The sequence below is a fragment of the Lepidochelys kempii genome, chromosome 5 (assembly GCF_965140265.1).
Source record: "Lepidochelys kempii isolate rLepKem1 chromosome 5, rLepKem1.hap2, whole genome shotgun sequence".
Lineage (NCBI taxonomy): Eukaryota > Metazoa > Chordata > Testudines > Cheloniidae > Lepidochelys > Lepidochelys kempii.
This window is the reverse complement of record NC_133260.1, coordinates 116,273,797-116,334,744: the sequence shown is the minus strand read 5'-3', so window position 1 is coordinate 116,334,744 and position 60,948 is coordinate 116,273,797. Positions and strand designations below refer to the sequence as shown.

The window sequence follows — 60,948 nt, the reverse complement described above, 5'->3', positions numbered from 1 at the left end:
AAATTTGGGATCCTGACCCAAAAGGGAGTTTTGGGGATAGGGGGATAATGGTATTGCCACCCTTACTTCTGTACTGCCTTTGGAGTTGGGCAGTCAGAGAGCAAGGGCTGTTAGCCAGGCACCCAGCTCTGAAGGCAGTATCCTGCCAGCAGCAGTGCTGAAGTAAGGGTGGCAATACCATACTATGCTACACTTACTTCTGTGCTGCTGCCTTCAGAGCTGGGTGGCCAGAGTGGCAGCTGTTGACTGAGGGCTCAGCTCTGCAGGCAGCAGCGCAGAAGTAAGGGTGGCAAATACCATACCATGCCATCCTTACTTCTGTGCTGCTGCTGGCGGCGGTTCTGTCTTCAGAGTAGGCTCCCAGCCAGCAGCTGCCGCTCTCCAGCTCTGAAGGCAGTCAGTGCAGAGATGAGGATAGCAGTATCGCAACCCCCCCCCCCAACTTCTTTTTGGGTCAGGACAATTACAACACTGTGAAATTTCAGATTTAAATAGTTAAAACCATTAAATTTCAGTTATAGGATTTTAAAAATAAATTGACCAAAATGGACCACGAATTTGGTAGGGCCCTAGTTATTAGCTATGATGGTCAGGAATGCAAGAAACCCCATGCTCTGGGTGTCCCTAAGCCTCTAATTGCCAGATGTTGGGATGGGATGACAGGATGGTTCTCTCGATAGATGCCCTGTTCTGTTCATTCCCTTAGAAACATTTGGCATTGGCCAAAAGACAGGATATTGTGCTAGATGGAACCTTCATCTGACCCAGTATGGCCATTTTGTAGAATTTAGAATCTGTGCAGTTTTGATATGTGATCTATTGAATTTATATGTTTATGCGTGGTGGGGTGGGGGGGAGTATTTCTAGTTTTTCTGGTTGCAAAAATAAGCTTGAAAATGTGTACCAATTGAAATAATAGCACAGTGTGTGAACTGCCTTCATTTTGATTGAGTGTTAACTCTGAAGCCTAATAGGACTTATTAGAAATTAATATAGGAGACCACCATACTATTTTAACCATAAATTCCTTTATTAAATCCAAGGCCAAATGGTATTTATACAATTGCTCTAAATATGCCTAACAGCCTAAAAATAAGCAGTTACTACATCCAACAACAAAGTATTCATAAGCATGAGATCAAGACACTTACAAATAGGCCAGACCTAGGGAAAACCATCTAATTCTGGTGTGCTCACGATAAGGTAAGGTCTAACAAAAACCCCTCCACTTCTGAATATCTTAAACCCTTTAATAAACAAATGATATCACTGATAATTACTGACTTCAGCTAAAAACCAATTTGAGACAGGTCACCTTTATTTCCACTTTTAAGGTAGATAAGATTTACAGCCTCCTTTCTTCCTAGGTCTTTTGTCCCCTCCTTCTTGCTGACCAACAGTTTTTCCATTCTACCTTGGTTCACATAGGCTTTATTTTTAAGATAACACTGGTATTTGGGGTGGGAAGGTTTATACTGGCCTCTTTTATGACACATTTCTTTTATCTTATTTAAAACCATATGCAGTCACCGCTATTAGTCAGAGGGCTTCTTTTTTAGAAACTTCCTCTTATCTTATTAGTTATTTTTTGAAGAAGACATCCTGTCTACTTCATTCATTCTGGCTTTACTCATTATTTTCAGGGTCGTCGTCCTTGCTAGTCAGGGCCTTTCTTTACAACACACATTTCCTTTACCAAACTTAAGCTAAATTTAATTAGTTAATTTCATATTTATCCTACATTAATCACAACCATTTACATGTCAATATTAACTCTTTTCTTATAAAAACATCCAGGTAATGTGCTTACTCCACCTGCAATTTTTTCTGAAGAGTGCTCTACAGAAAGAAAGAGAAGTTTTAAATATGCAAATAGTACATTCAGTTATCAGATATCAGATTGTTGTTCATCTGTGGAGTTTCCCTCCCTCTGCTAACATTACCTATGCAGGCTGCCTCAACATGATGCTTTGCCAGGAAAGTCATCCGATGAAGTGAGCTGTAGCTCACGAAAGCTTATGCTCAAATAAATTTGTTAGTCTCTAAGGTGCTACAAGTCCTCCTTTTCTTTTTGTGGATACAGACTAACAGAACCTTATCTGGCACTCTAGATGATTATTCTGAAATTGTTCCAGTTTCCATATAATTGATTAAGGAACATTCTCCCACCCATCCATCTCTGCCCTTTGCAGTGCTTCCCCTGACCTTATGGCAACTCAAGTCTCTGGAGCACAATAAAGAAGCACCAAACAGTACAGTTGCAGAATTTGACTTCCTCTGCTATTTGTCAGGCTACAGCACCAACTGCATCTTCACTAAAAGAAGGTGGAAAGGTGCTCGGTGAGGCAGCTGGACCTAACTTCCTTATTAAAAAGAACAGGAGGACTTGTGGCACCTTAGAGACTAACCAATTCATTTGAGCATAAGCTTTCGTAAGCTACAGCTCCGATGAAGTGAGCTGTAGCTCGCAAAAGCTTATGCTCAAATAAATTGGTTAGTCTCTAAGGTGCCACAAGTCCTCCTGTTCTTTTTGCATATACAGACTAACACGGCTGCTACTCTGAAACCTTCCTTATTAAAGTAAGAAGGAAAATGCTGCTGGGGAACAAGCAGGCCTAGCAGTGGGACAGCCTGGAAGATATGGGAGCATGCAGCCTACTGCTCTGACAAATCCCCGAATCCTTCCCCCCGCCCCCCCCCGGCCATCCCTCCTGCTGCCAACACCTCTCCGAGCTTCCCTCCACTCTCCTTCAGGGGATGCTCGCTTCTACACGGACCTTTGGCCTGGGAGGGCTTCTCTTTGGCGCTCGACAGCCCCACTGCACTGCACTGCACAGCGGGCTGGTGTCTCGTGCGTTGCTGTCATGGGCTTTTCGGCCCCACAGCAACCCGCACGTTCTCCCAGCCGCCGGCAGCCTCCGCTCGCACACGGCCCTAGTATAGACAGCGCCTGAACCCGTGCCACGGATGCCAGGGGGCGGGCGGCTCGCAGGAAGCCCCGGGGACCCTGCGGCAGGGGACATGCCGGGCAGCCTCGGCCAGGGTCCCCCGCTGCCGGCACGTCACGAGGGGGCGGGGGAGACCACGGCACAGGAAACCGCGGCGCCTCCCCGCACCGGAAGTACTTGTAGCGGAAATCTGTCCGTCACCACCAAGCGCCGGAAGTCCGCGTGCTCTGACGTCAGCACGGAGCCGCCAGCACCCCGTTGTCGCGGGGATGGAATCCACCCGCGGCGGCGGCGCGCGCGCGTTGTGAACAGTGCCCTGTCGCTGACTCCGCAGGGGGTGGAATGTGACCGTTGGTGGGGGACGGGGCGCGGCTCCAACCGCCGTGAGGCCGGGCCGATGCCGGGCCGCAAATCCTCCAAGGAAAAGAAGCGGCGCCGCTCTCGTTCCAGCGGCCTCGAGGGGGGCTTGGGCGCGGGGAGCACCGAGGGGAAGCGGCGAAGTACCGAGTCCAGCTACGGCCTCTTGGAGGTAACGTCCCCCAGAGCGGCCGGGGCCCGGCTGGGCGAGTGGAAGCGGCCGTGCTCTGGAGGGGGGAGGCTGGGGCTGTGGTGCTGAGCGCTAGGCCCGGCGTTGAGCCGGGAGGCCCGGGCCGCCTGGCGGGGAGGGGCGCGGTACCGCCTAGGCGGGTGCTCGGCCTGGTTCCTGGAGCCCGAGACCAGAAGGACCCGGTGGGATCGACTCGTCCGACCCCTGCGTGACACGGGCGGTGGGACTGTCCGGCCCAGCTCCTGCTTGGGCTACAGCAGAGCCCCCATGCGATTAGACATTGCCAGGGAAGGGGACCCCCCCGGCCTCTAACCCGCACAGGGTGAAAGCGTCCCCCGGAGGGGCCTCTGCTCAATCCTGACTCACTGGCATCAAGGGGAAACGGCCTGTCTCTCCGTCTGAGGAAAGCAACTTTTCCAGAGCTGGGCTTCGAAACCCCCCATGGCTCTGCTCCCGCTTCCTCTGCACTCCCCAGATCTGCCCCACGGCGAGGGTAGCATTGCTCCCACTCTCTTTGGGGTGGCCGGACCTTGCCAGCTCCTCTTGGAGTGCTGGATTTGAAGCAGTTACACCAGTCCCTTCCCTTTAGCGTGCCTGCAGGCAGTTTCCTATGAGAACCACTGTGAAGTGCTGGCTTCAAAAAGAAACGGACACATCCTCATTGGAAGTAAACTCCTGAATCAGGCTCAGAAGCCTTTTACACACAACACGAAAATAGAAAGGAACAGACACGAATGTAGAGTAGAAAAAAGACAAACAAGATAGAAACCTGGTGAAGGAATAAAGTGCTGAAACTGTGTGGTGCTAGTCTGAAGTATTGGTGAGCTGCATAACTTTTCTCATGGGAAATTAGGTGCGGGACAAGTTTTAGAGGTGACCAAAATTTGTATATTAGTGTCTACAGAATTGCATTATAGGAAAGCAGTTTCATGTTTACTAGCTAATTTTTAATGTTTGATGGTAAGGGGGGCTACATGAAAAGAAATTTCTGGGGGAATCTCTAAGCCTTTACTGTATCCCATCACCCTGCCCAATACATGTTCTTGTCCTAACATTTACTCCACCCTTTCTTAAAAAAAAACTCGGCCCTCAAAATCCTGTGCCCAAACTGTTGTGTTTCAACAAGACATTTGTCATTAGCAGTAGTCTTACAAAGGTTAATTGTGATTAACTACGTCAGACATACCTGAGGAACATGTTTTTTGTGCTGCCAAACATCTCTCCCCTTGTTTTCCATTAATTTCAGGGAATACAGCAGCCCAGTTATAGCCAAGTGGGCAAAGTTTTGTTTCGTTTTTTCCAAATATATTGTTCAGATTATGTGGCGAAGTAGCTCTTTGCTTTATGATCTTTCAGACTGCTAGGATGAGTCAAAATAGCAGTCTCTTGAGAGGGATATTAATGTTTGGCCTACACATTTGAAGAGCATTCATGTAACTTTTACAATCTTACAATGTAAAGCACTTAAAGGTTCATAACATTCCAGAAATACAAGATGTTCATTTGTAATATTCTTTTAAACATTTTATAGTAAGAACCGTATTGTTGAGGCAGACACCATTGTAAAATCTTTCCTCTTTTCTTGACTTATTAAAGAGACAATTTCCATTTTATTTTTCCACGTATTTTAATCTTTTAATTTTAGGAAATAAAATGTACTGTGCCATCTGCAGAAAAAGAGGAGTTAGCTGAAGAGCACAGCGACATAGAAGAAGGTGGACTGGACCTCAGTGTGTCACTAAAACCAGTTAGTTTCTACATTGCAGACAAAAAAGAAATGCTTCATCAGTGCTTCTGTGTCATAGGGGAGAAGAAACTGCAGAAAATGCTGCCTGATGTTTTGAAGGTATTGAAATATACTTAACTCTTCAGTACATGCAGGGCTGAACAGCTCTGTTTGCCTCAGGTCAGTCCAGTGGATTTCCAATATGTATATTACAGCAACCTACATACCTTTTGTGCAACAGTTATATAAAATTTTAAATTTAATAATTTTCCATTATGGTACAGTCGTCTGTTTTTATTTTTTTTTCACTCTTGTTCAGAGTCTTCACAAAGATGAGACATGAAACCATGGTGAAACTTGTCATTTAAAGATCCTATGGCAATACTTTTAGGAGGGATGGGCATATTAACCCTGATAAATTAAATTAGTCAAATGCACTAATTTTATTCTATTCCGCTAAATTCCTACTAGAATTCCAATTCGATGTGGTATTTACTTCATGTCTTAAACTGTTGCATAGTATTTCTATGCATTGTTAAGACATTGCTGTACTTTTAGTTATTGATACCATGCTCATCACTGTGGTATATAGAAATGACAGCATTTCATAGTTGGGTTGAAGAGCTGCTTTGTGTATAGACTTCTTAATATTGAGCTGACTGATTAATGAGACTTGATTTTTATATTTCTAAAACTGTTTAAATGTTTTCCTCTTTCTCTTTAATATGATATTAAACTCTTATATGGTATGGAAGGAAAACAAACACTAATAGAGCATAATTTTGTCATACCACAGCTGCTACAGTAAGACCTGACTCTTAATTTATTATTGGAACATTCTGTAGAATGAGTTCCTGGTGTATGTCATCTGCTTGAGCTCTGGGTTCCAGTCCTCTAGGTCACAAGTGAAAATGAATTTGGAATGTTATTCCTGTTTAAACTAAAGAAAACAAAAGCATACAATTTGATAAGACTAGCAGCCTCTGCTGAAGAAAACCCTAAAATTGAAATGTCTGTTGTCATGTAGGGTTAGATTAGTCAAGTGATTGATAGTACGTTTCCTCTTAAAAAACAACAATATTATTCTGGGAGTGTGCATCTTCTATTGTGACGTAAAAAGGTTAAAGGAACAGCTTTCCAGTCTGAGGCATTGACCAAGATTAAAGTAATGAGTTTAAAACAAAAGGCTAGACAGACACAAAAAACATACCTCATGTCATCCTTGAGGGCTGTTTGTTGCCACAGGGATTGAAGTACAGTAACAAAACAGTGTGTAAGCCTGTGCTGCGCCTGCAGTTCTAATGATCTGTGATTGAAAATAATAAAGATTATTCTAAAGGGACTTTTATCCTTACGAGGAAATATGGTAGCTAGAATTCAGAAACACAAGAGCTAGAAATTCCATGCACTTCAGTAATATGGACTAAATGGTTCATTTAACTACCCATGAAGAGTTTTAAGTACATTTTACCTGTATCCTCTTCTTTTTAAATCACTTTTCAGATCCTTGCCATCCTATCTTACTTACGTAAAAACTTGATGCCCCTGGGTGGGTCACTGGCAACAGGAATTGAACCCAGGACCTCTGAGCATAAGACTTTACTGCATGAGCTAGACGGTGCAGGTCTATTGGCTCTAATTTAAACTTCTTTGTGGTTCAGCTACTAGTTAGGGACAGAGTATGTGGAGTAAGCATGGTTTATGCTCATGGCTCAAGTTACCAGCGTCTCCTCCATAATGACACACTAGCTTGCACTTTGTTCAAATGTCACAGCCACCATAGAATCTACAAGAGGATTAGGTAACAGACACTTCATCTTTATATTTTGTCAGTTTTTATTTTTTTTATTGTTGTTAAATACCTAACTTTGAAAACAGACACACACATGCACCCAAGCTGTCTTATTGCTCCTTTGTAGTTATATGATGGCTGTGACATCTCAGGAAGGTGCATCACAGCAAAAAAGGAGCTGCTGTCTGAGTTGGATGTTGCATGAACTATATGAGAAGAACTGAAACTTTGAGTGAATTACATAATATCCCTGCTAGTTTGGTTAATGAGAACATGCGGCAGGTAGAGCTGAAATGGCTGGAATGTTCATGTTATATTTGCAGTTCGTCTTCCAAAGGTGGTTGTCTGGATCAGAGACAATAGAGAAGATCATCAGGTCCCAGCAAGAATTCAAAAGCCCTTTGAGGTGGGATGAAGAGAGAAAGAGAATTGTTTTTTTCAGATTTGGTTCATCCGCATCTCTCAATGATTTGAGATTCTTTCACTCTAAAGAAAACAGTTTAATTTTTGGTAGGAATGGAGGGTTGATTGTAGTTTGCATATATGCTTCTCCTCAGATATGTGGATTTTTTTGTTTTAATGTATTACTTCAATTTTCTTAGAATTGTTCCATGGAGGAAATCAAAAGGCTTTGCCTGGATCAATTAGAACTTCTATCTGAGAAAAAACTCCTGAAGATTCTTGATGGTAAGAACTAGTTCTTTATTTTCTCTTATGGTAAATTCTACAGATTTTGATCTTTAATTGTACAACAGTGCCCAGTTAAAGGAATCTACCTTAAAGATAGGTCTTTTCTGTATATCAGACTACTGCATCCTCAGAAATTTCTTAAAATAAATAACTTGAAAGGAATAAACTTCTAGTATTGTAAAAAGTTAATTATCTGGCTAAATATATTTTTCTACATACTTAAACCAAAATATATGTAATAAGTCAATAGCTCTTAAGTTAATACCTGTCGATAGAAAAATGTGGTTATCCAATGTCATCTGCTGTGATATAGCTAGGGTTGCTCAAAAACTTTGTCTAAGCTATTTTTGATGGAAAATCGGGTTTTTGACAAAACAAACTTTTTCATGCAAAGTGTCTTTCTATGGAAAACTGATTTTTGTCAAAAAAAAAAAAAAAAACCCTCCCAAAAGTATAATATTTCAGCACTTTCAAATTAACATGTTTTTCTTTTGCGTTGATTTGACATTAAACTGCCACCTCTAGAGCCCCTGCAATTTTCCTGTATGGACACAGTTTAAAGTTGAACTGATCAATACAAAATATTTAATTTTGCTTTTTCTCAATAAAAATTTTTCACCGTGAAGTTTTGAGTTATCAGACTTTCAACAAAACGTATAATTTTTCCATGGAAATTTGAAAAAAAAAACAGATTTTTTATTTTCATCTAAATTTTCTGCAGGAAAACATCCTTTTTCTGACCAGCTCTCGATTATTGTTCTACTAAAGCGAAATTCATGGTTGTTGTATAGAGTCATAGGGTTAGAATGAGAATCTTCTCTCAACCCATAGCAACGGGCAGTATGGTGCTGCTCCAGGAGCAGACCAGGAAGGGAATTGACTGTTTCTAGCCATACTTCTTTACTTGGATCCCCATGTGCTACAGAGGAAAATAATTTGCTTTTGTTATGTATGAGTAGCAGATTCCATCCCCTGCTGTACCAGCTCAGCTGTGCTGGCTGAGGCATTGGGGTAGAGTCATGGTTTTACCTAATCCCCCATCTGGTACATGAAGGTGTGTAGCAGTCCCATGTAGGCTGTTCTGTCCCCTGCTGTGACTCGCGTATGTAGCATGTGCTGGGAAGTAATGCGGAGTCATATTTTCTTGTACAAGCACTTGGGGCAAGCCACAGTTTAGTGTGCTGTTGTTGAGTTTTATATGAATGTGTTGCATGATAGGCCCCAGGGTTGACGTGTAGCTGTTCTGTGGCTGCATTCAAACCCATGAGCTGGAATAGTATCTGCAGCCTCTTTTGCACTCCATGCTTGGTGACTCCCCGGTATTAGATCCGTGTATTCACAGATAATACCTAGCTCAGACCCAGTGGTACCTTCTCTGGTCTGTCTGCCAAATTCCCTTCAACACTGGCTTGTTTATTGCTAATTTTTCTGTGCCAGTGTTGAGCTCCCCTTTGGTTGCAGGAGATGCAGAGGTCCACTGAGTGGGTGTTTCACCTTCTTGTGTAGCTCACTGTGGGGCTTATGTGATACAGAGAGCCTTGGATTGATTCTCTGAGGCTTTTCATTGCCCTTTACCCTTAGTACAATAACAAAGCTGGATTTTCATATTTTTTAATGGATAATCAAAGAATAGTTCAAACTAGTCTCAGCTTGTGGGCAGCAGCAGTTTCAGATATTGCTTTTTCTTTTGGGTAAATGTAATTTTAGAACATCTCCTTCAATTGGAAAAAACTACACTGTTGACTTCAGGTAAAATTAAGTTTTGCAAATAACTCTAAGCAGGTAGGAAGCAACCCTTGGCTATAATCTCATATGCTGAAATTTTATACATTCAGGTGAGACTGGTGCGGACTCTGATACTGATGAAGATGCAGATCGTGGTGGAGATAAGACTAGAGCTGAATCAGTCAGTCAGTGAGTAAAAAATAAACAAACTTGAAAGAGGTTTTGCTTTCCTCTACCTCGGTTCACAGTAGCACCAAAGGCCGCAGTACCCCCTCAGACTCTTACTCAAATGGCTAATCCAGCTGAAGCCAATATGAGTGGTATCATCAGGGTCCAACTCTGCAAACCTGTACTAACACTTTATCTGCATTGAAGACAACGTTGTATTGTAAATTTCTCTGAGACAGACCCTCATGTTGTTAGCCCCATCACTTTCCATTAAATAATTTCCTTTCCATAAATCAGTCCTACCAAAACCAAGCCATTGCTTTAATAAAAAGAAAGTTTAGCCATAGTGTGACACTAAAACAGTATATACCTTACTGGATGATGATCATCATGTGCCAAAATACTGCACAATTGCCAATTAACTGAGAAATTAACTACACGGAGATCTTCTAAGGGAATTGCATGAGCACTTAGGCCCTGATTCTGCAATCTCATCCACACAGATGGACCCCTGAACCCATGTACAGCCCTACTGTGGCACTGTCCAGACAAAGTCCACCTGCACTAATCTAATTGTAGAATCAGGGCTAAAGAGAATCAGTTAGAATAGAAATACCTTTCATCCTTTTTGCAGAAGTTTGTATGAGGCTCCTTATCAGACTACTTAGTGTTTGTTGTAAGAGCGTAGTGGGTTGTTTTGTGTGCTACTTTGCATATTTAAGATGCCACTATAAAGAATTCTGATTTAGGGGAATATTTTTATCTATGCCTGTGTCGCAGTTAACATTAATACCCATTAGTACTTGTGTGTAAAAGTAAAACCAGGAAAATATATCATTTTCATCTTATAAGAATCTTGAAGCCCTTTACAAACTGTGAGCCTGATCCTGTGAGGTGCTGATCACCCTTTGTGATGTGCTGAGTGCCTCCTACTTTTATGGGAGTCAGTGAGTTAAGCACTTTGTAGTATCAGGTCCTAGATATGTCAAGCAGTCTCTTCATCCCTTCGTCCACCACTGGAAATATAGCTAACAGCAAGTGAAATGTTCATTAGGGTGAGGAGAGGATCCTGTTGGCCAAGGATCCTGAGGGATTATCCTAAGGGGAGATGTGGGGGGACCCTTGTTTTTAAGGTTTGAGCTAATAGACTGAGTTCTGCACACTTCACTATCTCAGAAAGATAAGGGCTGAATCAGTTCTGTCAGGATTCAGGATTGTAGTTCTATAGCTCAAAGGTGTTTCAAAACTAGTGTTCAAAGCAGGTAGTCATGACTTCCAGTCAAAATAAATTGAACAAAAATTTACATGCAAATAAAATAGTTAGTGACTTTAGGGGAAAAAACTAAGAGGAAAATTGTGTTGTCACTTAGAGAATAAAACAATAAAAATAAAAATGTAAAGGGGGGAAAAATGTTTTTTTATCATTATTAACTAGTGTTTATCTGAAGGGATTGCAAAATCCATTTGCTCATAGAGCATAGGAAGCTTTCTCAGGGGAATACTATTAACCTCCACAGAATCTAAACTTCAAATTTAAAAGGAAGGGATTCTTCAGCCCTTATGGTTGTGAAGATCACCTTCCAGACATGAGCCAAATGTAAATCAGACCACCACAGTGCAATCTTCCAAAGGCTGAAGACACTGGCCAATTTTTATTCTGACAAAAGGATGAGAGAGCACCAGAATATTCAAGCAGTCTTGTCAGTTTTCACTGTGGCTATGCAGGACCTTATGGGGAGCAGCGAAACTGACAAGAACCTTGCTATTTTCAACTCTGTGGCTGACAGACAAAGCTATGAGTAGCAGCAGCAGCATCACTGTAGTAAGTTCCTGAGGAAGAGGGTCAAAAACAGAAGCTGGGCATGCAGTGTCAAGTAGCAGATACCTCTGGCTTCTAGGGATGTAAGTATCATTTTAAAAGTTAAATGTTTAAATGATTAAAAATACGTTGTTTAAACAGTTAACCAATTAAGTGGCGGTTGCTGATCCCGCCGGTCAGCAGGGCCGGGGCTGGGCAGTGGGGCCACTGGGTTGGTAGGCCTGGGGTTAATGGTTCAGGCGGGTTAACTGGTCAGACTAATGCTTACCAGTTAACCGGTTAACCTTTTACATCTGGCTTCTGTGAAGGTAGAAGACCAAGGGAGGTGTAGAATACTGGAGACACCCACACCTCTTGCAGCAGCTAGTATACCTGAAAACGGGTGGAGGGGAAAGAAGGGAATCGACAAAGGTTCCTTTTCTCCCTTCTAGTAGTCAAAGAGAATTCTGGGGAGTTGGAAAACTATCAGAACTGTATACAAGCCACATGTTCCTTCAAAGGATGAAGTCCCTGAACAAGGTGCAGGCAGGCAGATGTGGTCACAATAGCTTTCACCTAAGTAGGCTTAACCTTTGGGCCAGTATGTGTTAAGTAATTTTTTCAAGCCATTTATAAATGAATACAAATTGAAGTTGAAAGCCAGTAAGAGCTTTTAGAAGACAGTGTTTCAGTCACAACTGTACCATATCGGGGAGTAGACTGCTTGAATATGGCACTCTTCAGGAAATAACAGAAAAGCTGATTTTAAAGTAAATTTAAAATTTTTCCAGGGATTATAAACAATGTAAAGCTGTGTAAGATCAAAACCAGTTCAAATAGGGGAATATATCTGTTTTTGGAAGACAGTCTTTTAAAAAAAAAAGACTCTCCAAATGATTTGCTGGGCAGCTCAGTAGAGCTTTTGGGTTGAAGTGACTTTTGTTTTATGTAAAACTGTTAAATTTTCTATATTCCTGAATTATATTAATGAGAAGATATTAAAGTTTTTTTTAAAAAAAATCCCACTTGTCTTCTCTGTTTTCATAGGCCTCATGGAGCTTCAAGCCCAGCATCTGACAAATTAGATGTAAATCAGAAATGGGCTAAAAACATGGTTTCTTGGCCCTTGGAGGAATATTTTGCTCATTCCACTTTTTGCCTTAAAAAATAGGAAAGCTCTTGCTTCTGTCTCCAAAAGTCTTATTCCAACTCTGTCTCCATTTCAGTCTGGTTGCCCACAAGTATATAGTGGGATACACTCAGTTGCAAAGTTTAGTTCTGGACTTCTCCCAAGTCCATTTGGAATTTGAATCAGTGGTTATAGTTTATAAGTGGCTATAGTTTGATAAAAGCTTTGTTTTATTAATGGATGCATATAAATCCTGTCCCCACAATGAAATGGAATACTGAATGTTTCCTCAAGCTCAAAATGTAAAAGATTTATGAAAATCTGTAGTAGACTCCATTAGTATGTAGAAAGCTCTTATCAAATGTAAGATATGATTGTTATCCTGTCATCCAGCCCTTTCATGTTGGAAGCCATGTAAAATCAGTCAGTATGAGTTGTGCATACTGAAGGATTACAGGATCAGGGCCAGTGTTTGCTAGGACTCTGCAAATTGCTACCCTAATACAGTACATGGGTTCCCAAAAAAAAAAAAAAAAAAATTGGTGGCCTCAGAATGTGGACACCAACTCTTGGTGGTGGCTGCTCTGATAATTTTTCCTAAAATTATTAACTTTAGGAAAATGAATATACAGGCACATTTACATGTCCAAATCATTGTAATTTGTTTATGTAGTTTTTTGCAGACTCAATAATAAAAATAATGTACAGTTCTTTCTATTCTTTACTGGACCTAAAAACAAATAACGTGCTTTGCATATTTTTGTCTTTTTTGTTTTGTTCTTTTGCTTTTTTGGTAAAAGGTGGATGTCTTTACAACAGTTCTACCCAGACTTTGCTCTTATTCTTGCGCTCAGAGCATGTCCCCCTCACCCTGTCAGGGAGTTGCCAAGCTCTGCAGCAGCCAGGAGCCACTGAGCTGCTGCGGTAGCTACAGCAACTGTAAACGGCGAGTCCAGTCCAGGCGAGGGAAGCACTGACTGGTCTCTCTGTCCCTACCTCCTATGGCCCTTCAGCAAGAGCCTGTCCTGGGGAAGGTGAGTTGGGAACTCACTGGCTACCTGCAGAGTCCCAGACTCCCCGAGCCCTGGTCGGGCGGGAGTGGGGAAACTGCCCCGGTGACCAAATGCTGCAACTGCCTCCACTGACGAGCTGTCTCTGGTGCTGCGCACACCGGCATCACATGTCTTCAGAGGTGCTGCTCAGAGCCTTGAGAAGGCTGCAGAGAAAAGGGTGCCGCAGCACCAGCAAACAGTGCATCTTGCTGCCCTTGGTAACAGCTATTAAGGAGCAACAACTGGGCACTGCAAGGTGGGTCTTGCTGCTTTGTCCCCTCAATCTCTGCCCATGCTTTGGAGGCTGTTGTGGCTGCAAAAAAATCTGCTGGTGGCCACGTTTGAGAAACACTGCCCTAATAGATCTGTTCCATAACTTCAGAGCTGTGTGCAGTTTCTTAACATGCAATTGATCAGATCTTTAATATACTATTTACAGCACTGTTTGTTTCTATGCTGCTGTTCTACAATACAACACCATTAAGCCAAAGGATTTGGGACATTCCAAGGTTTTTGCTAAATGAGGTATAGTTAATTGAGGAAGACAGTCAACTAGTATTTGTCTACAAAGCTGGCTAGCTGTTTCTTCCCTGTGCTCTGAGGTTGAGAAGTGAGTTCTTCAGCTGCTGGTCAGTCCCCCACTTTGCTCTCCTATTTTCCTTCAGCAGGTACCGATTCCCCAGTTTAGTCCTGTAGTAGGTTCTGCGGGATTGTAAGAATACTTTTTTCCTGGGTATCTGCGGGCTGCAGAGGACCCAGGTGGTGGTCCCACAACATCGTGAAGAAGCCTGGAGGTCTTCCAAACAATGTTCTTCCTGAATGGCCTTCTCTGAGTGTGCCCCGAGTAGGCGTCTCAAGCTATTCCTTGATGTATCACTGCGTGTGTTGGTAGATGGGGGGCCAATATACTGGATACCACTAACTAATAATCATATATATTCCATATGTGTAATGCAGTCAAGTTATCTTTGCTGTGAGAACTCTAATATGTGTGGGTTTTTTCATTGCTGTGTGGAAATATTCAGTGTAACATGTTTGCTTTTAATCAGTACTGCTTACAGCCTTTTGGTCACCTTACTCTCATGGATGCAGTTTTCCTTTGGTTTTGTTTAGGAAGCTTAAAAGTTTGAAGATTTCTTTTTGTTTTAACATATTTTGCTTCCAGATACAGGACTGCACCCAGACATGTCCTCAGCTGGTCTTTATCCCCCTAGGATAGGATGCTGAGCTATACCATTTGGGACACTGGTACTGCTAGTCGCATCAGATATGAGCAGCACTATTAGCACCTGTTGTCTGTTCACTGGTATTCTATTCATGTTCTTAAACTGCACCCATCATCATGACATCAGAGCTCCTTCCTGTAGTGCATTAAGCAGTGTGTCTAAGATTTGTCACATGCGGTTCCTCCTTTCATGTGGATTTATATTTCTTTTGGATTTTTATCTTTTTTTTAATAGGTGTGATGTGTTATTGATGTTTTAGGGATCACCCAGACCAGTAAGAGGTTGTCACTTGCTCTGTAAACTTCAGGTGCCTTAACACTGTGTTGCTATGGCTCAGATCTCTGACACGAGGAGCCTATCTTACAGCATAAGGTCTCACACTGGCTTCCCTTAGCCTACTTACTCTTTGCAGGGTGACATCAACAGGCCTTCCTATCCTGAGTCTCCCAAATCCATCCTCCCTGAGTTCTTAACTACTGGACACTTGGAGTGTTTCCCCCCACAGTTTGTCACCCTGAAAGGTGTGATACCAGCTTACTTTGGCCTTCCTCACAGTTTGCACAACGGAGACTTACTTGGGGTAAAAATAAACAAAAAGGCTTATTTAATAGAAAAATCAGATTCAAAGATGAAATGCATCATGTACAAGTTATGCAGAAAACAAAGGCTCAACCTCAGTCTTTACACTTCTGTATTAGATAAAATCCCTTTTCCGATACAAGTTACTTTGCTTTCGAACAATTTCCTAGTATACCTCATAACTGTAGGGGGGAATCTAGCATTTCACAGACAGTGTCCCCCCTCCCTCCTGCCGATGAGGTACCCTGCTATATTTTGTACAAGTTGGAGTTTCCCGACAACTGATAGCTTCGTCCTTGTCCAGGTAGATTCAATTGTGGTAGGCCAGTGGGCAGGTCACTGAAGTCAGGTGATAGTTTGCCAGAATGGGATGTAGTTTTCTAGCCAGCCGTCAGTGGTAGAATATTATGTTTGCAGATGTTGGAGTGTGACAGCATAGAGCTGGGGAGGAGTCAAAGAGCATTTGTAAACTCAGGACTGACTTGACCAATTATGAGTATGTCTCTTCAACCAGAGGAGACTGTACTGTGACATAATTTGGAATTATTTTCTTCTGTCAGTCGGTATAACCTCCATCTTGCTTTGGTTTATGTTCAACCAGCTGTTGCCAATACCTACCTAACTTGATGACAATGGTGGTGATGTGATGCTAAATTGTATATAGTGAGATGCCTGCCCACACTTTGGTTACTTACGAAATTTATTCAAGAGGCCAAATAACCAATATCAATCTGGTTTATTGCTGTAAGCCAATAATATACTACAAGAAAAGGGTTCTATATGATACCAGTGTCTGGGGAAGCAGTCTCGTGCAGCAATGTTACATCTGTATTACAAGAAGATGCGATCCCAAAGTTACACCTTTATTTACATGTCACTAAAATCAAATCCATCACTTTGTCCCAGTTCCTTAACTTGTTCTGTTTCTTCCTTATCTTGGTTTTGGATACTAGCATTCCAGGTACTGGCCTGTGAAGTTACTTCTCTAGTGTGTACTAAGACATAGGGTGAATGCATCTGGATTTTGACAAGTTTCCTATCTGCTTAGGCCAAATGCTTGCTTCAGCAAATGCAAGGAGTTGTGGGATACTTAGACTATTGAACAGAGTTCTGGTATCGGTCAGTTTAGGCTATATCATTGTTACAGTATTTATGTTTAATGTTATTGGTTCTTAATGCATACTTATCTGTAGGTGTATGATATGGATAATACATTAATATGCTGGCTAGCATGGATATATATACATATTAGTCAACAGTTTTCTTACACTGTGAAGGATGAATAGAGCTGTATGTCATCTGCATGTTGTTGGCATTTGAGCCCATGATGTCTTGCCAGTGGTTATATGTAAATATTGAATACAACTGGACAAAAAAGATCCTTGTCAGACTTGGCAAGTGAGTGTGTCTGGTGGTACAGGTGCAGTTTTCCATCACTATCCTTTGGGTGTGTCCTTGAAGGAAGGACTCGAACCATTTTAGTACATTTCCCCAGGATTTCTGTCACTTCTGTCGTGGGATAACTACATTTCATGATCAGCTGTGTCAAATGCTACACAAAGCTTCAGAAGAAAGGATGCATGTCTGCCCTCCATCAGTTGACGGGAGGATATCTACCATCTGCATCACTAATGCCGTTCCTGTTCTCTGTCTTGGTCTGAGTCCAGTTGTATGCAGTCTAGTATATTGGCTTCACATCTGTATTGTGCCTGGCGTTAGATGCTAGAAACATTTATTGCATTGGACACACATCATTACTAGCATTTAATATTTTGAAGTGCTTGGGGGAGAGGGAAAAGCATATGCAGGTGGCAAGAGGACAAATAGGAGTGGGGAGGAATGTGCAGGCGAGCAGGAAGCTGTACACAACAGAGGAAGGGAAAGGGAAATAAAAAATAAAAGGATTTAGACCAAGAAAATACTCACCAGATACAGCAGCTCTTGTCAATCAGATGAGTACTGCCTCCAGATAAAACCATATCCAATGTTGAGGAGGCTTGAGCTTCTGATCTAAGGAAGGAAAACAAAGGAAGACCAGGGAATTTTTTTTTTTTTAAATGGACTCCTATTTCTAGTTACTGGTATGACATTGTGCAAAGAAGTTACAGTAATCTCAGATCTTTAGATGGACCCTTTTATTAGTTCATTTCCTTTCTGTTCTCCCAGCATGGGTGGTGGAAGTGCCTTATCTGGTTGTCCGGCACAATTCTTTAGTGAATTGTGGATAGTAGGCACTATCTCTGATATGCTATACTTTTATAATTTTCTTTGAGACTCAGTACACTGGTGTCAGACACCTATCCCTGGCCCTGATGTGCCCCATGTAAGATATTTAACCAGCTTTCATGACAGTCAGATTCTGTAGACTCTAAAGTGGTCACTTAAAAAATAATTATAGAGTACTTATGGTTGCAAAGAAAGAAAACTTGCCAAATGGAAGTCAAGTGCAACTGATGCAATGTTGTCTTCCACAGTTCACAGACTGCCTGAAATAACATGGGTTGTTGAGTTTAATGATGGCATTTTAGAGCCAATTATTCAAATAAGGTTGTTGTGCAATTGTTCACCTAGCTTGCATAGTTTCTACATTTGTGTGCACAAATCAGAATGAGTATCGTGCTTGCTCCCCCCGTTGTTGTGGTTGTTGTGATGCGGTGTACAACAGTAAGTTTACTAACTACAAATTTAGTTGCTACCTGAGGGGCTTGTTCAACCCTGGATGTTGATGCAAATCTCCCATTGTTATCTGAGGAGGATCTGTTGTAGGTTAGTATAGTATAGGACCCCTTATCTTTGTGATCATAAAAAAAAAAAATTTGTCCTTCACAGAATTTGACCCCTCAAACTGTATGAAATACATTCTTTTTTTCTTAAAGGTTCTCTCTAGTATAGTACATTAAATTAACTTATTTCCAAGACAAGTTGTAAACTAGAAAGTATGATAATTTGATAAGCAGTTCAAGAATTTTCAGTAACACAGGACTTGAAGCAGATTTGTTTGTGAACATAGGCAGCATAAAAGCTGTAATCAATGTAATATCCGTTGTTTCTTTTTACTTTGTAATATATAGAACACACGAAAGCAAGGCTTCTGATGCATTAGTCTGACATTCATAGCTCATTTTGCATGTATCCAAATTTACTGAGGTACATCCTGTCATTCCGTTTAATGTTATGCCCTTTCTAATGCAAAATGTAATAAAAAGTATCTTGGACTTTCCATTACAAGACAATGTCAACCACAGGGATTTTGGTAAATTTATGAAAATTTCCTCCTTCATCTGGTTCAGAAACAGTTGCATGTTGCTATTTTTAAAAATGAGCATTGTCTCTTTTACACAAGTAGCTCTCTTGCTTAACCAAATTTGTAAATTTGGGTTGCAATGTTTAATACTGTATATAATTTTTGAAAACTAAAGAACTATCGGTTTTGATTATGACTCTAATACTAGTTAGCCCCCATGAATTCTTGATTTTCTAAATAGGACCCGATCATGCAAATAATCCTGAGCATAGTGCATAATGCTGGTAGGGACTATACCTAGTATTTCCAGCAATAATGTTTAATGTGTTGATTTTTATTAGTAATTCACAGACCACTGTGATAATACAGAAGACTTGTTCACTGCAATTAAGTTTTGCATGCAAGAAAATACAGTTCCTCAAACTTAGGCCCTGGATTTTTTTTTTTAAGGGCTTCACCTTGTTTTTAGATTTTATATTCACAAACCACATGCACAACTGCACAAAAAATCCATAGATGTCTAATAGCCTGTTTCTATCTGTTAATCACAGAGACAAGTGATTGAAGGGCATTGAATTACAGCACAGTTAATTGCAAGTACAAAAATGCCTGCAAAATGAGTCTGCTTCTCAAAATCAGGCTCTGACTGTTCTTCTCAGTGTGTACCAAGGAGAATCTATTACAGTGGTTCTCATTCTCTTTGGGCACTGAGAGCCCATGAATCAGGTTGCATTGCACACAGCCTAGCCCAGCCAGAGCTGCAGGAGTCACTTCTGTGGGGGTGAGTGCACACTTGCACACACCCTGGGTTTCTCTGAACCCTTCCCCTGAACACCTTGGGCTTCCCATGCAACCCTTTGACATATTTTGTGTCTTGAAACCTTGGTCTAGTAAGTCAGATCAGTCTGGAGTCCAATTCTGTAACATAGCTAATGCTTATTATTTATTTCATCTGTCGTCATCCTTTTGGTGGGGGAGGGGGAACAAACCTCCTTCCCTGATACTTCTTCCAAGAAGAATATCTAAGATGATATGTATGTATTAATTCTTGTCCTGTAAAACTTGATTCTCTTACGTGAAATAGAGAAGGAAATCTGGAATAACTGTTCAAGCCTTGCCAAGGAAAGATCAGTGTGGGAAGCCTTTTACTACCTTAGAAGGAAGCCTGTAAAGTGAAACTCGGGGCTTGTCTACGCTGGCAATTTACAGCACTGCAACTTTCTCGCTCAGGGGCGTGAAAAAACACTTCCCTGAGCACAGCAAGTTTCAGTGCTGTAAAGCACCAGTGTATTTAGCCACGCCCCTTGTGGAGGGGGATTTTTGTAGAGCGCTGGGAGACTTTTCTCCCAGCGCTCTGCCACGACAACACAAGCCACATTAAAGTGCTGCCGTGGCAGTGCTTTAGCATTGTCAGTGTAGACTAGCCCTAACAGCCTTAGGAGATGAGCAGCCTAAAAGAATTAGGCCAAGGTTTTCAACCTTTTTTCATTGCAGACCCCTAAAAAACTTCAAATAAAGGTGTGGACCAATTTGGAAATTTTAGACATAGTCTGCAGACCCCCAGGGATCCATGGACCACCTAATTAGGTAAGCTTCATTTTGCAGCTGCTGTCAACGGCAAGCAGCAAAAGAGGGAAGGTGTTATTGTTTTGGTAGAGAGGGTCCTTCCAACCTTCTATTTAAAAAAAAAAAAATGTATAAGGTGGAATAGAACACCACCCAAACAAGGGAGAATGGCAAGGAGACCCAAGAGAAAAATGGAAGTGGAGGGGCTAATGCACCAAAATTGGAAGGGTGAGAGGAGGGAATCAGCTGAAAAAGGAGGGCAGGAGAGAGCTGTGGCTGACTTTGAAAATTAGCACTGACTCCCTCCTAGAGCATATCTCCCTGATTCTGACTGCTTTCTTTCCTAACAGCCAGGAGGCACAGGGAACTCCAAACTTTAGTTGCCACTTGTTAGCCAAGGTCAATATGGAAAATGAGGATATGAGACCTGCAGCCACAAAGGCATTGCCTTAGGGTTAAATCCAGCATTATCTCCTGCTCCCCGCACGTGGGGGCTGTACTGAGGTGCTCCCCACTTTTATATCGGCTTTTGGCTGCTGGGTGTCTGCTGTTTTACACCAGTGTAAATTAATAGTAACTGAATTTGGCCCACTGTCCTTATGCAATTGAATTCTTTTTATTAAGAAAATAACCAAATCTAGACTGCTCGGCCACTGCTTGGCCACAAGATGGTGTATGACACCTGCTTATTAAAATCCAGCTGGTGAAGTTTCATCAGCAATCCAGTCAAACCCAACCTTTTATGATAAAATAAAATGCACTGTAAAAGATTTGCCTTTGGGACCCCCAATTTTTTTGACAGCAGATGGTCTTTACAGCAGGGATGCTTTTTTTTTTTTTTTTGCTAAAGCAGTTGATATGGTCTAAATATCAGGGACACATTCTACAGCAGGTCTTGCTACATGATTTCCAATTTACAGAAAAGTCTTTATTTTTTGTTAGGTAAAAAGAAATGTAGATATTTCTACTACTTGTACTTAAAACAAACTGCATAGTTAAAAATAAGGGGTAGCTGTGAGGTTGCTGACAAAGGGGTGATTCTAATTCTTGAATGAAATTTGGCTTTAAGACTCAGGGCAGCAGAAGCTTTATTACTGCAGAGGTGACACTGCTTGGCATCTTTCCCCCTGGAAATTATTTGATTGTGTCAGAGCTGACCCTGCTGCTTGCCAAGGAGTAGCATTGCCATCAGCAATGAAAACAGCCAGTCAGCCTCTCTCCTTGGCAAAAGGGAAGAGTGCAAGATTTTGGGTTGTGTTTTACCACCACCAGCCCTCCCACCCACCCCCGGAGGCTGGGGCAAGAAGGAATGAAAGTCTGAGAACCTGCTTAATATGTTTAAAAGATCACATTAAAGCAAAATTAATTTTCTCTTAGAATTTCTGGTTTTAGATATAGCATCTAAGAGCTAATACAGCCTGAAATGTCTGACCTTCTGGAGACAAGCAAAAAACATAGAATCATAGAATATCAAGGTTGGAAGGGACCTCAGGAGGTCATCTAGTCCAACCCCCTGCTCAAAGCAGGACCAATCCCCAATTTTTACCCCAGATCCCTAAATGGCCCGCTCAAGGATTGAATTTACAACCCTGGGTTTAGCAGGCCAATGCTCAAAACACTGAGCTATCCCTATGTGGGGGAAGCATTTGGGTGGTTCCTAGGATAAGAGAAGCTCACATAAACAAACTCCCTGTTCAGCATAGCTCTTTCCCCATTTGGGCTCTTTTCTTTCTCATCTCTACCCACTCTTCCATCCTTCTGCTGGAAATGGAGAGCCCAACAGAACTGAAACCTTGGGATTTGGAATAACATTTCACCCAGCTTCAGCGGGTAGGGAAGCATACTAGAGAGAGGAGGGAAGCACACGATCCTCGCCCAGTCTCTTGCAAGATACAGGTTAAGTCAAAGTGGGTGTGTGCTATCGAGCCAAACATTGTTTTTTGCGTAACTATTGCATCTGTGTGTGCAAATGCCTAGGCACCTTCCTAAGCATTTGTTTGCATAATTGTGATAATTATATGCATGTCTTTGTGTACAAACTTGTGGGACAAATGGAGGGCCATTCAGAATTGATTACAATGTCTACAACTAGCGGGGAAAGTAGCCGTCAAAATAGGTGTACCCTCGTTTGCATCAGTGTAGCAAATTTGGGCTGGTTAGAAATGGTGTACAAAAGGAAGAGATTCCCTTCCAGTTGATTTATTAGCCTGACATTCTAAACAGAAACACATCTGTGGTTATTTAATAGAAAAACAGATCTGCAGCCACCTTGTTAAGAAAGAACTTGTTTAAGGCCATAGTTGAAAAGGAACTAAGTCTGGAGTATTGAAACTTTGAAATTAGAATATGGTAAGATCTGTGGTAGTGCTATCATTTTTTTTATGGTTCGATTTAATACCTACAAGCAGGCTGGTTGCTTTGATTACATGTTAATGTAATACATACTACACAAACTTTAGACAAGAAAACAGCTGAGGGATGAAATTGGGTAGATGAATATAAAATAATTTTACTGCCAAAATGCTCATTAAACTCAACAATTGGATTCTCTTGATTTCAGGATCTTGCTGTAAGCAGTGTCTGCCCTTTTCAGGTGCATCTTACAATCTCTCATTTATACTTCCCTGCTTTGTATAAAAAATGTCATTTGAAAACTGTAGGTAAATAGCAGGCCACAAACATATGGTTCCATGGCTCTTAGGCTATTTTTTGTTTGCTTCTGTGCAACATGAAGCAATTCCAGGGTTGACACCTTAGCGGGGGAGGGTGTATGAATCTTAAAATTAAAAAAAGGTGAATCTTTTAAGGTAGGGGAAATAGATATTGAACCCAGGTCAATAGTCTGGCTGAATTTGCTTTTTAAAAGCAATTCTTCAGCGGTAATGTTAGTTTCTCATGAGGGTGAAAATAGCTACTTAATTGCAAAAGTAAACAGCAAATATCCCTTGAATGCAACTGAAACTAGATTTTCTAAATTCCTGCCTGTGTGACAATTTATGTTGCATTTTGCAAATAAGCACCCCATATTGGGAAGATACTGCCAATTATGATTTTTCATTTGTAGGACCAGTGCAGTGAGGATAATTAACTTTGATCTTGTATGTCACTGAGGAAAGCAGAAAAATACCCTGGGGTTCTAAAGTGCTTAAAATGGTTATAAAAGTATATGTAAACTCTTGTTGGCCCCTTTCATACAGAACCTGTCTTACTCAGGCTATTAACAAATACTGTGTGCTAGTGTAAAGGAAATGTTTCTTTGAAATAGCCCTCTTCACTTTATATAATAAAGTGTGCAAATTAAAATGTGTTCTCGTTTGTTTCCAGACAAGACAACAATGTAGATTCTACTTCTTCTCTGAGGGAAGACAGCAAACTGGAAGGTCTGGAGTCAAAACAGGGTATGTATTGAGAAAGCTGAAGTCTTGTGTTCTTGGCAGTGACCAGTTTCAACAGCCAGTGACTGTCAGCCTGGATACTTGAACTGGTGGTAATAATAATAGTGACGCATCCTCAGTGGAATCAAGACATCTGTGCCACCCAGACATCTGTGCCACCTAGATAGTACAGAAATGAAAAAATGATGAATCACTTTTTTAAAGAACAAAACAAAATCCAAAACATGGGCCTAATTTTCAAAAGTGCTGAACAATCGAAGTTCCCATTGATGCTCCAGTAAGACCAGAGTGTTCTTTTGAATGACATGGGGGCATTTGTTGCCTTCATGCTGAAATATTGACGTTCAAAAGTCTTCCCCACTCTTTGTTTTTGCACTGTACTCATAGTGATCTGAAGTGGCAGAAGAGAGTTTGGTGAGTTTTATATATATTTAGACCCTACTAGTGCTGGATCAGTAGACCAGGATCATCTTAAGAGCCTCCTGTTTCTTCCCTGGGCTCCATAGGAAAAAATAAAAGGTTTTGGGGAAATGTATTTTTATCATGAAGTTGATGCTATCTTTTCACTTTGCCAGTCACATACATTCAGTATAACCATTTGCAGCAGCAAGAGATTAGGTAAATCTGTTGTATAAGCAACTAGCCATTCATTGCTCTTCCTAATTCCTCCAGAACTTCAAATCCTAATAACATAATAGTAACTATCCTGAAGTAGACTGTAGGTCCATCGTTAACTAGTGGGGTGAACTGACCAAGCAGTTTTCAGCAGGAGCAAATCTTCAGATCCATAAATTAAAACAAGTCGCTATAAGCAAAAAACAAAACCTTTTAAAACCAACCCAAATCCTGCCTCAGCCTGGGGTCCATGCAGTTCTCAGTTCCTGAGTGTGGAGTCCTGCCTTCTTACAGGCATTCTTCTTGCTCCCTAGCACATATTGTTTAAGCCTCTTCCCTGAGCCCAGGTCCAACGGCAGGAGAAAGGATGGCAATAGAGTTTTACTTTCAAAATAAGCAGCTGCCTGATTTCTTCAAGGCTGTGTGGCTTGTTCAGAGGATCTGCAATCCTGGTTCCCATCCCTCTCCTGCCCCTCTGAGTTCTGCAGGACTGGAGCTCTTGGTAGCTAGGGGAGCATTACTGCAGCTCTGCAGAAGCACAGTTAATAACTCAGCTGTGGGAGAAGGGAGTGTAGTAGAGGGGAAGCAAGACTGCAGGCCCTCCCACTCTCCGACTTCTCACTTCTGGCCATCCAGCTTAAGAGGAACTTTGATCATTTCTCTCTCTTTGGATGCAGATCATTCTAAATGATCACCTTCCTTTGGATATCTAAAAGACAGCTGCTTCTGTACTTCAAGTGCAAGCTGAGCAATTGAAAGTAGAAATACAAACAAGCCAGCATTTGGTGTGATCACACCAATATGGCAGCTTTTGGTAATCAGGTGGGGACAGATGAGCCTTCATTTTCTGTAGCCTCCAGGAAAGAAAGGTACAAAATCAGCTTTTCATTCTGGTGATTCTAGTGTCCTCTGTTTTTTTAGAACAGGCAGAAATGCATTGGGTTAAGCATTCATGTACTGCTGTGATGGGCACTGGATAAAATACCAAGACAGTGATGTACTTTTGATTCCCTACTGTACATTGGAAGCTGCGTTTAAGCTGCATCAGCTCCTGTTTTAGCTCATCCATTTCATGAACACTGCGTAACAACTGCCAGTATTATTTTATACATGACACTAGAATTATAGCTGCTTCTATCTCAGCCTGTTTATTTTCATTTGTACTTACTATACATTGTAATGTCAGAAATAACTGTCAAATCAGTAAATGCTTCAGATTCTCATAAACTGTATTCCTCTTATGAGGGGCCAATATTATCTGCTTCCAGCAGCTTTTATTTCACAATTCTGAGTCCTATCTCAACAGCTTTTCAAACGGTTTATTATTATTATTTTTTTTTTTGAAGTAGCAAGTGAGGGGAATTAAATGGAGGGAGGAGGTAAGAATGTCATAACAAAAGCTGCAGAATTGTTAAGAGCAGGATGCCATGACTTTGTGAGAAACGCTTTAAATATTGCTTGTTGCGTTATATGGAGTGACCTCGGAATTGACAGATTTCCTGCAGACCTCTTCCACTCTTTCTGTCCTATCTCAGGGAATTGATGACTGCTGCAGGTGATTGCTTCATTGTCCTTTTTTATGACTTTATCAACCACGGTATCATGATGGCTTTGGGCAATGACAGCGGTGCTTCTCAAGATGTTAGCTTTAAAGAGCTTTTGAGAATATGGGCATAAATTGTAAAATATAACTTAGTAATCATTCTTCTTCCATGCTGGAGCCTGTGATGCTACAGGAAAAAAAGGTAGAAGACAAAGCAGACTAAGCAGAAGTGAGTAAAATATGGTTAAAAAAGGAATTAAGTGTGCTGAAATGAATTTCACAACTGTAGCTGAAGGAATAAGTACAAGTTATCAAAATGAAAAAGATAATGAGAAAAATGCCATCTGAGACTTTTATTACTGTGTAAAATTACAACTGCAAAAGAGGGAAATGAAGCTCATCGGCTAATTAAACAACATTTGTAGGCCAGTGGTTGTGTGATTACTGTGCATTGTGCTGCAATGGAGACTCCTAATTCTGGATAGAACCCAGGACAGCCTGTACCTTTGAAGGCTGGGCAGCTCCCTATTCTATACAGATAGTGGGACAGGAATGAATGACCCAGTTTGTCAGTAGCTTTCAGGTTTTTCCACCCGCTCCATCTGATCAGTTCCAAAGCGAAGATTGGCAGTAAGGATGAGCATGCTCAGAGTTTAACTTCTGAACTTTGAACTAGGCTCCTCAAATACAGTATGTTTTCTTGCCCCAAGGAAATGCAGTCCTGTTGAATAAGGTGCTAAGTAAATATGGACTGGTGCTTTGTAGCAAGACAGAAGAATTTCCATTCCTTAATCTTAATAATTCCCATTCCTTGTCTTTCTGGGAAGTTAGTTAGCAAGATTTTGTTCAGAGTCCACTCATCCCTTTCTGTAGGCAGGGAGAGGAGAAGTGAAACTTGCATCTGAGGTGGAAATGCAGATTTTGAGGTTGCCATGATCATAGGCATTTTAGAGACAGGGCAACTACCCCAAACACATCACTTCTGTGGTGTTGAAGACTTTAGTAGGGGACTGATGGGCCTTATATATTAGTGCTTATTGCAAACTCTCCATGTGATGTTGAGGATTAGAAGAGGACACATTTTTCATAGAATTAAATTGTTTTAACCAATATAACCAGTTTTTACTCCAAAAAAAAGTCATCATTCACCTAATAAGTGCCACAGACCAAAAATCCTATATATCAACGTGATCAACAATGCTAATCTCCAGAAGCAAGAATTTATAGGGATTTGACCAATTTTCCCATACCTGACTAAATTTATGATGATCTTGATCCTGAAAATGTGTAGCTGTGTACACTTTACATATCATATACTGTTTACCTGTTTGTTAGTATGCTTTTGCATCCATGTTCAGTAGCTGATGTTACAAATCTGGGATTGCACATGTTGAGTAGCTAAGACCTCGATTCACGAAAGCATCCCTATTTTGGATAGCACTTAAGTCCCGAATAGGGACTCGTGTGCTTTCTTAAATCTGGGCCAAAACTCCAGAATTGAGGATGTGTATATTTCTTTTGAACTCTTTACACCAGCACTCAGGTTTAAGTTTTTATTTAGGGTAAATAAAAAGCAGCTGGCTATCTTAAATATGCCTCTAGTGTTTATAAAAACAATTTAAGGAAACTTATTGTTGACTAGGTAGTTGGATGAAACACCATTCCTCCTCTTTTTTTTTTTTTTTAAGCAAGGAAAGTGCATTTATTATATTTCTTTCTTGGTGTTCAATATTGATTTTTCATCCCCTCAGGATAACAGTTATGTCACAAAAGCCAAGAAAAATCTGTTTTTCTAAAGATTTTCCTTCCCTGCTCATAAGCAAATATGCACGCATCCCAAAAAACATTTCTTTTAAGCGTTTCATAGAAGGGGTAGAGTTTTCTAATGCATTCTTTTACTCTTAAAAGGAAAAATTGATCTCTGGCAAAATTTGTTGCTTCAACTTATTTTGGATCCAGAAATTTTAATTTGTTGTCCATATCCTACCTGTTAATCTTCACACAGAATTTTCATTGAATGAAAAGTTCAAGGGGAATATGGCCCTTTATAGGTATGGAGAGTTTTTCAGTTCTCCCTCCTGTTTTCCAGAAATGCCTCTCACCCACATAGCTGTATTCTTGTGATGTGGTGTACAACCAACGGCACCGAAATATGAACAAGCATTTCTAAAGACAGACTTCAAAAATTTCTTTTCAAAGATGTGTACTGTGCTGTTATTTGAAGAGGAAGGGAGAATGGTTCATGTTGGGACTAAAACACATGCTTTCAAGGGAATTGTCATTAGTATTTAGAAGAATGATTAGCAAAATCCTTTCTGTAAGTTTTGCAACAATAAAATGTGAGCATCTTGAGGAAAATCCCAGAGATACAAAGACAATTAGTTAAAGGCATCAAACCCTGACTCCCTGCTGTATTAGACTACATTATCAATATATTCTTTATAACCTGAGCTTTAGTAAAACTCAAATTGCCTGGTGTCCAAGAACAGCAATTCACAAAGGAAGTACTGCATTGGTTTCCAGTATATCAGTGGCTTTGTTGTTGATGAGCAATACTGGCAGATCAATAATACTTCCCAGCCTTGGAGATTTGAGGTTTAGGAGCTAAAAGAACAGATGGAGAAAACTAGTGATTCTTAAGTCATCCACAGAAAGGAAACCTTTTTAAACCAGTTGGCAAAAGGCTAATTTAAAAAAGGGAAGTTTAAAAAAGGAAAATTACTATGGTATATAGATGTTTATATCCTAATGCTGATATGCTCTAAAACTATCATTTTGTTTTGTTACTATACAGTACAGGAGCTTACTGTATATGAATGTACCTTTTACCTTGTATCTTCAGCACACAGTGAAAAGTTTTTATTTTTAAAATGCATTTCTTTAAATCTATAATTTCATTTTTTAAGACTATTTATGAATTAGCAGCCTTAACTATTGTATAATGACCCTACCAGGAGCCAATATTAAACCCTTGGAATCAGTAATTTTGCCATTTTGTTGCAATAAATAACAATATTTATTTTAAGCAATAAGCAATATTATCAGAGCATATCTAAAGATGAAAAATGACACCCAAGCACCAAGTAGTTGCAGAGCCAAGGTGTCAAGAGGGATAGTATCTCTCACTCACAACTTCACCGTAAAGAGAATCGGTGATGGAGGTTTTGCCAGTTTTACTGACTATACTGCTTTTTCTAATTAAACTCTTCCTAATAAACCTCTGCTTTTAACGAAAAATAAAAATCACCAGCATTTCTTTTATAATTTTACTGAGCTGACCCAAATTAATCTGAAATACTTCACTAAAAGGCTTAGATAATTGTAATGTATGACTTTTTTTTTTTTTTGCATCTTCATTGGCTTTGGTATTTTTTCTTTATTGTAATTTATAAAGTAATCAAAGTATTTTTAAACTGCATTTTGAGAATTAAATTTACTTCTAAAATAATCAGTCCCAGAAATTCCCCACATCAACTTTCATTTTGTAATGCAGAAGCTTCATTGTGATATAAAACCTTATGACATTTTTAATTAGGAAAATAGATCATGTAACTCCATATGATGGAATACATTTTTCAGGCACTGCTGCTTTGGTATATTGCATGTTTTTCTAAATTGGAATAAAAAATGCATTAAAACTTGTCTAAATTAGATCAGTCTTAAAAGTTGGGGGAGGGAAAAGAGGAGGAAATACTTGCCTATAATTTATAGATGGTTTTTGTCATAATCTGAATCTGTGAAGAGAAACATTTTTATGCAGAGGCAGTTTCTAAAATGAAAGGTAAATTTTTGTTAGGCTCCCTGCACTGCATGGTTATTTGTTACATTTGTGTTACAGGCAAGGGAGAAGATAGTGATGTCCTCAGCATAAATGCAGATGCATATGATAGTGACATAGAAGGCCCATGCAATGAAGAGGAGAGTCCAGATGTGCCAGAAAGTGCTGTCAGAAGTGGAGCTGGTCAGATAGATGACCTTCAGAAGGACATTGAGAAAAGCGTGAATGAGATACTGGGGTTGGCAGAATCCAGCCCAAAGGAGTCTAAAGCAGCAAACTTGACTGTTGCTCCATCAGAAGATGTTCAGCCATCAGCACAGCAGCTGGAGCTCCTGGAGCTTGAGATGCGGGCCAGGGCTATTAAGGCCCTGATGAAGGCTGGCGATGTAAAAAAATAGCCCTAAGCTTACTTCATTTTAATATTTTTTTATATTTGTTTTGAAGGGTGTGATGTCTGTTCTCTTCAGTGCTATAGTATGTTTGGATTGGGCATGACATTCCTCATTCAAACCCTTTTGAGTATCCTGACCTGTGGCTTAAATTGTTGATAGTTGGTTTTCATTGCCTTTGGCATGCTGCTTCTGTGACTTATACAAATGGATTGGTTTGACACTGCACTAGATCAGTGTCTCTTTTTGCTGGGTTATCACTTGACGTGAATCAGGAAGAAGTCATAGATCTATGCCAGGATGCTGGGTGCCTTTAATAAAGGTTAAACGAACACCGTAGGTTCTTCATAATTCCTGTAGTTAGCAATTAAACTGCTAATTTTTTTTTCCTCCTGAACTTTTTAGCAATTTAAGTAACTTGATTTGCATGTGCTTCTTAAAAAGGTACTAGTTTGAGGAGGTCTTCTGTGGCATGACAGTACTCATATCTGCTTGCAGCACTCTGTGATACGATTTGAGATGTTTATTTCTCATTGGGCCGCAGCTTTTAGGAATATAAATGAATTAGTTAAAATTGAATGACAATTTACTTTGGGAGATTAAAAGCATGCTTCATTTTTAGAGAGCTAAAATTGCTAAGGAAAATTTTTTTCAGTAAGCAATCTAAGTTAATTGTTGTTAGAGAAAGTAATTCCAGTGACAAACTATGCTAGTAGGTGTTTTTATACTGCTGGTCATTTTATTTGGCTAGTCTCCTCCCACAATTATTTTATCATGTACATCTCAGCTGAAAACAGGAAAATGAATGCTTTGTTTTTCTCATTGTGAGATTTTGTTAATTCAGCACATCATCTTGTGAGATTGGATAATGCAGCGAATCAGAAACTGTGTAAAGATTTCTGATTTTGAGCTCAAGTTTTTGATATTTAACTGATTTAATCTTTTCAGATCCCCTGTAAATAGCTTTCCAGAAAGGTGGTATAATTTATTTTATGCATTTTTGTAAGGATTCAAAAATCATAAACTCATTCTTCATTTTAAGGATGTTTATAAATAATTGCTTTTATACAACTTGCTTTCCTATTATTTGGTAACTGCGACAAATTAATTTTGATTGTTTGGAAGTGGTGCTATTTTTATAATTGAAAGTATATTTAAAAGAAACTTTTGATTTTGTTACATCCCAGGTCTGAGTCTAATTCTTGTTAAATATTGTTAAATAAAATAAATGGTTCATTACATGTTGCTATATTGAGTTTTCTGTTTGCTTCTTATGCAAATAAGCAAATTAGATGTTTATTAAATAGTAAGAAAACAAACTAGTAACTCTTACATGCTGTATTTGAAATGTTTTCCATTATTTACATCTGCAGGCCTTGTTTTAGTGATGCACAATACCCAAAATGCTCTTACAAGATTTGAAAGAGCTTCCCTAACTTGGTAAATATGTGGGCATTGTCTATGGTAGCAGGTTCTTTTTGTGTTGTCTGAAAGATGAATCAGGATCGGGGTTTTTTTTGTTTTGTTAAAATAGTACTGACCTACTGCAGCATAAATTTGCTTGTAAAATAAAGACACTGTTAAATGCAGCTGCGAGGATTCTTACGGTGAGTACTCTTCAAAGGGCAGAAGAGGCCTGAGTGAATTGCATCTGGTTTAGTCACCGTATTGATGACCCTAACTTTTATCTACTATATGTAGCAGTTGGAGGATGATCATCAGAATGTATGTGTGAGGGAGAATGGACCTAACCAGTTAGGTACTACACAGAATCCTGTTTACCAAGTCAGCCTCTAGTGCTGTAATTTTAACTTATTTTCCGGGGAATTTGGGATTTCTTTGGGGATGAGGAAAAAGAATATGGCAGAAAGACAGCAGGTGAGGCCTAGATCTGCCTGGGAGATTCCTAAACTGTAATGTTACAGGAGAGTGCAGTTGTTTTGCTATAAAATGTTTTTCTATTACTGTAAATGTTTAATTCCAACAGTTAAGGTATTGAATACCTAATTTAAGCCAGCTTTGCATGGCAGTTGAGCATCTCACCTGTAGGGACATTCCCCTCTTAAGTTATACTAGTGCAGCCGCATATATCTTGCAAGATTACACCAGTATAACTGACAGGAGAAATTGTTCCTTAGTGTTCGCTCCTGTTGCTCTTCTGTTTCTAGTTTGCATTTGCCAACTCTTCCTGTTGTTCTCCATAGTATTGACAATGCTTGTAAAAACCCAGAAAATATAAACCATAAAACATCTTATTCTTAAAACTGGAGAAAAATGAATGGTAACGTATCAGTGGTTAATCTCCTGTGTTCTGTGTTGATCACATGACCATTCATTCTGTTGATGAGATTGATAGCTACACCCCATCATCTTGTGTGCTGACAAATGTTTATGGATTCACAACCACCCTTACCTGCTGGCACTCTTCAACCACATCCTCGCTGCAGGAAAGGGGCTCCTTCCATGCCGCGACTCCCCTGGCTCCCAGTATACGTCTGCCAGGCCATCAAGCTGTGAGAGCTTATTTCACAGAACAGCCTTTGCTGAATAGGGCATACCTTAGAGGAGCTCTGCAAAGCCAAAATATAAATTGACTTAAGCTCTGAAACACATGCTGAATGTAGTCAGTTATGATCTGGCTGGTGAGGGCATTCAGTCCATGAGGTTCAACTTTATTCAGTTTCCGCCCACACAATCCATAGTATCAGTGATGCATTCTGGGTTATTAGCAAATCAGGAAGTACTGCCAGGAGTAGTTCCAGGGATGACTCCTTTTTAATGATAAATTAAAATACTGCTTTACTTAGTTTACTTAGTGAAGGCATTAAAGCACTAATTTCTGAGTTCAACTGCATTTTCATATTGGCTTTTCAGGTCACCTTTAAGGCTTCAGTTTATGGTGTATTGATATTTGTAATTTCAAAGGTGCTTATATCAAGGTCTATAGCAAGAAATCCCATATTCTGAGCTTTTGTTAATGTGGTACAACAAAGAAAAAGGTTTACTATGCATGTGATAAAGAAGGTAAATAATTGAACTTGAAATGAAAAAGAAGAGGAAGGGTTCCAGGAAAATTAAATAAAGATGTTTACAAAGAAATAATTGTCTGATTGTTTTTGTGTATTTGATTACTCAAGGGCTAATTCATTTTTTGGATACTGAGTTGTTGCTGCTATGGTTTAGGGATATATCAGCCGCATTACGCAGGCTTTTGCATTGATTCATCCTCTCTTTATTCACTGTGCAGTTAAACTACTCAGTGTATTTTAAATACTTACTAGGCCATATTTTATTTCACTTTTAAATGTCTCTGTGTTTTTCTCTTTAAAAATAATTTTAGTATTTCACATTGGAGGGAGTGGCAATTGGTTTGGAAAATACAGTCCTGAATTATTTATGGAATACTCTTAAAATAACTGTATGTTGGTTTTTGATTAGCAAGTTGGAAGCCTTAGCTGATTCAGGATAAAAAAAAATCATAGCCTAGTAGAATGGAAGCTTGGACATTGGTCAGTATTAAGGGAAAGACCCTGCCTCAACTTTCTGAGGACCAAAGAAATAGTTTACTTAAATGAATCCTTGCCGCCCTAAGAATTCCTCTGCTCTCTCTGGTGGCAAGACTGTCTTTGTATTATATAAATAAAAAGGTGCAACTCCCCAGAGAGTCAAAAGTACCAATTATTCCTGGTGAGAGGCTTTAATGTGTTTTTTATGGTGACTTGATAGAGGGAACAATAATTAGACTTCAAAATGTCATTTTTAAGAGAGAAATTATAGGCATTTCCACTGAACAATTCAGATTTATTTGTAGCTTTCTTATGATTATAGTATTTGCTCTTGCAGGGAAATGTTTTGCCTAAAATGCTGGGAAACCACAGTCTTGGATCATTTGTTTTAATACATCTGTGCTAAGATATTTTCTCTTTCACTGTTTAAAATAATAATTATTAATCACAATGTGTTAAAGGCTTGATGACTAACATCAGTTTACTTCATAGGATTTAGAAAAGAAGCACACACGTAAAAAGCAGGTCACCCACATAGCTGACTTGGTTAAAATGCTTCCATTCTAATGTGGTGGTTGTTAAAGGCCACATTAAGCACAGTGCTCCAAATCATACCAAACTGGCGAACCAGGAAGCTATTCCTATAGGGGGAGGCCCCTTTGACTGTGGGTGCCCTGCCTGCAGTTCAAGAGAGTACAACTGCCATGAACAGCAGCATCAAGGGAAGCCTGCAGTTCTTTGCTGCTGTGGGCAGATCAACACTCACCTAATTGGGTCTGAAATCATTCAGGGCTATAAAGATCATGTATGCCCATTATTGCTAACCACAGCTCAAACTACAAAGGCTCGCATCTGAACTAATTTTTATATCATTCTTATCCTGTGGTGTGAGTATCTTAAGGTTTTTTAAAAAAAAGCAGTTTCTTTTTTTTAAAAGTGGCTTTTGCACACAGAACCTAATAGCAAATATAGTATTTTATAAGTACTACTACTTAGCTTTACAAGCATTGCTTTTGCTTTGTAAGATCACTGACATAGGTAAGCATTGTGCCCATTTTATGGGTGTAAAATAATTGCAGGTGAGAGTTTTGCAACAGATTATTTGGTAGGGAGGAGAGATGAACTGGTTAAGTCATCGATGCCGAAACGTGAAGAAAAGGAACATGAGTTTAGAAGCACAGATACCAAATTAAAATCTGATTATGAAGTCCTGCAGTTTAGTCACGGTAATATAAACCTTCATGTTTATTGCTAAGACAATCTGCAATATGTGGAGAAAAAAAGTTTATTATGGTTATCTTATTTACAGTCAAATTTAAATGTTAAAATACTGCAATTTTTTTGTCAAGTCTCATGTTTTATGGTCCTTTCTTGCCATTAATATTAAAATATGTAAACAGGATACATAAAAGGTGAAGAAAAATCTGAAGCCTGTATAAAGGTTTTTGTTGCATACCAGTTAATCAAACAGACTCTAGTCAGAGGGGGAAAGAACCAAAGAGCATAACTGTAAATATTGCATGGTTATTAAACTGTAGAGGACAAGTAATCATCTCTGTTAAAAAATGCATGTTCATATGGTAGACCATCCCTTTTTTAAATGCATGGTAAGAGTCTCTCCCTTTCCATAGGATCTGCCTTGACTATTGTCATAATTTAAAGTTGAATTTTTGCTTATTGCATCTGGTGGCCCTGCAAAGTTGCTCTTGGTAACTATTTTAGATTGTAAAAGTTTCTATTCCTATAAAATTGCAGTTCCCTCCTCAATTTTGTGGCTCCATGCAACCTAATTTTATTCATGACGTGTGGGTGAATTTGAGATATCAGAAGAAAGGACGAGTAAACAAGGCTAAATTCTGCTCTGTCAGAGTGATATAAATCACCCACCTTCATATAGTCACTCTGAATTTAAACTGAGAGCAAAATTTGCTCCTCTGTGGGTTTAACGCTTTAAGTACTGGAGTCTGGAGTTCCTTATTTATTTGTATTACAGTTAGATTACCGGCAGGCCCCAGTTGAGATCAAGACCCATTGTGCTATGCACTGTATAGGTATGGTAAAACCTGGCCTACAGTTTTTGTACCCAATTTAACTATTTAGGTTACAGGTATGTTTTTAAACCAAAATAGTTAAATCAGCACAGCTCCCAGTGTGGAGGTAGTTACATTACTATAAAGATGCCTTGCACCAACATAACTTATTCCCTTAAATTTACAGAAATAAGGTACACTGGTACTAGCACTTGTAGAGCAGTATAATTACATCCACACTAGGGGGCTGTATTGCTTTAACTATACGAGTTTCAAACAACTATAGTTAAAGCAATACAAAAACTGTGTACAGAAGCCCTAAAAGAAGATTCTCTCTGCCCTAAAAAACCTTCTAATCTAGATAGACAAAAGGTGAGACAGGAAATATCATTATATCCACCTAAGTGACTTGCCCAAGATCACACATGAAATGTGTGGCAGAACTTGGGAATAGAACCCAGGTCTCTTGAGACCCCATGGCTTTTAGCCCCAGGATCAGGGGTTCTCAAACTGGGGGGTTGGGACCCCTCAGAGGGTCATGAGGTTATTACATGGGGTCGCGAGCTGTCAGCCTCCATCCCAAACCCTGCATTTCCTCCAGCATTTATAATGGTGTTAAATATATAAAAATACGTTTTTAATTTATAAGGGGGGTCGCACGCGGAGGCTTGCTCTGTGAAAGGGGTCACCAGTACAAAAGTTTGAGAACCACTGCCCAAGATGATCCTTGTAGTGTCAGTTTAGTTAGATTGTGTTGTTACTAAAATGAGAGCCCCTAAATCTCCCTCTTCCTTAAGGAGTTACAGTAGCCAGCTTCACTAAAGTACAGGCTAGGTCATTTGATTAAAATATCTGTTAATATTTTTTCCAGGCCTTAAGGCAATATCTATGCAGAAATGCATTGAACCTGGACTGGACATAGCAATGGAAAAATAAATTGAAGCACCCATCCTGCCACACCTGAGGCATGGACTAAAGTCTTTTCTAGCTTCAATTTTTGTAAAATTTTTAAATGTTCCAAGGACCCAGCCAACTCTATTCAAGGATCAACTTTCAGCTTACCACCTTATATAACAGCATAGCCATTGTTCCTTGTAAAGGAACTGATTTGTTAAAGGAATTAATCTTCAAACCAAACTGAAATACGGTAGAACTGTTTAATATTGCGAATGACAAGTTAGAATGTTCAGCATTAGATACTTGGGGACTTAAATATGTGTACTTTGCTTTCTTTCAAAGTACAGCAGACCTTCACTAGTTCCTTCTTTGGCTTATCTGCAAATTTGATAATTCTTTCAAAAAAGCAGCAGCATCCCACTGCTACTTAGGAGAGATTGAATAAGTATTATAGGGAGGTCTCATTTCTAAAACTTCATTGTTTTAAGAATATATGACGGTACATTTACTGACATGCGGTCATATTATCCATAATTAAATTGTCAGAATAAATTAACAAAGCATGCAATGGCCATGGTTTTTCTTCTCTTACTTTCTAATTTGTAAACCTGGGGCTGGTCATGCCATATGATCCATGTGGAAAGACACGGAATTCAGTATGGCTGCACAGAGGTAACAGGAATCCACTTGCAAAGATCAGACTGCAGGGCTGGTGCCCTAAACTGGTGAATCCCATCCTCGGTGCTGATTAGCTAGAGTGTACACCACCAGAATATTAAAATCACTGTGTGTTTGAGAAAACCAACTTGCCAGTTCATTCTAGATTTCATTAAATAATAGAGTCATCAATATTAAATGAATTAGCAGAATACTTTTTCGGTACGCCAGTTTGAAAATGCACTTCCGCCTTGCTCTAGCCATAGATTAGCATTATTTTAAGTCCTGATGGCCATCCAACCCAGAAACAATAAAGGAAGAGAACGGTGAGCCACTTGGCCACCAGCTCCACCTCCCTTCCCATTTACCGCAGAGGACGATAATGTCACTGCTGTTCATTAAATACCGATAGGCCAAAAAGAATGAACTTGGTGAAGTGAGATCTAGGGTGGACGAAAAACTGCAGGTCTCATAAAGCTGTTTGGGGTATAATATATACATACCATTGAAAGCTGTAATCAGTCCCAAGAATCAGTGGGCAGTGTTTGACACACTGGAGGTGTAAACCTGATCAGAAATGTAATTTAGAATAGCAAGCCCTTTTATGTTAGGGATGGCACCAGGGGTGGGAGGGGGGGAGAGAAGGAGAATCTGTATTCTCCACATACCAACTTTTCTATAGACCTTCAGGGTTTACATTTAGCATGAAGAAGGATTTTCAGGTTAATTGTGCAAGTAAGGCAAACAGTGAATCCCTTCATCGGGAAAGTAAATTCCACGGTCTGCTGTTGTCATGTTTAAACAAATGTGGCGTATGCAAGAATAAATGAAGTAATGAAATACAAACTCATTTGGGTATGTGAGATATATATATAGAGAGAGAGAGAGAGAGAGGAGAGACCAGCTTACTTCTCTCCCTCATTTTATATGTAACACGCATATAAAAGTGAGGGTTTTTCATTCCCCATGCCATTATACACAAAAGAGAGGAGATGTTTTACTAGAACAGTTTGGTCTTTGCAGCTTTCTGTATTTGTATTGATAAAGTGTTGCAATCAACACTTTGTCTCGCTTCCTCATTTTAATTTTTTTTTTCTGTCAGTGAATCTCAGTGGGGTACTCTAAACTGTATTTTTATAAATGTCCTCTTTCCCTGCAAACTTTTATCTTCAGCTAGTGAAAAAGATTAATAATCCCCTTACCTTTGCTGCAAAAGGTTTAATAAACAATGCTTAATTAAAACAAGAGAAGCACAATAAACCCAGAGGGTTCTGCTTTAGCGGTGCAGATTCATGTCATTTTTCTTGTTTGTTGTGTGTTTTTAAAAATGGGGTTGGGGGAAGGACTTGGAGAGAACTTCAGGTTTTTATATTTAATTGAACTAACAGCATGTGCTGACAAGTAATAAATAACAGTGGCACGGAGTGACTAAATAAATTGGTTTCCTCAAGCAATGATTCATTCTCTGTCTTTCATTGCCATCAGGTTAAGAGACAGCTTCTTTTTGTCACCCTACAGGAGAAATATTTGATAGTGTAACCACTCTCTTTCCATTCCAGCCTGGGCAGCCCCTTAAATGCATTGAATTAATATAAATAAATAAATAAGAGAGCAGTTAAACAAAACTTGTGTTGCTCATTGACTTATGAGAAGTCCCTACAGAGAGTTGCCAAGAAAGCATCTTGTAGTGATTCAGCTTAGTTTGTAGGAATGAAATGCAGGCTGCTGACTTTTCAGAAGCCAAAGTAGTATTGAATAATGGAAAATGTCCTTTATCTTTGTAGGTTCCTGCTAAGCACACATTTAAGAACAATATAGATAGGTCCTGATCTTGCAAATGCTTTATGGTAGTAGACCCATATCCACTTCTGGCTCTGCAGAAAAATCTTGCAATGTCAGAGTGGAGCAACATTTTGAGTGCAATGAACATTGTCAAATGTAGATATTTTTTGATATTGTGATCCTAGATGGGGCATTATTGCTATTGAGCTTGACAAATGTTGGAAGGTTTTAATTAAAATATATATATATCCATAATTATCTCTTCCATATAATCAAATAGCAGGATGACTGAGTGGCTTGGGACGAAGAGAGCTCAGGTGAACTTTTCTATGCCAGTGCGACTTCCAGCTGAACATAAAACTGATCACATCACTGAATGTATATTAGACAGATCTGCTCATCATCACACTGCTATTCTGCTGGTTTCAAACTTAATTCTGGATCCAGTTCGAGAGGTTGGATCTAATTTTTAAGCATTTTAAATGGGTCAGAGCCTGGCTAGTTGAGAGACCACCCCATCATCAAGGATGGGACAGTTGCTTGCCTTGTGTTGTGGAACTCATTATCAGAAGGGACCATAAGGAACCTGAGCCTGACCATTTGCAGAGCTTGATACAAGACATCTCTTTGCACAAGCCTTCCTTCCATACTGAGATGACCTGATATCACCTCTCACTGACATAACTTTAAATTATGTAAGTAACTGCAACTGAACTCAAGGAATCTGAACTTAAAGTCCCTGCTGAACATAGTACAACTTGTTATTTATTTAGTGCCCAATTAACTACCATGATGGACATTTAAAAGGGGCTAAAAGGCTGTCTCCAACTTTTTCATACCAGGGACTACACCGTATTAAAGATTGATTTGGTGGATCACTTCCTCTCCCATTTGTCATTGTCAGAACTCTTCCTCAACCATTCACCTAACATCTCTGTGGCAGTCTTACATGGGAATGTAATATTAGCCAGCCAGTTCTCTTTGGGCTACCATTGGTCCACAGATCACTGTTGCGGAACCACTGGATACACACCAAAACCTTGCTGCTTATAAAGGTGAAGGGAAGGTGACTTGTCACTGGTGCCAAGCCTCAGCAGGTTCTGTCTATCCAGATACTTACATAGCTCCTGTCACTGTAGTATCCGAGTGATGGAATGTTTTGGGAATGTATCTGAGGTTCCTTGATGTTTTGGGAACACCCAGTCAAACAGCAGCTTTGTTACAAGGTAAGTCATGTTAACAGAGTTATAAGATTGCATATCCTTTTCAATACAGCCTATCTTCTCTGTAAACTTAAATAAAAGATGGTTTGTCCACCTGACAATTACCCTGGCTTTTGAAACAGGACTACTTAATGCAGCAAAAATATGTCTATTCACAGGATTGCAGGCTCAGATCCACAAAGGCATTTACGTTCGTATCTTCCCTGGAAGTTAGACGTCTAAACATCTTTGTGGATCTGGGCCTTATTGATTTATATAACTGCATCCCTGAGGGGTGAGGGAACAGAGGGACTCCCCCTAATTAAACAGGAAGTAAGGGAGGGCTAGTGCATGTCTCCATTGCATGACACCCTGCCTAACCCAGTTAACCTTACAAAGCAATGGACTTCAATTGCAGCAAGGGCAGCTTACATTCTATATTAGGAAAAACTTCCTAACTGTCAGGGTAGTTAAGCACTGGAATAAATTGCCTAGGAAGGTTGTGGAATCTCCATCACTGGCAATTCTTAAGAGCAGGTTAGACAAACACCTGTCAGAGGTGGTCTAGATAATACTTAGTCCTGCCATGAGTGCAGGGGACTGGACTAGATGACCTCTCGAGGTCCTTTTCTGTCATATGATTTTATGATCACTCGACTGCACTGGGCACATGTAAATTTACTCTGCAGTAGAAAGCCAGTGTACCCCTCTTCAATCTGATTGGGCAAAGGATAGTCCTAGAAAAAGCCAATTATTCTGCTAAAGATGATAAAACTCAATTCAGATGAGTTTGGGAGTACTTGAATGATGCTTATGCAATGCAGCTACTATAAATTAGACAAGTTAGGGGTTGACTCTAGCTTATATCTCTGTCTACCAAAACCATATACAATATTCAAATTCTGTATAGTGCTGTTTATTCTTTGTACTAGATGAAATCCCATATTTTCGTATGGATCTAATTTGTAAAATGTAAAAGAGTTGAAAATGGCTGAGAACTTTAAAAATTGGACTAACCAACCACAAATCCCAGTGGTGATTGAACCTGGGGATATTCTAAACAAAAGGAGTTCCCAAACATGCTTATAGCTATTTCTTTCCATTGCTTTACACTGCCTCAACAGACGTTCTAGGCTTCAGAGTGACAGTCCTGGAATCTTATATAGATGACACACTGCAAACAATTCCTTTGGGGGGCAGTCCTCACAACTGTTTGTACTGTGTACCTGTAATTATTCTTACTATGCCCTCTTTGCTTTTGTTGTACTATTTTAACAGTAAATATTAAACACATCAGGGCTATTACCTGCTGTCTCACCCATAACTTATTGTTCCAGCTGGATGTCACTGAGTCTTAAAGTGAAGTTCTACTCTGGAAAGTGCCTGTTTAAAAAAACGCACCTCGACCTCATTACTCAATAGAGCGGTTGTCTGTGTGTGTTCACAATTAGGTATGCTAACTTGTCTACACACACAGAGAGTATTTATTTAAGGATACTAGGACTACGTCTACAGGAGTCAGAGTAACAGCCGTGTTAGTCTGTATTCGCAAAAAGAAAAGGAGTACTTGTGGCACCTTAGAGACTAACCAATTTATTTGAGCATAAGCTTTCGTGAGCTACAGCTCACTTCATCGGATGCATACTGTGGAAAATACAGAAGATGTTTGTTTTTATACACACAAATCATAAAAAAATGGGTGTTTATCACTACAAAAGGTTTTCTCTCGCCCCACCCCACTCTCCTGCTGGTAATAGCTTATGTAAAGTGATCACTCTCCTTACAATGTGTATGATAATCAAGGTGGGCCATTTCCAGCAAAAATCCAGGTTTTCTCCCCCCCCCAAACAAACCCACTCTCCTGTTGGTAATAGCTTATCTAAAGTGATCACTCTCCTTACAATATGTATGATAATCAAAGTGGGCCATTTCCAGCACAAATCCAGGGTTTAACAAGAACGTCTGAGGAAGGGGGTGGTTAGGAAAACAAGGGGAAATAGGTTTCAGAGTAACAGCCGTGTTAGTCTGTATTCACAAAAAGAAAAGGAGTACTTGTGGCACCTTAGAGACGAACCAATTTATTTGAGCATGAGCTTTCGTGAGCTACAGCTCACTTCATCGGATGAAGTGAGCTGTAGCTCACGAAAGCTCATGCTCAAATAAATTGGTTCGTCTCTAAGGTGCCACAAGTACTCCTTTTCTGTCTACAGGAGTGTTGTACTGGTGTAAGAATACCGGTACACTATACTGGCAAAATGCTCCTAGTGTAGCTGCAGCTATACCAGCAAAGCGGTCCTTTGTACTGGGATAACAACAACACCCCCATAAGCAAAACTGGTTATAACAGTGCAAGCTCAGTTTTGTTGATAGAATTGTGTCTTTGCTAGGGTCTTCAGCTGGCACAGCTATATCAGTCGGGGATCATGGCCATGACTAACATAGCTATGCTGACAGAATTCCCTCATGTAGGCATAGCCAAGTGTAGTATAGGCCCTTCCTCTTTTAAGACTCTCTCTTGCTGGTCCTGTGAAGGTGGATCTCTCATTTTCTGTATGTCTGGGACTCTTTGCTGCAGCTGCTCTGTTTCTGGCTTGCAGCCTAATTTCTCTGCAGAAACTCATCTGAATGGTGCTAATTGTTCCCTTGAGCTGCCCTCGCGGTCTTTGTCATTGCACTTAGCTGCTCCCTCTGGGCTCTGGCAGCACAGTCACTCCTAGGGGCCATTCTGATGCTTGTGGGGAAGAAAACCAACCTTGCCACATCTACACAGGAGCTTCCCCTACTCTCCGCCTTTCTTCTTCCTCCCTCTGCTGGTGGGATACAGCCAGTTCTAATGCCCTGGGTCTGCTATTCCCCTCTGTTAACACTTGGTCCATACCAGGCTACCTCCATTGGCTTCAGTGCAGCTAATGGCATACAACTAGTGTAACATAATGGAGAATCAGGTTCCATGGGTATGTTTACACTGCAGTTTGATACCCACGGCTGGCCTGTGCCAGCTGACTTGGGCTCACAGGGCTTGGGCTGTTTAATTGTGGTGTAGATGTTTGGGCTGGGGCTGTAGCCCGAGCTCTGGGACCATCCCCACTTGCAGGATTCTAGAGCCTGTGACCCAGGCTGAGTCTGAATGTATACACTGCAGTGAAACAGTTAGCCTGAGCCTTGCGAGTCCGTCAGCTAGCAACAACCAGCCGTGCGTTTTTAATCGCTGTGAAGCCCTCCCCCTCATCATACTGCAGAGTAGGCAGGAGCAAGCATGACAGAAAGGCTCATGTGGTTACAAATGTGAGAAATGCTGTACTGGTCACAATTACCGTTGGTCAACCTGTATTCAAAAACAATTGTTAATTACGTGGGTTTTTTTAAACAAAAATCTTCATAGAAAATAAGGTCTTTGAGCCAATGTGCTCCTTGGTTTGGTGACGGTTGTAGCTGATCAGTCCCCTGAAGATGGCAATTGTACATCTAGTTGTGTTTTGCTTTTGACTGTATAATATTCTTGAACGCAACCCTGCCAAGTTAGGTTCCGCTTCAAATGTAAGTTTTAGAAAAACACACTTTTAGAAAATCTAAAAACCACCAGAAATGTTTCAGGAGGAGGGGGGTTAAATTCCAGTGAAAACATTTGCATTTAAACTAATAGCTGTTCCCTTGCTGTGGTTGAAACCTACATAGGGCAACACCTAGAACCTAAAAGTGAAGTGGACGATGAACAAAAAACCCTGCCTTTCATTGTCCAAGCTGAGAGAAAAGCTGGCAGTAAAGAGCATTGTAACAAGGTGGCTTGCCTGGGGCTAGAGAGCCTGGGGCTAAGCCAACTTGATTAGAGAATGAGCCTCACCTGGAGCGGGGGGAAGAGAATCAGGCTAATCCCCATAAAGAGCCGAAGGTGGCTGTGGTAGAGTCAGGAAGAGCCTAGCTTAAATGGTGATAAAGTCCAACTAGGGAAAGAGCTGGAGTGAGAGCCAGGTAGAAAGCTGAGAGTTGGAAGGCCAGCTCTCCAGATAGGAAGGCCTGGGAAAGACCCTCACTGAAACAGAGGTGAGAGGGAGAAACTGCCCAGGGAAAACTGGAGCAAACCCAGCTGTTCAATACAGGGCTCTGGGCCAGAACTTAGAGTGGAAGGAGGAGGGACCAGGGCTGTACAAGCCTACCCTGAGAGTTATCGAGCCCAGCATGAGGGCAACAGGCTGAGCAGAAGACAGGCTGAGGAAGAGTCCCAGAGAGGGGGAAGGATTTTTATTTGTGTTATAGATATTTTTGGGACCCTTACTTTGCATAATAGTGATGCTGGGAGGAGTGGATCTAAAGTGGTGACCTGGCCAGAGGGATGAGAAAGCGTCATAGCAACCATTGTCAATGAGAGAGCTGCTATATCACGCCTCACCGTGAGGGTGAGCCTAATGGTGAGTGGACTCTGTTATGAGCATGAATAATATTCAAAAAGTTCCCTCTTTTGTAATGTAAGTGGTGTTCGTAAATCTGTGTTTACAATGTGAATTATAAGCTGTTTGTCCTCATGTTCTGCATATTCCATATGAAGTTATTTATTGTATGCCACTTGGTATATATCCTTCTGTGTCTGTATGGCCCTTTTTACTCAAGGCTAAGTATTTTCATCTTGAAAAAGGAAAGGTGAGGTAAGTATACTCTCCGATGTTCTGCTTGCAGAATACAAACCTTTTAGGCTCACAGTTGGGTCTCATCCTGCAGTCCTTGCGGGGCAGAGCTCCCAGTGGCGTCAGTGGGAGCTCTGCCTCAGAGCGACTTCAGGATTTGGCTCTGTATGAGAGCTCCGTGAGGGGGGTTTTCCAAGAATGGTGGAGCGCAGTCAATTTGCAGCTTTCTACAAAATCCTCAAGGGCAGTAGCAATTAAAGCACAGGGGCCTGAAACCAAAAAGCGAGAGCTTGTGTGTTATGTAGCATGCACTCTACTCCTATGGGTCATGTCTCTAGGGAGGTGAACACTGGTCTCTCAAATGTATTTGTGAGTCAGTTTATGGGAGGCAGATTTTCTTCCCAGCTGATTACATCTCACAGTGCGGGGACAGAAGTTTGTTCACTTCAGACCACAGCGTTCTGTGCTGTTCTTGGAGTCTAACAGTTCTTTGTGTGTTGTGTGCGATATACAGCAAGTTAATGGCCTGCAAGTAATAGGTGGGGCTGTCACTGGCCATTAGTGAATACTCAAAAGTGACCAGTATCTCATACGTGATTTTTGTGGACATGGCAAGGAGGCTTCTATATAGCCTAAATATAATGGGCCAGATCCACTGAACAGAGTTATGTCTGTTTACACCAGCTGAGGCTCTGGCCATGTGTTGCCCTAAAAAACAATCTATTTATTTAGCTTCCCTGGCTAATGAATAAATCACCCTAGTATACAGGTGCTGATTTGCAAAGGCCATCTGCCCCTTTCGAGAAATTTAGCAGCCTTCTCAATTTATTCATGAGTGCTAACAGAGCAGGGCAGTTGAGTCATTAGACTGCATCAAAACCTGGCTGTGGGAGCTGGGGGGGGAGGGGCGGTTAAGTGAAGTGTTGAGGTTTTCATAACATCTGGCCCCCCACCTCAGAAATGCAGCAAAGATGCTGGCTTGCTAGAAAGGTTGTACTTGTCCCTGGAGGCAGCTCTGCTATCTGTGGGTGATACTGGCTCTTTAAGAGGAAGCAGGGCCAGTGCACCTGCCCCTCCTTAGCTGCCTCCCAACTGGGTTGAAAGAGAGAGAAACCTGATGAGTGCGGCTTGCCTTAGCTCAGACTGAGTCCGTCAGAAGAAGGGCAGGGGAGAGCTGCCAGACACCAAGGGGACAGTGGAAGGAAGCCGAAGGTATTTCTTGGGGGAAGCCTGGGGGGAAAGCAGTAATACGGGTTTGCTGGCTGCCCTCTCCAAGTCAGAGGGCCAGGGCTAGAGACACTTGACAGCCAGAGAGATGTCAGCAGGAGACCTACTCTGCTGCTAAGCCAGGGCCAATGACCAGTATGGGGTGAAAATAGGTAAGCTCCTCCCTTGCTTCCCTGCTGAAAGCTCCATGCTGAAGGGTTGGACCCAGAGGAACAGTGAGAGGCTAGGGGGAGTGAGGGATGCTCCCTGGTGAAGGTGATCTCCCATCCAGAAGATGCCGGAATGTGGTATGTGCTACATCAATAGACTAGATGCCTTGGATTTTAAGACTACTTGCAGTGGGGTGACTGATTAAATGGACTACATATGGACTAATTGCTCAAATAATAAACGAGCCCCAAGGAGGAGTACGTCTGAGGCAAGAGAACCTGATGTGGAATTATCAGGGACTCTGAAAGGGGAAAGTGAGGTAGGGGTCTGTCATGCTGTGGCCTGCAACAGAAGGGGTACTCCAGGCAGGGCCACCATCATCATACTCCCCACCTAGTACCTGAAGGTGAATAAAGATCTCAACCTGATTCTACTTATGTCCCCAAAGAGGAATGAAAATATCCCACTGTGCTGAGAAGATGCCACTGCCTATTTCTTCAGCTGGTGGTTATGAAGAAGGGCCTTCTTAGGACTAGGAAACCACATGTGAGACTGGATAGGTGTGGGGAGGAAACCCTTTGGAAGAATAAACACCAGATGAGTCCTAGCGAGTTCTGATAAAATCAGTGACTGTCAAAATTTTCCTTGGCTAAATGATTTCTTTCTGTGCTAACCTGTTGCCCCAGTATGTGCAGACTGAAGTGACTCAGACGACACTAAACCGCTTAAAGGTATGCTGCCTAAGAGAGAATCTTCAGGAAATAATCTTGCAGTTCTCTCTATTATTGTACATCACTGTTTTCTGCCCATACAATGTCCATGGCATAGCGAGTAAGGAAGGGGCTGGTACCAAGTTGTCTGAACTCCCAGTATGACTTTGTTTATCTGTGCACACAGTTCGTTTTAGTCTTTGAACTGAACACATATCTGTTCTGTTGCGAATGGGAGAAGAAAAATATAACCAGGAACATACTGACACTTGTTCTATTTGCATTTTGTAATAATTTGCTTGAAAGAAAAGGAGAACTCTAAAATGGGGCAGAAAATGGCCTAATGCTGGAACTGAAACAATGTGGAACAGTAGGAATACAACTGAATATGCTGTTTTTGGTACTGCCTCCCTCCTTCCCCCTCCAGCTATCAGTAGTGTAACCATCCCTTCCCCGCTACAGAATAAGGGATAGAGAGGATGGTACTTTACCACTTACGAAGTCCTTTGTGGGATTCTTATAATGTACAGTAGGGATTAATTTCACCCCACTGCAGAGAGCTAATGGGAGGCCCTAAGCACCGCTGACTCCTTCCACATAAGGGTGAATTTCACCCTCTGAGCAGGGAAGACGATTGGTATTTGATTACTAATACCCACAGAGAACTGCAAATGTACACATGCTCTTTAAAGAGCATGTAAAAATGCATGAGCCCTGGACCAAATGGCTTAGCCAAAAGCCTGAGGCAGCTTTCTCCGCAAAAGTCTCATTGACTTCAATAGGAATGTTGCACAGGTTGAAAGTGTAAAGGGGGATTGAATCAAGACAAATATAGTGCACCCAAGTGCAAGGGGTTGCGGAGGTCTGGGTAGAAAGAGGCTTTGCAAAATAAGTGGGTTTGAAGGGGATGCTGGCTTCTGTCCTTAGCATTCGGAGATTATTTCAGCTTTATTAACCAGCTCTTTTTCTAATTGGCTGATTTTTTTTTTTTAAAGGTTAAGCCAGCAATAAAAATGAATAATGCAATTTACACAATCTTAATTTGGAGATAGCGTTAATGAAGATTTTTCTTGCCTTTCTTCAGATTCTCTATTCCTAGTACATACTGTAATAGGTAGAAAAGGAATCAAGTTATGGGGTAAAATTTCCAAAAGTGACTCTCATTGAAAGTTATGGGGAGCCTGGCTCCTAAGTCACTTAAGCCTTTTGAAAACTACTCAGGGTACACGTTCTAGCCTGGCCTAGGTTTGGGAGTATTTGGATACTGGGTTTTGGTTCAAGCCTGTCCCTCACAGGAACCAGAACTAGATTAATTGGAAGTATAATTTAGCTAATTTAGGAGAGAGAAATGTGGAGAAAATCAGGCAAATCACTGGTGACAGTCAACACTTCCAAACAGACTTAGTGGTGCCATGTGAGTTGGTGCCTAAATGCCCTGGTGTTAGCCTGAGCTAGAATGTGTCATGTCGTTTTAGACTATTAAGCACTATCATGGATCCTCTGCCTAACAAATATAAGAGCTTCACCATTGTCACTATGCTGCACGCGATAGTCACAACTTCATGGGGGTACCCGGGGCTAGCACTGAGATCCAAAAGTCCAGGCTCCTACCACTTGCTGTTTACATGCATTGCGGTAGCACCTAGGAGCTGCAGTCACGGACAGGACTCCCTTGTGCTAGGTCAGGCGTGGGCAAACCTTTTGGGCGGAGGGCCACATTGGGGAGCCACAGCTTTGCACCCCGAACAGCCTGGCCCCCACCCACATCTGCCCCCTCCCACTTCCTTTCCCCAAGTGCCCCCCTCAGAACCCCCCCATTCAACCCCCCCCAGCTCCCTGTCCCCTGACTGCGTCCCCATCCAACCGCTCCCTGTCCCCTGGCTGCTCCCTGGAACCGCCTGCCCCTTATCCGGCCCCACCCACATCTGCCCACTTCCTTTCCCCAACTGCCCCCCTCAGGACCCCCCCATCCAATCCCCCCGGCTCCCTGTCCCCTGACTGCATCCCCATCCAACTGCTCCCTGGCTGCTCCCTGGAACCGCCTGCCCCTTATCCGGCCCCCCACCCCCTTACCATGCCGCTGAGAGCAGCATGTCTGGCAGCTGCGCTGCCCGGCTGGAGCCAGACATGCTGCCTTGCATGAGCAGGCAGCCCCGCTGCTCAGAGCACTGGTGGCGTGGTGGTATTTCTGTGGGGAAAGGGGAACAGTGGGGGAGGGGTCAGGGGCTAGCCTCCCGGGCTAGGAGCTCAGGGGCTGGGCAGGACGGTCCCGCGGGCCATAGCTTGCCCACCTCTGTGCTAGGTGTTGTACATAGACAGTGTCTGCCCCAAAAAGCTTACAATCTAAATATAAGCCGACAGCTGTATACAATACTGGAGAGTACATAGACAATATAGTCTCATTGTTTCTATGTGGACAAGGCAGACATTGGGTGGTGGGGAGAGGTGGAATGAGCAATGTGATGGCAGCAACCATCATGTTAGTGCCACAATTTTTGTGGGGAGGAGAAAAGACAGAAAGGAGGTGAGAGGGACATGGAAGGGGTAGGTGTGGCCTGAAGCTGAAGTGAAGAAAAGCTTTGACTGGACTGTCAAGAGATCTAACAGTCCCAGCTTTGACTGCTTCTGGTTCTACTAGGTGGAATCTGTCTGGCTCCTGTCTGCAGCCCACATGGTGGGAGGAAGGAGGGACTCAGCCTAGGTCCTAGTGCCCCCAGGGTGGGAGAGTGTGTGTGTATGTGGGTCTCCTGGACAATTCCAGGTCCAGAGGGATGTCCCTGACTGGGGCCATTTTACACCCTGCACCAAGTGCTTTAGCTCAAATGCAATCGGCATTATATGGTCTCTGACACAGTCAAGCAGTTCTGATTCCCTCCTGTAGAGGGCAGTAGTACTACAATTGATTGAGTGCACAACTCATTCACAATAGAAAACTTTTAGTTATATTGACTGGGATTGTGTAAAGAGATACAAGGCCTTGACAATGTAGGCTTTCTTATGTCACTTAAATATGTTCTTGCATTGCTGCCTCATGTGGCTTGGATTTCTATTCACGGAGATACCACTTAAACATTAACAATGAAAACAAAATAAGGTGTATTTATAGTATACATATTACAAAAATTAGCATATAAATAAACAGACACTAGAGAAAATAATGTGAAGATATTTTATTGCTAATGTAATTTCCTCAAATGAAATAGGTAGATTCTCCCGAATTACTGACCAAAAGGCTTATTGTGGTGACTAATTTTATTTTTTATTTTCCGATTTCAGCCAGGTTATAAAACGTGGTTTTGGGAGATCCCTCAATGTCTGTGCTCAGAAGCAGAACTTCATTGATTCAAGGGGCAGAAAAATCTATTGTGTACTTACACTATGGGGGAAATAATGTTTAGAGAGTCCAATATATTGACAGGACTAAGGATCTGATACGAAGCCCACCAATGGGAGTATCTAGTGTCCTGGCATCAGTTTGACTTCTTTTTGGAGGGACTGTTCTCTAGAGCTGGGTGAATTTTTTTTGGATAAATAGTTTATTCACCGAAAAATGGATTTTTGGGTTGGTTGAAACTATAGTCATGAATTTGATACACATTCATTGAATAGCTTCAGCCCAAAATACTATGTGGACTAGATGCACGAGAGGGTTTAGGTGCCCTGCCCAAAATGGTGAAGGTATCACAGCGCCCCTGCTCCTTTAGCCCCATAATTAAAGCACTTGGCTGGGATTTGGGAGACTCAGATTCCAGGCCCCCCTCTGCCTGATTCAGTGCAGGGATTTGAACTGCAGTGTGGAAGGCCAGGTTCCCTAACCACCAGGCTATAGGGCACTCCAGGGTGGGTCTTTCTCCATCTCTGCTGTTGACGCTGTTCCACTTTGTATCAAAACTCAAATCAAGGGCCATGGGGGGTGGAGAGAGAGGATGACTCAGGACACTCCCCCAGGAGAGGAGACACCTGAGTTCTAGTCCCTGGTACAATGACTAACTATACAAAGGGGAACAGCTTCCACATTGTGCTAGGTGCTGTACAAACACAACAGAAAGATGGTCCCTGCCCCAAAGAGTTTGATCTAAGTTTAAAAAAAAAAAATCAATCCCATAATTTTCACTGTTACCAGCAAGCTGCCCTGTGATTTGAACAAGGGACCTTCGGCACCATAAACACAGACTGAGCATTAACTCTTTCTGGCTTGTTTTGCTGCCCTTCTGCTTTCCCTGCAAGCTTTAAACTAACCTTGAATAGATTTGGCTGCTTCCCCCATTTCCAGTACTTTATTTTCTTTAACCTCAAGCTCTCTGAGCAGCCCCCTTGTGGTTTTTTGAATTGCCTTTTTTTTTCCAGAGAAGCTCTAGTCTGCTGTGCTTTAATTATAGAGTCTCTTAGGATTTCCCCCAGCTGCCTTCTGCACACACAGCCTTTCCCTCCCTCTGTACTTTCTGTTCTTTACATAATCAACCTCTTGGCATAATAGTCCATGGCTGCCTATGTGCAGTCACCACAATCATATGCTTACAGCACACAGTAGCTGAAGCACTTAGCTAAGAACTTGTGACCTTTGACTACAACTAATGATGAACTAAAAGGGAGAGCTGGTCGCTTGGTTAGTCGAGGGAGCAGATATCCAGCTGGAGAGATCACATGTTCTATTCACGAGCAAGGAGTAATACAGATTGCCTGGGTGCTGAGAATGAGAACTTGTCTAATTCCAGGCTGGATTCACCCCAGCTGGTACCAGGAAGTGTAGTTTGCCCAACCTGGTGCTAGTCTGGCCGCTTGTGCTCCAGGAGAGAATCATCCATGGAGGAGGAGGTCAGATGGTGGTTCCACTGTGGTCCACCTTTGGGGCCTAATCTAGGGAAAGCAGTTTTAGTTCCTAACTGGGGTGCCATAGAAACCCTGCAGCAGCGGCTGGATGAGGGATACATTGCATCTTCTGGTTGACCGGGTCTTGCCCTCTGCTTTTGGGGTTTGGTTAACACTCTTGGAGCGCCTCCCTCACAAACATAAGGGTGGGTGTCGCAATCACCATTGGGCTCACTATGACCTGGTGTAACCTGGCAGAAGCCGGACTAAAGGGTGTGTGTGAAAATGGTCAATGTGTGCATCATTGCAAACTGTATTGGCATTTATCTGAATCTGCCAGATCAGAGTAGGGGAGATGACACCAAGAGGGTTAGCAAAGCAGAAGAATTAGACTTTAGTGCCCCCTCCCAGAGGGACAGATCTTTTTCATTGGTTGGAATCAAAACTTCCCATTGAAATTAGCAGGGAGTTCTGCTCACAAACTAATGGCATGTTCTGGCCGAAGGCATGGTTTTCCCCTTTTGGTGAATCTCCCCAACTTCTTAACAGCACACTCTGCCTTTCAGCTTCACCCCAGTGGTAAGGCATATCTTGCCAGGAAACCTTGAATCCTCTTATCTAAAGCAGAGCCTTATTTGTGGGGAGACAAGAGGGTATCTAGAGCTGCTGTGTTAAATGTGAGCTGTAGCTCACGAAAGCTTATGCTCTAATAAATTGGTTAGTCTCTAAGGTGCCACAAGTACTCCTTTTCTTTTTGCGAATACAGACTAACACGGCTGTTACTCTGAAACCTGTGTTAAATGTGTGTCTCTGCATTGCATCCTTTTGAAACCTGCTAACTCACACTTGCATATGGTGGGCTGGAGATCCTAGTTTTTATGCATTCCCATTATTGATAACATTCCATAGGGTGGTACCTCTAAGAGATGCTTAATGAACTTAAAAAAAAAAGTTTTGAATATAAAGGTTATATTATCAACAACCCATCGTTGAAAAAACTAAATAGGATTATGAAGATTATCCTTCTTTAACAATGCCTTAAATTTTTATCTCCTTATCCTTTCCTCATTGCTTTCTCTCTCAAGACATTATGGTTTATTGTGTCTCCACTAGGTACCTTGCATGTGATTTACACACTGAATGGCTCTGCTTTCAGAGCAAGTTAATGATATAATATCCCCATTTATATTCAGAGCAGTCAACACTTTCTAGCTCTCAGAATAATAAAACCACCTGCATTTAATATACATGGAAAAATGAGAAGGCAAATAGCAGATATGGCACAATCAGATAAGTGTAATCAGATAAAATATCACAATATTATAGCAGATCAGCATCTGGTAATGACTTGAATTTTAAAAGACTGACAAACAGCATGGCCTAAAGCAATCAGGCATACCTCATTCGGAGCTACTTATCCCAGATTTGATTGCTCTTCTCATATGTTTCTGGCAGATTAAACATTCAGGGTTTCTTAGTTTAACTCTTCTAGCACTGTCTCTTGTTAGTGGAAAAACACCAGCTTTCTACCTTTTTCCTCCCGCAGCCAAAAGCAATAACACACTGGGTACGGGAGAGACGAACCCAACTCCCCTCAACTGTTACAGTGAACTGAGCCAAGTTGTTAGCAATCTCTCTTGATGTGTAGACCACCATAGAACACTTTGCATGCTCTGTCTTTGCATTCACTGCCATGGGTTTAGCGTCTAGCTGTTCGGCTAGTCATTGACACAATATTTGAAACTTACAAATTTATTTCAGATGCACTGAGCTTTGGATCACTGGGGCAGCAACATTTTTATACTATGTACTACTGAGCACAATGGGGCCCTGAGCTTAACTGGGGGTCTGCTAGGCACTGCTATAATGCTACTCAAACAGCAACACTTCAGATCATGCACTCTAGGCGAATTTGGGACATTGCCTCTAGCTTAGTTATTTCTATGTTTTTAGCAGCAACAACAAGCCTCAGGTTTTTAATCCACCCACTGAACTAACACTGTAGAATTCATTTAGAAAAATGTCTTTCCACCTCTTATTTGAACGAGATGATACTTCTACTAGGAATTAAAGCAGCCTTGACTGCTGATCAGGTACAATGGAATATTGCTGCAAGCTCCCGCATGTACAAGTTGGGTAATGCAAGCATCAGTGGTGTGTAGTTGCTCTAATCGCCTTTCCTTTTGGTTTGGCATCCCAAGTGACACTACTCCCAGAAAGCATATCCCTTGCCTAACATCTCAGGATGGGGGATGATGATTCATTCTTAATTACTGTGCTTGCAATTGGACTTTGCATGCTGAAAATTGAAACACTGTCTCCTGAGTACATCAGGATCTCCATGCTCACTCTTGAACTGAATCTGTTATGCAAGTGTTCTTTTTTCCCTTCTAATATCACAGTACCTCCGTGTGCATTCACCCTGTGTGTACTGGAGCATCAGGCAAGTGCTTCATACAGCTAAAGACACGCAACAATGCGGCATCCAAGGAGGGGAGAGAATGTACGTTAGCCATGCTGGGTGGCTTTATGTGTGTGTGTATATATATGTATATACACACACACTCATTTGATCTCATCTGTAATTCTAAATGTGGAGAGAGAATCACCTGTCCAGCAGGGCTGGGCTAACAGCCAGAAAAGGAGCAAAGGAAATGGAAAGAGAGCATTAAAAACAGACGCAGCATTGGTGGTTGTCTGAGAATGAAGTCAAGGCTTATCTTATCTAATCAAAGGGGAGAGTAGGCCCCTAAGGCTCATTTCAGTTCAAATTGGTATGTGTCTGATCATTAAATATTAATATTTTGGATACTTTGCATATATAGAGACCCTACATCTGAGGATCTTGGCATGCTTTAGGAATGTAAACTCTCCAGAGTAGATGGAGCCTATAAACACCACACTGAATGGAGGGTGGGAAGGGGGCAGGTAACTCCACCACCTCAGGAAGCAATTATCACTCAGAAGTGTGTGCCCACACTGGGGACGGGGGGGGGGGGGGAGGGCGGAGGAAGGTGGGGATGGATGAAGGGATGGAATGGCTCCTTGCACCCACTCCCCATGCTCGTGTGCTTGCTCAGACCCTTATACAGTCTGGCCCTTAGTATTTTTTTTAATGTCTACCTAGGCTCATGAAAGGTATCAACCTCACAGTGCTGGAGACCAATGCTCTTTATTGGTACACAGAGCTGATACACCATAGGGAGCAGCAAAACAAGCTTCTGCCCCATATCTGTGTCTCCACCCTGACTTGGAAGCATGAGGGGATTGTTCACATTCGCTGTCCACTCAGTCTGTGGCTTCTCTCTGAGGATACGGCTGAGGAAGGTGCCAACAAGCTGTGGTGTGTTGTTTTTATTTAAATGTGGACATCTGTTTTGTTGTGATGGGACTCAAACCACCATTGGACAGCTGGCAGAGATTTTCTGGTCAGTGGCAGTCCGGCTGTTTTGAATAAGTGACCTAAAGGTAAAAGGCTTGCTATTCTATTACCAATTCCTAGAGCCATACAGCTCCCCAGTGAAGTCTGACTCACTGGCCATACAGGCCTCTGGGCCCGCCCTTTCCCATCTCTGGGATGCCTCTGCACCCCTTTGTCCTCCAACGCACTTCTTATACTTGAGGATGGAGGCAGCTGGGTTTTACACCAGCCAAATCTTTTCCCCATGCTGGGGGGACTGCTCAGGTGCCCGTTTGAAGCAGCTGTCTCTCCCTTTTGCACTAGCAGAGCAGCACGAAAGGCTTTTTAATATTTTGCATGCCAGCAGGAAAAAAGATCTTCAGCCCTGTTTAAAAATCCCGTATGTGCCTGTGCATTTCCTGGTTTTCTTACCAGAAGTGGACGCACAGAGATGGCTCTTGTGAGGGTCCCACACCGACTGAAACCAGTAAGCGCTGGAAGTCTTGCAAGATCTTTCATCTGGGCCCCAGACTGGTGGAACTTAAAGTAGCAACGAAAACCTACGGTTAAACAGCTAAATTTCCAGATGCTCTAACAGTATGGGAGTCACCTGTTAGTTTTAAATCTTTGCATTTTTTTAAATTTCAATCTATCTTATTAATATTTGTATCAGCATTAGGAATACTAGCAACACCACATAAAATTTCCAAGATGCCTAACTCTAGATTAGTTGTAATATTTAGTCTATTTGGATTTTCCATCTAGGTTCTTTAGCCAAAAAACCAAACAAACAGCCAGTTGTTAGTGGCCTGATATTTTTCAGATGTACCGAGCATCCACAGTGCGGCACCTCTGGAAATCACACCATAAATCTGGGACTTTCTTAGGCAACTAAGGGAGTAAGGTGAAACTGATGGGATTTGGGTGCCTAATTCCCTTAGGCTTCTTTGAAAATCCCAGCCTCAGTGCTTACATTTAACACACACTCTATGGTAGTGATGCTTGCTCCCTATTGGGAATGATTCTCCATAGCAAAACCATCCTCTCTTGAGATTCTGCACCCATATCATTTCCACAGTTTTTGTTTTTCACTTTTGGCTTCAGATTCTGCACACAAATGCGTGTGAAATTGAAGTGTTTCTGACTGAAGCTAGTCACTTAGATGTATCCATAGCTCTTGGATAAATTGTTGCTCCCAGAGTGAGGGAGGAGGGTGAGGAAGGGAGAAGTTGAGGGGAGAAGACAAAGGAGTAATGGCAATATGATGATTGTCACTCATCTTAAAGAGCGAGCCAGTGGTGGAAATGATCAGAGTCGTTCCCCCCCCCCCCGCCCCCATTATCCCCCCCTTGCTCACAATTCACCATAAGGGAGACATTTCCTGATTTATTACTTGAAAGGCTGCCATATCTCTTCATCATTTGGAGGGGAACTTTTTTTAATTTGGGTAGATAAGATCTCAGGCAGCCTGAAAGATATTTCAGCCTAAGAATGAAATATCAGAATGGGAAACCTGACATCTGAATGTCACAAGAGCAATCTTTCCACACGCTCAGGAAAAAAAAAAAATTTGCTAAAATGGAGCCAGGCCTTTCAGTATTCTGCTATGCTTTCAAAGACAGAACTAGGAAAGCAATGCATAAAATAACAGTAGATATTATGCTTCCTTCTATACACCCGTATGCTGTATGACACAATCAGATTGCAAAATGAGTTTAGAGTCCTAATGCTGCAAAAGCATGCCTTCCATTACCATTAATAGGAGTTACACATGCTTGTTGAGGGTGGGGAAAAATATATTCCTATGCTATTTAGTTCTGAGTTACTGTAGATATTTTGTACCAGTGGTGTGACGGAATCAGTTACAAGAAATCTGATACCATGGTGGTGGGGGGACGGTCTAGTGAGCTAGCTAGATAATGGGTAGTCTGCACCTCTGCTGAACTCAGAAGACTAGTTTTCATTAGGAGTACCTGCCTGAGATACGGCCCAGAGAGCGCTATAGAATATACGTTAATCTCTATCTCTGATTGCTGAATAACTCTGCAAAAAATCCACATGAAACCTATTTTTCAGTGAGTGAAAAAACCCAGGCATTTCAGAGGAGTTCAGAGTTTGCTGGGAAAAAAAACCCCTTAAAATATCTCTTATGACTTGTATATAGAAGATATCTTTGGAAAGTAGCTAACTAGGATGAATAATGAGCGCTTCCATTAACATATTTTACAAATACATCAATATTATGGTTCAGCATGTCCTTGTTCCTGTTCAAAATTAGTAATGACAGATACTAAGACCCTATTAATATTTTAATAGGCTGATAGGCACAGCCAAGCATGCAGCAAAGAATAATATAAATCAGTAGCCAGGTTTATAAACCTTAGTGGGGGTGATCCTGGGGAGAATGAGATGTATATAAAAAGAATGTGTGGGTCTAAGTCAAAGACCTAAACTTAATTCTCTCCCTAAAACTTCAGAGGTATAAGAATACGGTTTCAAATCTCCCATCTGGCTTCTCTCTATAAAATGCATAGAACCATAGCCCTGGATCCAAATACTCCTGAACTCAGTTGCATAGGAAGAGTTTGAAATTCAGGTCCCAATTTTGTGGTACAGGGTCCATCTCTTCCCCTTCTCCTACATTTGTGACCTTGGGAGATACCAGCAGGCGTGCCATAACAATTTATATAGTGGGGGTGCTGAGAGCCATGGAACCAAACTGTAAACCCTATATATGATGGAAACCACTGCAAGCCAGCACTCCTAGTTCCAGCACCTCTGGATCCTAGTGTATTTCAAAGTTCACTTGCTCCTCAATATCTTTGTGCCCATATTCTAGACTTGTGTTGAAATGGAAAATACTACAAAAATGTACAAAAACGTTCATTCCAATTTTGAACATACTTACTTTGACTCTGATTGTCCCTGTTGCATTCACCTTATGCAAAAGCCTCTAGAGAACCAGAAATGTTCATAGAAATGGAGATGTTCAAGTGAGTTTTGAAGAATATTTGCAGAGGGCATGTCATAAATATAAAGGGAAGGGTAAACCCCTTTGAAATCCCTCCTGGCCAGGGGAAAGCTCCTCTCACCTGTAAAGGGTTAAGAAGCTAAAGGTAACCTTGCTGGCACCTGACCAAAATGACCAATGAGGAGACAAGATACTTTCAAAAGCTGGGAGGAGGGAGAGAAACAAAGGGTCTGTGTCTGTCTGTATGCTGCTCTTGCCAGGGACAGAACAGGAATGGAGTCTTAGAACTTTTAGTAAGTAATCTAGCTAGGTATGTGTTAGATTATGATTTCTTTAAATGGCTGAGAAAAGAATTGTGCTGAATAGAATAACTATTTCTGTCTGTGTATCTTTTTTGTAACTTAAGGTTTTGCCTAGAGGGGTTCTCTATGTTTTTGAATCTAATTACCCTGTAAGATATCTACCATCCTGATTTTACAGGGGGGATTTCTTTATTTCTATTTACTTCTATTTTTTATTAAGTCTTCTTGTAAAAAACTGAATGCTTTTTCATTGTTCTCAGATCCAAGGGTTTGGGTCTGTGGTCAACTATGCAAATTGGTGAGGCTTTTATTCCAACATTTCCCAGGAAAGGGGGGGGTGCAAGTGTTGGGAGGATTGTTCATTGTTCTTAAGATCCAAGGGTCTGGGTCTGTAGTCACCTAGGCAAACTGGTGAGGCTTTTTACCAAACCTTGTCCAGGAAGTGGGGTGCAGGGTTTTGGGAAGTATTTTGGGGGGAAAGATGCATCCAAACAGCTCTTCCCCAGTAACCAGTATTAGTTTGGTGGTGGTAGCGGCCAGTCCAAGGACAACGGGGGGAATATTTTGTACCTTGGGGAAGTTTTGACCTAAGCTGGTAAAGATAAGCTTAGGAGGTTTTTTCATGCAGGTCCCCACATCTGTACCCTAGAGTTCAGAGTGGGGGAGGAACCGTGACAGGGCAAATTTTGAGATCATCAGTGAGAGTACTGGTGCCAAAAACCTGATTCAGAGTGTTTGTGCTTACTCAGTAAGGGAAGAGAAACCTGCTATGTGATCTACAAGTCTAATGCACAGCTTGAATTTTCAATATAAAATGTCCATGATTAGCTGCTTGTGAAGGATGTAAAGGTTGAAAATTTACTTGCCAAAATATTTTTGCAGAAACTTCAAATAATAAAGGATTTGAAAAAATCAGAAGGATAATTCAGGAACAAAAGAGGCAAAATTAATTATTCACTGTGAACGACTCAGTTCTGTTGAGAAGCTATCACTCATACTTGAAGGGGCTGGGTCATGATTGACCTTACGAATGAAACCGTGGCTGTACCTACTCTGTGTATCTTCTAACACCTCTGTAAGTGGTTTCCCGGAATTGACATTTCCATGTCAGATGAACAAAAATATGTATTCTATAATGAATCTCAGAAAACTGAGATGTTAGCTATAGTGTATTTCATTGGGCTGTTGTATTTTGGGGGTCACGCTTTTAAAGCAATCTTAACATCTCTAATATTGGGTGCTTCAAAACTCAGATGTGCAGATGTAAATGGAGCAGTTAGCCTAGTTGCATGGAGATACTTTGCTTGTGGGGTATCATTAGAGTTTTGGAGCATTCTAAAATGTTATGGGCATCCTAAAATGTGGTCTCTAAAATTGGGTGCCCAAAAAAGAAACTAGAGGCTGATTTAGAAAATTTGGTCTATTAAGTTTTTCACTTAGACAGCTGTTATAGATCATGCCCGTGCAAGTGTATAGAATGGTTTGATGTAACCCACATGGGCACTTAACTCCCAACAATGTATTGCCTTAGTTCTCCAGTATTTTGGATACAAAATTTAAAATGATGGAGACTGACACAGGACAGAGCAGATTAAGCAGCCACAAAAACCCAGGCCACCCAAACAAACCAGTAACTAGTGTTGAGGACAGGAGCTTTCCATTAGTTCCCATTGTGATGAGTGGACACCTGTCCAAAACCCACCGGCACAGCTGGCGTTAACTACCAGTTATGTTAAAAGGAGGACTTGTGGCACCTTAGAGACGAACCAATAATTGAGGATAAGCTACAGCTCACTTCATCGGATGCATAATGTGGAAAGTGTAGAAGATCTTTTTATATACACACAAAGCATGAAAAAATATCTCCTCCCACCCCACTCTCCTGCTGGTAATAGCTTATCTAAAGTGACCACTCTCCTTACAACATGTATGATAATCAAGGTGGGCCATTTCTAGCACAAATCCAGGGTTTAACAAGAAGGTCTGGGGTGGGGGGGTAGGAAAAAACAAGGGGAAATAGGTTACCTTGCATAATGACTTAGCCACTCCCAGTCTCTATTCAAGCCCAAGTTAATTGTATCCAATTTGCAAATGAATTCCAATTCAACAGTCTCTCGCTGGAGTCTGGATTTAAAGTTTTTTTGTTGTAATATAGCAACTTTCATGTCTGTAATCGCGTGACCAGAGAGATTGAAGTGTTCTCCGACTGGTTTATGAATGTTATAATTCTTGACATCTGATTTGTGTCCATTTATTCTTTTATGTAGAGGCTGTCCAGTTTGACCAATGTACATGGCAGAGGGGCATTGCTGGCACATGATGGCATATATCACATTGGTGGATGTGCAGGTGAACGAGCCTCTGATAGTGTGGCTGATGTGATTAGGCCCTGTGATGGTGTCCCCTGAATAGATATGTGGGCACAGTTGGCAACGGGCTTGGTTGCAAGGATAGGTTCCTGGGTTAGTGGTTCTTTTGTGTGGTATGTGGTTGCTGGTGAGTATTTGCTTCAGGTTGGGGGGCTGTCTGTAGGCAAGGACTGGCCTGTCTCCCAAGATTTGTGAGAGTGTTGGGTCATCCTTCAGGATAGGTTGTAGATCCTTAATAATGCGTTGGAGGGGTTTTAGTTGGGGGCTGAATGTGACAGCTAGTGGCGTTCTGTTATTTTCTTTGTTAGGCCTGTCCTGTAGTAGGTGACTTCTGGGAACTCTTCTGGCAGGAGAGTGGGGTGGGAGGAGGTATTTTTTTCCTGCTTTGTGTGTATATAAAAAGATCT

At 41.4% G+C, this 60,948-nt stretch overlaps 1 protein-coding gene across 3 annotated transcripts; it reads left to right on the top strand.

The window, feature by feature from the left end:
* Positions 1 to 3,159: 3,159 nt before the first annotated feature.
* CAAP1 (caspase activity and apoptosis inhibitor 1) lies at positions 3,160 to 31,149 on the top strand. Of its 3 annotated transcripts, none has more exons than XM_073345537.1 (7): positions 3,160 to 3,477; positions 5,141 to 5,341; positions 7,616 to 7,700; positions 9,539 to 9,617; positions 23,515 to 23,588; positions 25,937 to 25,972; positions 29,582 to 31,149. In XM_073345537.1, the coding sequence occupies exons 1-7, from the start codon at positions 3,346 to 3,348 to the stop codon at positions 29,917 to 29,919; spliced, it is 945 nt and encodes a 314-aa protein (XP_073201638.1). In that variant the 5' UTR covers positions 3,160 to 3,345; the 3' UTR covers positions 29,920 to 31,149. The 3 variants fall into 3 exon arrangements, with proteins under 3 accessions (XP_073201638.1, XP_073201637.1, XP_073201639.1); XM_073345536.1 differs by having other exon boundaries at positions 25,922 to 25,972; XM_073345538.1 differs by lacking the exon at positions 25,937 to 25,972 and having other exon boundaries at positions 3,161 to 3,477.
* Positions 31,150 to 60,948: the final 29,799 nt, after the last annotated feature.

Excerpts from the sequence above, each read along its gene's own strand:
- CAAP1 (XM_073345536.1), top strand. The coding sequence starts at position 3,346 with ATGCCGGGCCGCAAATCCTCCAAGGAAAAGAAGCGGCGCCGCTCTCGT. Across the intron at positions 9,618-23,514 it reads AGAGCTGAATCAGTCAGTCA|ACAAGACAACAATGTAGATT; the intron begins GTGAGTAAAAAA and ends GTTTGTTTCCAG. Across the intron at positions 23,589-25,921 it reads AGGTCTGGAGTCAAAACAGG|CCTGTGATGCTACAGGAAAA; the intron begins GTATGTATTGAG and ends TCCATGCTGGAG.